General features: G+C 34.4%; 1 protein-coding gene and 1 long non-coding RNA gene across 7 annotated transcripts in view; both read left to right on the top strand.

Moving 5' to 3' along the window:
- LOC111049790 (LIM domain only protein 3-like) overlaps positions 1-22,216 on the top strand; it is a 312,916-nt gene extending 290,700 nt beyond the window's left edge. For both annotated transcript variants that reach the window (XM_039439328.1, XM_039439327.1), the window contains 4 exons: positions 15,175-15,434; positions 17,711-17,836; positions 20,040-20,162; positions 21,486-22,216. In XM_039439328.1, coding sequence (XP_039295262.1) covers positions 17,769-17,836; positions 20,040-20,162; positions 21,486-21,504 — 210 coding nt within the window. In that variant the 5' untranslated portion in view covers positions 15,175-15,434; positions 17,711-17,768 and the 3' untranslated portion in view covers positions 21,505-22,216. The remainder of the gene's footprint in view (positions 1-15,174; positions 15,435-17,710; positions 17,837-20,039; positions 20,163-21,485) is intronic.
- A 15,382-nt stretch (positions 22,217-37,598) lies between these two features.
- On the top strand, positions 37,599-71,573 carry LOC120353890. 5 transcript variants are annotated; one of them, XR_005572679.1, is made up of 5 exons: positions 37,599-37,653; positions 46,268-46,397; positions 65,684-65,775; positions 67,027-67,088; positions 71,069-71,573. It is a non-coding gene; the product is annotated as an uncharacterized LOC120353890 (long non-coding RNA). The 5 variants fall into 5 exon arrangements; XR_005572676.1 differs by lacking the exon at positions 37,599-37,653 and adding an exon at positions 37,728-37,802; XR_005572677.1 differs by lacking the exon at positions 37,599-37,653 and adding an exon at positions 38,580-38,738.
- The last annotated feature ends 516 nt before the right edge of the window (positions 71,574-72,089 follow it).

Below are 72,089 nucleotides of genomic sequence, written 5' to 3'. Positions count from 1 at the left end.
AACCACTTCTCTATCACTCTCTCTCTCTTTCAATTTACCCTAACTATCCTCACCTCATCTCAGCAAAGTTTCTCTCTTTATCTAGCCTCTATTACTTTGCTTCACTCCTGTTTGAATGCGCCGTTTTCAGTATAACGATGATCCACTAACACCCACAGACTTCCTTCTTCTCCTTCTCCTTCTCCCACGTTTCTTCTTCTTCTTCTTCTTCTTCTTCTTCTTCTTCTTCTTCGTCTTCTTCTTCCTCTTGCATCTTCTTCTTCTCTTCGCCTTGCCGTTGTTCGTTATCAACCCCCCTATTACAGGCACGGTGTGTTGTAGACGAGGTCCCAATTTGGAAGCATATAAATCTCTTTGTTTTACCTAATTGGACTGGTGACTCTCCTAATTGCTACAGCCCTCCTTCTTCTCCTCCTACTGCCCCTCCTCCTCCTCTTTCTCCTTATCCTCCTCCCTCTCCTCCACCTTCATTTCCTCCTCCTCCTCCTCTTTTTCTTTCTCCTCCCCCATCTACTTCTGCTCTTCCTCCTTACATCCATATCCCTTGGAAAACCAACAATCTGCTCCTTCAGAGCCTTCTTATAGCCGTCTTTCTCAACTTCTGTGTGGTTCCTTTTGCACTCCTAATAATTCTTACTTTCTCCCATCTTTATCATCTCCTCTTAATTTTATCTGCTACTAGCCGTCAGGCTCGCTTCGCACGCCTGCATTTTTATTTGAGCATGCTTCATACCATCAGAAAGTTAAAGTTCTGAGAAAACGCAGAAAAGCTTAGAACAACGTTGGAGAAACGCTGATTTTGGGCGTATCTTTGTCACCTCATCACAACATCGAGCTTAGACCCTAGCTAAACCTCTGTACCAAATTTGAACATTTTCTATTACTTGATGAAAGAACTGAGTAAACGCAAAAAACCGCTATAATTTTGGGCGTATCTTTGTCGTTATTTCAAATTCCTTCTAATACAACATTATCACACCCCAGCTGAGCTTCTGTAGTGAATTTAAACATTTTCTTTCCATTTGTTCTCGAGTAAGCTGAGAAAGCGCAAAAAAACGCTAATTTTGGGCGTATCTTTGACGTTATTGTGAATTCCTTCTAAAGGTGCGTACAGACTTTCGCTCTGCTCCGCAACCGAACGTCACTCCAGCAGAGCGATTGATGATCGACCGGCGAGCAACAATGGTTCGACCGGGGAACGCGAGAAGATCTAACATCTTCCGTAACGTTCATGATGGGTGCGTGAGCGGAGCGACTGTGGTCGATGGTGGTACGAGGGCGGTACGAGGGTGGTACGAGGGAGGAGCGTGCTCGGTGCGGGTTGGAAGCGCGAATATGTGTACGCAGCTTAACACAACATTATTACACCCTAGCTGGAGTTTCTGTACTAAATTTGAACATTTTCTGTTCATCTGTTCTCGATAAAGCTGAGAAAACGCTAAAAAACGTTGGAAAAACGAAGATTTTGGGCGTATCTTTGGAAATTTTTCTAAATCCGTTCGTTCTTAGTGCGCCTCTAAAGGGCCAACTGAACATACCTACCAAATTTGAACGTTTTTGGTCAGGTAGATTTTTAGTTCTGCGAGTGAGTGAGTCAGTCAGTGAGTGAGTGCCATTTCGCTTTTATATATAGATTACTCGTATTTTTCTTCTCTCCTTATCCTCATGCAATCACTTCCCACATCCTTCTATGACTGATTCTCATTTTCTCCTTTTTTTATTATCCGTTCATAATAAATTGTTAATGATTGTTCCCACTGCTTCACTTCTCCGTGAAGCATTAATTAATAGTGTTTCACATTGTCATATCTCCTTCCAAAATGAGAGACAGCTGTAAATAACAAATAGTGAGTAGGTTTTTGATTTTGTATTCAAATTTTTTTAAATAAGTGCAATATTTCTTAAGTTTTTAATTTATTGTGATACATTCTGTGATTCATTCAGAGTATAAAATCAACACTCAAAATTAAACATTTTAAATCATCATTCCTGGACCGAAAAATCAAGTGACGAAGCAGTGTGTGATTACATAACCTTATCTTTTGGACAACATTAACATTTTATCAAAATTTTTGGAGAGAAAAAGTACAGGCTCAGCCTAGGTTTTCCTCCAATGTCATAATTGTATTATGATTGTAGTATTTTATACAATAAATGGAATGAAATGAATGAATGAATATTATACTTATCTGCATCTCATTTTGTAAAATTATTCCTTTCTTTCAGTTTTTTTTCATAAATTTTACATTTGAATCTAATCTCTGCTTATTCTATACTCTATATTATCTTATAGCGTCTTAGTTTTTTTCCAGTCACATGAATTAGATAAATATGGATTAAAATATTTCAAGACTCAAGATAAAGACTTGATTTCTCAATACATAATGATATCAAAGACTATTTGATAAGAAAGACTCAAACACTCCATATATCCCGATTATACAATTTTCCTCTTCAACTATTTCCATTTGTCACTATTTCTCTACTTTATTTTTTTCGGAAAGCAATACTTTCCTTACATAAGGTAATAGGGCAAGGAAAATAAAATCAGACTATAGAATAAAATTATTCATCATAAATCAGCTGACAATTGATTACACAGATGTGTGAACTTTTTTTTTATTTTTACCTCTACTATCACGTATTAAATTATTTTACCATAATATTATGAATGAAGCTTTCTTTCCTTCTATCCTGATTTGTTTTTCCTCTCTCTAAATCATGTTTCTTACTCCTTCTCTCTACCATGTTCTCCTCACTCCTCATTCCTCTCACTCCTCCCTGAATTCTTTCCACTGCTTTGTAGTCATTCTCTCTCTGCTTCTTCTCACTACGTTCTCTCCTTCTTCTGTAGTTATCCTTCTTCCTCCTCCTCTCACTCCTATCTCCATCCTTCTCTCTCTTACTATGTAGTCATTGTGCAAGCATTATTCACAGCACTCGCCGATCTTGTTCCTTAATTAGTGCTACCTGCTCTCTGCCCTGCAGCCGGCAAACACGATCCGCCATTGTCGTGATCACCTGATTGCCACTATCATTTGCTTATCACTCCTGTAAGCCTCCTTCTTTTCAAGCAGAAGCTGCAGTTAATGTCGTACTACTTTAATTGCCACCGACATTAGGTGAACTGCGCTGAAATTCGTGTTTGATTTTGAAACTAGTGAGCTCACGATTATTTTGGTTGGGTTTCTCCTTCTTTTTCTCCTAATTCTACTCTCTTTCCTTCCTCTTCCCCACCTTCCTCTTCTTCTTCTTCTTTTTCTTCTTCTTCTTCTTCTTCTTCTCTTCTTCTTCTTCTTATTCTTCTCTTCTTCTTCTTCTTCTTCTTCTTCTTCCCCAACATTATCTATTCCTTTGAAATGCTTCCTCCTTATTTACCGTTTTTCCAATCGATGTTGATTTTCATTATTCCAGAAGTTATAATTAACGTCTGTTGTATATCCATACTTTTTCACTGTTAAAATTAAACTTGAATTCTAAAAAACACTTTTGAAGTGAGAATGCACTTACTTTTGTAGTGACGATCGTTTCGACCTGTTGTTGGTCATCATCAGACTGTGGGAATTTACTCAGATGACAAGGCTATGTGTGGTAAGGGATGAAGGTGGTGGAATAGGTTGCGGTGGGGGTTGGGTTGGTGGATATTTAGTGAGGCGGTTATTTTGAACTGTGGATTATTTTTTCAAAGAGTGTGTGGGAAGAGAAATTTATTTGATCATTTAGGAGAATGTTGGGAAACTGTTTTGTGTGGTTGTAAATTTCGTATTGTTCAAATACATTGAGTTTTCTGATTTTTTGTGAGATATGGAGGATTTCAAGATTGGTGGCGATGTCGGTGTATGTGTGGCCTGTTGATATAATATGGTCAGCAAAGTTTGAGTGGCTATGTGGTTTACTAATGACTCTGAAGTGCTCTTTGTATCTTGTCTGAAAGTCACATCCAGTCTGTCCGATATACAGTTTACTACAATCATTACATTTCAATTTGTAGATGCCTGGTTGTTCAAATCTCTGTTTGTTTGTTTGGTAATTTTGAAAATGTTTTCTCAGTGAATTTGTTGTTTTAAAGGCAATTCTGTATTTGAGTTTCTTAAAAGATGATGCTACTTTCTGTGATTTTTTGTTGTAGTATGTGAGTGTGATGAATTTTTGGTCATTTTCCATATTATACTTGGTTGATGATTTTGTTCTTATTTTGTGGAGTAGGTTGTCGACTAGAGTGGATTTGGCCCATTTTGTTGGGCAATGAGTTTGATCGTGTTGAGCTCTTGATTGTAATCGAATTGTGTCATGGGGATATTCAATAATCAACCTCCTATTCTACCAGAGAATTCTACTCCTGTTTATTTTTCTTCTTCTCCATCCCCCTCACCTCCATTCATTTATCTTTTCTAATACTTTATCAAGATATATTAAGAGATATTGATATAGTACCGGTAACTGTAGTTCATACCAAATAGTGATTGATTTATCTTGGGAACAGTCACTTTATAAAATTATTTTCAATAAATTTGAAACTCATCGCTCAAAGAATATGTATATTAATTACTGTATCCGGGGAAGGTCACATTTGAAATAAAAGCTATAGTATATTTCGCACCTAGAGCAGAAAATGAGATTTTTCCGGCTCGAAATCGGTTTTCAAGTCCGAGGCCGTAGGCCGAGGACTAGAAAAGATTGAGAGCTGGAAAAACATTTTTGCCTGTGGTGCGATCGATATTTTTCGCCACACTACAGGTATTGCTGACAAATTAAATGAAGGGTACAAAATAAAGAATACTTGTTATCGTACCTATCTCTTGATTTTAGTGGTAGAAGATTTGCAGTCAGGATTTCAGATTCTTTTAAAATTTCACTTGGAATATCACAGGCGTCATCATCTTCAAGCATTTTTGAAAATTCAGAATGCGCTAATCAACAATAAATAATTGAATAAAAATGGTTGCAAAGCAAATGCTGAATTAGTTTGATTCGAAACTCGAACTGAAATCATGGCGACTTTGATGAAGAAAGTGGACACTCGCCTGATCTAGCGGATGACTTATTAACTACGGACTTCCATGTTAGCGGCTAGAAAGAGTACGTTTTCCGGTCTAGGCCGGAAAGAAACCCTTTTCTGACGTCAGACGAGAGTCATCGTCTGCAAACAAGGTCTTTCAGATCTACGTAGGGACTGGAAAACAGCTGCTTTCTGTGCAGTGTGGCGAAAAAGTGTTTTCTGTATTTTTTTGAATCGGCCATAATGTGGAATTAATGCTCGTGTTTTTATTTGGTCAGCCATTTTCTTCATGCAATTGGGTCGGCCATTTTGTGAATTAGATTCTCATGCTCCTATTGGTCAACCATTTTCTCACCTTTTTATTTGTTACTTGGTAAATTCATCAACTAATAACTAACGGGTTAGATCTTATGTTGACAGGCTTCAAAATATTTTACTCACTTGACTCCATGGAATAATTTCAATTTGAGAATTTCAACAGAGATTTTGGAAAACTTCCGATAACTTACATGAAATGATCTTTTCTCGAATCTCTTTGTATTCCCTCACAATTTTTAACAACTTCCTGGCAATGGAGAAAGTATCCAAACTAGATACTAGTAATCATAATTGAAGGATTTCACTTAAATTGAATCTTAACTTGTAGTGTATACGATTCATTGACCCAATTATTGTAAAGATTGTTTATTTTATGACTAAAGCATACAAACAGCATCCTCACATTGTCTTAATCACATATAGCTTAGCCGCATCGATTCAATTATCTCATAGGAGACCACAGGTCTTATCAATAACTTCAGTTCACCCAACCCCCCCAACCAGACTAACCCCCAACCACCGTTGTCATTAAGTCTCAGCTTTATTACACACACAGCCAGCCAGCTATAGTCAAATCACTTCAAACTGGCAGCACTCCTCACATTATAACACCAATGCCTCCCATTCGAGAGATGCTGACAGTCGCTGTGTTGTTAGCTTAAGATGATTGGTACCGTCCACGCTTTAGCCAGTGCCGCATTCAAACTTTAATTGATCAGCTTTCTAATCAATACATTTACTCATTCTCCTCCTCCTCCTCCTCCTTCTTCTTCTTCTTCTTCTTCTTCTTCTTCTCCTTCTTCTTTCTGCTTCCTTTTCTTTCTCCCTCTTTCTCTTTCTCCTATCTTTCTTCTTCTTCTTTCTCCCTCCTTCCTTTCTCTTTCTTCTCAAACTCATTCTTTCTTGCAGTTAACATAATCATTCCATGATGTTTTTTTTAGCTTCCTCCTCATTTCATAAAAACTTTGCATCCTTCTCACTCCCTTACATTCGATCATTTCAGTTTCTCGCTCCACCATCTTATTTCTTTTTGTCATGATCCCCTTCATCGTTTCCTTTTTCAATTACTTCTCAGATTCCATCTCTCATATTTTTTCCAGTTAACGTAAGACAAATAACTCAATGACTTTAACGATGACAATACTGGATACATTAATCCTGATACATTTGATGAGAAGAATCATTCCTGATATATATTAAAACAACGTTAAGAGGTTCTATACTATAGTGAGGTCCATGTAATAGTGGCAGTGGAGAAAGATAGGAGAACAACGTTGCCGATCCTCTGTCTAGTCAATGCCTTCTATAGATACAGGTTTACAGCTTCACACACACTCTCTCTCTCTCTTTTTCTGTATCTCTCTTTCTCTTCTTCTTACTATTATCATCCTCTTCCTTTCCCGTCACTTTTTTTTTCCTTATTTGCCTCCTTTTTCACCTCAATCTTCTTCTTCTACCTCTCTTCACACAATCTTTTTTTCTATTTATTATTATTAAAAGAATATCCAAATTAAATGCTGTAATTCACCCCGAACACTTCTACTACTGCAAATTTTGACAACAGGGTGAACAGCTAGATGGAAATTCGATGAGCGCTGCTATTCAAAAATTACTTGTCAGCCCGGAATCGAACCCAGTACCTCCTAATTGCCGGTCAGGAATGCTTACCCTTACACCAAACTGACAATCTCTGGAAAGCAGTGCTCATTTTATACGAAGCCATAGTTATTTTTTCTTTCCCATTTCATTATTTCCAAGCCACATGAGGCGTTTATAGTCGGCAAAACAGGACAGTAAGCTTACCGATTGACTGATTTACTGGTTGTAGTATCGAGTAATGAGCTTCCAGTCTATCCAACTGGATAGCTTCCTGTCCTGCCGTGCAGACTGAAAAACCGCCTCGTGTGGCTTGACCCTTCAAGTGCGACTGACATACAGACACACTAAACATGATCAGTGAGCAAAGTATTACTTGATTTTTACGAAGCCGGCATTTTGTGACGTTTCTGTTATACTGTTAAGTGGTAGGAGACTGTTTAGCTGGGCCAATGGCAGGCGTTCATGCCCTTGACCAATAGCAGTACTCGGCTACTAGTATAAATTCTGCTGCTCTTGTATTTAGTTTTAGCATAGAGAAACAATAGCGTAAGTAGATATCCCATGGTATAGTGAATTTATGTCGCAACTTTTACTGTTACCTCAAGCCGATTACTGTCGATTATTGTCAATTTTGACTGTTTTGTTGGGGTGATAGTGTATGAACGGCACAATTTGATAGACTACCAACGTCACACAGCTTCATAGGAAAAAACTATGTGAACTATCGGCTTGGGATAACAGTAAAACTTGCGACATAAACGCCCTATACCATGGGATATCTATGCTATCGTTTCTCTATGGTTTTAGTTTATCAGAGATTGACAATGGTGTAACAACCGAAACCGGTATTTCTCTCAATAAAATCTGTGGCTTTTGACAATTTCTTAGACTTTTTGTTTAATATTACTTGATTCTTGCATATCATTGTGAGATCCACTTCTTTAAATTACACAATTACAGTTACCTTCAAAGTTTCATAAAACGTCTCTGATGGAAGATTTTTATGTATTTACTTGAAAATTTTATTCTAAAACAAAACTAAATCGTAAACATTTGATCAAAATAAATGTAAATTTGTACTTGTCACTCCCCAGTAAGAAACTTAAGTTTTTAATTTTCTATTCATCTCAGTAAGATAATACTCCTCCTATGTTGGACTGTTGTATAAATTAGAATTGGAACCGTTTTGGGCTTATAAGCCTGTGGTACTTTCCTTTAAGTTGTGTAATTTTGAATGATTGAATAAAATAAATGTTAATTGACAATTATTGAATTAATTATAATCGACGATTTGAATTTCTGGAAAAATGAATAGCCTCAACATACTTGGAAATCCAAATAATTGAACAATTATTCACAGATGCCTGTCTGACTTGAACTGGTGGCTTAGACTATTTAGCAACAAAAAACTTTATATATATAATATTATATATATATATATATATATATAATAATATCGAGTGACCTGGCTGGCTCAGGTCTGGTGTCAGAGTTTTCAGGTCACAACTGATCAATTTCAGGGCCTCTGCATGACCTAACGACTGCTTTTTAGGCAGTTGGACAAATAATTTCAGTGATAATAATGAATCACATTATATTTATTTATTTATTTATATTATATTTATTTATTTTTTATTTTAATAATATACTTCTATACCCAGCCAATAAATCAAAGCTGCGCTTTTGGTTCAAAACAAGAAACGTTCATATTCCATGTAGCCTATCCTAAAGACTACATTGCCCAAAAAAACTTCTCAATTCTATTTCAGCTCAGTGTTGAATTATAAACAAGTGGAACATTGATAAGTTGTATCATAAACATTGTAAGTTTGTACTAACAAGAACAAATTAATGACAGATTGTGTTGACTTGAGGCCAGAATAACACAGACATGATTAAAATGTAACATGCCATTCCGCCATCTTGTGTCCAAATTGCTCGTTATGCTGCCCCACCTTTAGACAACAGCAGGCAGAACAACAACTAATCAAAAACCTTTCTTTTAAATTTCATTCCTTCATCAAATTTTTGGTTCACATACTTCATCTCTCCATATCTTATTATATTGGATATTTCTTCAAATTCTCATCTACCTTCCAATTGATCATCTCTATCCTGTTCTCCTTTGACAAGAGTCCTCTAATCTCTCGGTTTCTCTCACTTTCGTCTGCCAATCTATTCATAATCCATAATATCCATCTTCCACTCTTCTCCATCTTTTGTGAATGTATTTTGTCTATTTACACTACAATACATTTGTTCCATTCAAAATCAAAATTTCAAGTCCAAGAAAGAATAAATTCTCACATTCCTCGTTATTTCTACTCAGTTTTCTTTCCTTATCACACATCACATCCTTATATCTAATCATCCTTTTCTGCCCTGAGAGGGACACCTCAAGGGGCTCCTCAAGGAGGCAGAGGAGAGGAAGCAGAAGAAAATGATTAAAGAGAATGAGAAAATAAATGATGGGGAAAAATAAAAAGAAGAAGAAGCGATAAGAAGAAGAAGAAGAAGAAGAAGAGAGGAGGTGAGTATTAGGAGGAGGAGGAGGAGGAGGAAGAAGGTGATGATGATGATGATGATGATGATGATGATGATGATGATGATGATGATGATGATGATGATGATGATGATGATGATGATGATGATGATGATGATGATGATGATGATGATGATGATGATGATGATGATGAAGAAGAACAAGGAGGAGAAAGAGGAGCATGAGGATTGATTGATTGATTGATTGAGTACTTTTTTATATGGATTACAATATATACTGGCTTATACACTTATATACAATAGCTTACAATACAGCAAAAATTATAGATGAATTTACATAATATAGACTAAGAAAATAATTATTGAACTGTATATGATATGAAAAAGCAGTTTGTAATATAATAACTATAGATAATAATCATATTGTTATGCATCTACATAAATTGGCGGAGCTTTGGACATATCAATGTCCATTCTTCGGAAAGAATATTAAAATATCCTCCCCACTAACTCTCTACCGAATTTATGGAGTGGGATGAGGAGGAGGAGGAGGAGGAAGAAGGTGATGATGATGATGATGATGATGATGATGATGATGATGATGATGATGAGATGATGATGATGATGATGATGGAGGAGAAGGAGAAGTAGAAGGAGGAGTGAGAGAAGGAGAAGAAGAAGAAGAAGAAGAAGAAGAAGAAGAAGAAGAAGAAGAAGAAGAAGAAGAAGAAGAAGAAGAAGAAGAAGGAGGAGAAGAAGAAGAAGAAGAAAAGGGGGAGGAAAAGAAGAAGAAGAAGAAGAAGAAGAAGAAGGAGGAGAAGGAAGAATTGGAGGAAGATGATGATGATGATGAAGAAGAAGGAGGAGAAGGAGGAGCAGGAGGAGGAATGGGAGAAGGAGGAGGAGGAGGAGGAGGAGGAGGAGAAGAAGGAGGAGTGAGAGAAGAAGAAGAAGAAGAAGAAGAAGAAGGAGTAGAATAAGGAGGGGTAGTTGTCGTCAGCGTATAAATCTCGTAGTGAGTGCCTAATTGGGTGCCTGCTGCCTGGCTGCCGCCTCACTATTCCTAATTGCTATCTTGTTAAAATTATTACACAACTGCTGCTACTGCTGCTGTGCCGCCATTGGCCAAATGCTATACTGTTGTTTCCACCCTGGGGTATAAGAGTGGAGTGTTCCTCACGAATAGCGGCGCATAGGAGGAGGATGGAAAAAGGGAATTAGGGAATGTTTGAAAAAGAGGTTGGAGAATGGCATGAGATAGGAAATGAAGGAAGTAGTGTGTGCAGTACCATAGAGTGAAGATACTGTTTAAATATTTGTCTCTGGAAGTACTTTTAGTAAGTAGCATTACAGAGAAAATATAGCATAAGTAGATATCCCATGGTACAGGGCGTTTCTGTCGCAACTTTTACTGTTATCTCAAGCTGATTGTCCACGTAGTTCTTTCCTGTGAAGCTTTATGAAGCTGCTAGTCTCTCATATTGTGCCGTTCATACACTCTTACCCGGTCAAAACAATAAAATTCTACAATAATCGACAGTAATCGGCTTGAGATAAAAGTGAAAGTTGCGACATAAACGCCCTATACCATGGGATATCTACTTATGCTATTGTTTCTCTATGGTAGCATTATAGAGAAAATATGGCATGAGAAGATATCCAATGGTATAGAGCGCGTTTTTGTCCTAAATTTCAATATTGTTAACTGAAGCCGATAGTCCTAGTTGTTCTTTTTAGTGAAGTTTTGTGACGCTGGTAGTCTCTTATACTGTGCCGTTCTTACACTCTCACCCGGCCAAAATGTTAATAATACACAGTAGCCTGACAGTAATCGGCAAGAGTAGACAAAAAACGGCTTGAGATTAGGATCATAAATTATGTACACCAGGGGTCTCCAACCTTTTTTATCCTAGGGCCACATTGTTAATTCTTGGGAGGCTTAGAGGGCCAATAACAAGAATGTACGTGGAATTTGACTTGTGGGGACACACACGACGGGAATTTGTGGGGTGTAAAATTATTATATTTCCATTTGAATAATATGAGGAGTTTTGAGTAGGTTTAATTTAAACACAGGAAGAAACAAACCAATTCATTTCATTCCAATGCAAAGTCCAATTTATTGAGTGTAGAAAGGTCATAAGAAAACTTGACAATGCATAAATTTAGCAAAATTATAATAATTTTTTAATAGTAATAAGACAACTTGACAATACACGAATTTACAGAAAGTTACCAAGCTAAAAGAGAATACTTATTTTTAGTGAGAAGTTTGCATTTCTTTTCCACTTAGAATGTCCGCCCATTTAGGATCAAACTTTGTGGTTCCGATCAATAAAATTGTTTGCAAATGTTCATCTGACAAGGTAGATCTGTATTTGGATTTAACAAACTCCATTTTTGAAAATGTCTGCTCACACTAGTAGGTAGATCCATAAAGAGAAAACATAGCTTGAACATGGTTTTTTCTGTTTTTAGAGTGTCTTTTACTGGGAGAGATATGTACAGACCGTGCAGACCATTTGCTAATATCTCGCAATGGTTGATCGCTGCTTGTTTACAGCTTATTTTACACTTATTAATAATTACACAATTTATTATGGAACGGTTCTACAATATTGACAATGATTCAGTCGGACTTATTAAGAAAAGGAGTGGCTAGTAAGAGAAAAGTACTGAACTCACAGTTGTTGTCAAAAATGTGTATAGATATATATTTTTAAATCTGCAGCAATAACTCTCGGCGGGCCGGACAAAATCTATCCGCGGGCCGTAGGTTGGAGAGCCCCTGATGTACACCATGCGATATCTTCTTAAGCTATTTCGTATCTATGACATAACTGAACAGAGCACAACATGAACAACGCAACACACCATTGTTCAAACAATGCAACCTCTATAAAAGGCGATTCCAAGGCAGAGAACCGGCAACTCTGTACTCAATCTTACTCCACTTCCATTATAACGTGGACCTCACTATAGTCATCAAGGATGAAGAGGTTGTAAGCTATCCCCTAAAGCAACATTAGTGATAGCTATAACTTTACTGTTTCCGTTAACTGCTTGTATGTGCTCTCTACATACTATACACTGACCTACATTGTTTTAATTTTGTATACGATACAAGAAGTAGAGATTTGGTCCAGGGTGACTGGAATAATCGGCAGATGGGATGCGAGAAATGGCTGAAGCTGTACAATAAAATTGCTTATATATAGTACTAGCCGTCAGGCTCGCTTCGCTCGCCACATCCGTCTAGTAAGGGGGCTCCGCCCCCTGGACCCCCGACTGGATCGTCCGAGAATGAGATCAGCAAGCTCGCTTCGCTCGCCTGCATTTTTCATTTGAGCATTTTTATCATATGTTAGGACGATCCAGTCGGGGGTCCAGACTAAACGTCTGGCTAAACGGATATGGCGAGCGAAGCGAGCCTGATGGCTAGTAATATAATATTCCCAGGAATAGCTATGATTAAAGTAGCAGTGTCCAATCAATTTTTCCGCGATAAATGCATTTCAATCTTCAACTTGGTGCCAACTTAATGCCATCAATCTTCAAAGTCAACTCAACTTAATGCCAACCTGACAAAATTATTAATTTAGTTACCAGTTAACAACTGTTTCGAAGAGGTACTCTCTCTAGATTAAAGTTCTATATTAACATATGGTATGGACATTTTTCAATTATAATTAAGAGAATAAGAAGAATATACATGCTAAAAGACGAACTTTAAACCCTTAAAAACCACCCTTAGAGTTAAAATATTGCCAAAAGATTTATTGTGCGCCTCTAAAGGGCCAACTGAACATACCTACCAAATTTTAACGTTTTTGGTCCGGTAGATTTTTAGTTCTGCGAGTGAGTGAGTGAGTCAGTCAGTCAGTGAGTGCAATTTCGCTTTTATATATATATATATATATATATAGATAGATACAAGAAGTATTGTGTACATCAGTTGGTTTTGTATGTTTTAGTGTGTAAGGGAGGGGGGGGCAAAGAGACACATTAATGATGAACAAAGTGAGCCCCAAGGGGGGGTGAGGCCCCAATTGATAGCGAGGTGGAGGAGGAGGAGGGCCCCAATTGATAGAAGAGGGGGAAAGGGACCTCTAATTTGTCGTGACCAACTTTGCAATTGTTATGTGTGAACGGAAGTGAATATTGGTGGGATAATTGTTACAGTGAGATTTACTTCAAACCTTCAGCATAAGCTGTAGATAACCTGAGCACTTCCCATTCATACAATGGTGACAGTTTTTAGTGAATCTGACCGTAGCTGAGCTCATTACTTGTGAGTTATGCCGCCTCATTAGGACGTGAACAGACACTTACACACGCGCAATTGCGCTCACGCCAATTGGTGAACATGTTTTGCTCAAATGAGGGGTGGGGGTAATGGTTTGACTGCAAATTGTGCAATTCGACTCTTAATGAACCTTCCTTCAGATTGTGACTATGTGTGGAAAGGATTGGTTCAAGTATTTGTTGGCACAAACTTAATTCTCACAAAAGGTGAGGTCATTTGAATAGAACTTGAAGTTTAGAACTATACCTATAGTGATCGAGGTCCACGTTCTAATGGCAGTGGAGAAAGATAGGAGAAAAACGTTGCCGATAATCTGTCTTGTCCATGCCTTCTATAGACGGTAGCTGATACAGGTTTATTAATGTAATATTAACGTTTTATTCTCGCTTAAAATAATCAATTATGTTTTATTAAGCAAGAAATTATATTTTTCAATAATTTCATAATGAATTTTCATAATTAAGATGAAATATTTTGCCAACTAATTATCAATTATACATTGATAAAAGACGATCTGGCAACAGAGCAAAGCGAGAAAGAGATAGCGACATCTGCTCTGTTGAATAATGGAAAAGGATGGCAATACCATTGCCAAATTCAAAAATTCAAATTCAAAATCATTTATTCTTCAAAAACAAATTTACAGTATAAAATACAACACTTTCACAAAACTTGTCTAACCTAACCCTTATATGACAATTTACAAGACACATTGAGAAGAAAAAATCCCTGCAAAGGTTTAACCTGAGCGCAGGAATGAGTTGCTATAAATAACATAATAACAATATCGAGGGAAACAGGATGTTGAAAAACTACTCTATAAAATGAAAGAAATTAATATTAAATATACAGACAGTTAAAGTTAATTGCAATAATTCGTGAAAATAGAAATGTACAAAATATAAATTACAAATATTGAACAGCAGCACAGCTCATGATTATAAAATGATGATAATCATAGCATATAATTTATGTAAACAGTATCCACTATGAAATTTATATACAATATAAAAAGAAATGGAAAATCACTAATCAAACACTGCCATTATAACATGCACCTCACTATAGATGGAAATTCGATGAGAGCTACAATCCAAAATTTATTTCCTAGCCTGGGAATCGAACCCGGTACCTCCTAATTGCCAGTCAGGTATGCTCACCCTTTCACCAAACTTGCTATCATATGTATTTGTATAAGTGTGAGATGATACGCGGCCTCAATATTAACCTGAAAGGCAAAGTTAGGGTGCAGCTGTAAGAGAAGTAACAAGAGTGGCCGTCAGGTGCGGTTTTCATGCTGCAGCCGCGTTTTCACAGTGTACAAGGTACATTTGTAGAGTAGCAAGACTTGCTGACATGTTCCTGTTTATTGTAACAGCAGTGAACACACTTTTACAATTTACAAGGTACGTTCAAAAAGTAATGTGATTTGTTGACATCTGTGTTGCAGCAGCAGTAGCGGACGAGCGGGTTGGCGTTGGCGTGGGGAGGGAGCGTGGTCAGCGGTGGTGTGGTGGGGGGAGTGGGCGGAGTGAAGGAGTGTGCTGGCTGCGGGAAGCGCATCACTGAGCGATTCCTGTTGAAAGCCCTGGAGCTGTACTGGCACGAGGACTGCCTCAAGTGTGGCTGTTGCGACTGTAGGCTGGGTGAGGTCGGCAGTACGCTCTACACCAAGGCCAACCTCATACTCTGCAAACGAGACTATTTAAGGTAAATTAACTGATTAAGTCCAGTCAGATGATCACCTCCTGAAGTGCTGTCTTTTACCAGCATGCACTTGACAAGACCTCTTTGTATTCAATGACAAAGCTGTTAGAACAGTGGATTTTCATTTTAATTTAGGGATTCAACTATCTATTATCTGACACGCACAAACGCACGAACTGATTTAAGCTTAACAATAAATTGAGGAGTATTAATAGAAACACTTGGAATTTCACTGAATGAAAATTTTGTCTTTCACTTATAGCTTGCACACAGGGACATTAGTAGTGGCTACTTGCTCCTATCCTATGGGAACATGGAATTGGAAATGTCCGAACCTTAAATGTCCATGGCATTTCAAATTCCGTGTTCCCTTGACAGCTAGTGTATGCTTAGTGGAAGTTAACTGCCCCTGTCCAGACTAATTTATAGGAATATTCTATTTGCCATCCTCAGTATCATAGTAAACGTTGAAAGTACCAAGATTTCATATTATTTTTCTAAAGCCTCAATAAATGGCTTTATAAATCAATGTTCATATACAGTTTTACAATAAAACAATTACATTGTCATCAGCCAAAATACAGTACAGTAAAGTACAGTTGTGTAGAATATATTGAGAACTTCATTTATTATTCATTAGAGTCCACACATCTCAGTGTTCCAATAATTTTCCGAAATGAAATATGTACTGTACTCTTCATCTGAATATTCAATAGATTTTAATAATTCTATTTTTTCAATTCTTTCTGATATGCTCATTGTCAAATTCAAAAGACATAACGCATTAAAAGTTCTTGACCTTCCTATTTATTTGCCGATACAATATTAAATTTGATGAAGTTTGAATTCTTACATCAAGAGCAGTAGAAAAGCTGCAGTAGCCTATATAATAGCAGAGATACTGTAGCCTACCAATACTGCTTATAAAAACTGAGTAACAGGAAATAAATCAATACACACTGAAAAAAGTATGGACAGGACTAAAATACTACTCTGTGCATATGAAATGAAGGTCCACATTGCCCTTTTGATAGTGAAAATTATTCATCCTTTCGAAAATTATTAATTCATCTACAGCTCAAGAAAGATGTTCACTTGAGAAGGAATAAGGAAGAAGGAAGGCTCAATATCTAGAGCCTAATCAGATTATTCTTCTGTAAATAGACATTTCAAGAAATTATTCTTTTTCATCAATGTTGAACTGAGTGAAGATTAATTTCTTAATTAATAAATTGACTATTAATATATTTTTAAAATGTATTAATTCTGGGCTACTTCCTTGTATATTATACTAGCCGTCAGGCTCGCTTCGCTCGCCTGCATGTAGACCTCAGCGGAACCTCTGTACCGAATTTGAACGTAGTATGTCAATTTGATCTCGAAAAACACTTGTTACTATATCGGTGTATCTTTGGCGAACAAAATTCCTCCACCTCAGCTAAACCTGTGTACTGATTTTTTTTTAAATATATTTCCATCAATTATTGAAAAAGGTGAGGAAACGCAGAAAATCTGAGAAAACGCTAATTTTGGCTAACTGGATAATTGGTATTTAGGAGGTCCTGGATAAATGCATTTCAATCTTCAACTTGGTGCCAACCTAACAAAGTCAACTCAACTTAATGCCAACCTGACAAAATTTTTAATTTAGTTACCAGAACAACTGTTTTGAAGAGGTACTCTCTCTAGATAGAATAAGAATATAATTCTATATTAACATATGGTATGGACGTTTCAATTATAATTTTAAGATATTGGAATAAGAAGAATATACATGCTAAAAGAACTTTAAACCCTTAAAAACCACCCTTAGAGTTAAAATATCGCCAAAAGATTTCTTAGTGCGCCTCTAAAGGGCCAACTGAACATACCTACCAAATTTGAACGTTTTTGGTCCAGTAGATTTTTAGTTCTGCGAGTGAGTGAGTCAGTGAGTGAGTGAGTGCCATTTCGCTTTTATATATATATATATATATTATATATATATATATATATATATATATATTATATATATATATATTATATATAGAATTATAGTACCCTTTGAATTAAGTAAAATAGGTAGCAGAATAAAAATACAAATTATAACTACAGTACTAGTTTCGGTGATCACACCATCGTAAGGTTATTTTAGACCTGGTTATTATTAATAACCATTCTGGATACGGATATATAACCATAATAATACTGGATATCAATAACCAGGCTACTTTATTAATTTCAAAGGTTACTATAATTCTATTTTTTATTATTAATAATTAATTTTAAAATGTTTTTAGGTTATTCGGCACGACAGGTTACTGTGCGGCGTGTAGCAAGGTGATACCCGCCTTCGAGATGGTGATGCGAGCCAAGAGCAACGTCTATCATCTCGAGTGCTTCGCCTGTCAACAGTGCAATCACAGGTTAGCCCACCATCACTATTACTGCACCTAATTGACGACAATTGATTAACCACCCATTCATATCAGTGATTGATGCCATCACAACTAATATCAATTGCATATCGCTAGAAGCATTCCATCACTTAGTTATGGATAGCAATGTGTTTGATATTAGCCCTAAAAATAATTGTTTTGCATATCCATACTTTTGAAACAACTAATGAAATGAAACTTGAATTTGAAACACTTGAGAAGTGAAAATGCACTTACTATAATGAGTAGTGACGATCGTTTCGTCATGGTGCATTTTCACTTTATAAGTGTTTTTAAAATTCAAGTTCTAGATTTATAAACTAAATATGTTTCTTCATGAATTCCTTTACAGCAACTTAGCATCCTAGCCACTATATCACAATAAATAATAATAATAATAATAATAATAATAATATAATAATAATAATAATAATAATAATAATAATAAAAATAATTAATAATATTTTTAATAATAATATTAATTAAATTAAAAATTATTAGTCACATCCCTAAATAATTTTGCATAACTGATAATCAGTTTATCTGAAATACCTATAGTGTATTCAGTTTCAAGTATCGCTTACATTTGAAAAATTCCAATAAATAACAGACTTTTAGTACCGTACCTAGTAATCTCATTAATTTTTATGTCAATTATTAGCATAAGTGATAAAGTTGATAAACTTATAAAGAATTTACAACCAACCATATGTTATTAGCATAATATTATTATTTAATAAGGTGAATTAATCTCTAAGAGAATTTGAATTTTTTAGGACAATTAATGAATAACTCAATTCAATTCCATTTTGATATGACACAATAAAAGCATTAACAAAGAAAATATCTCCACATAAATAATATAGAATTATCCCCACATAATATAGGAAATATCCCCACAGAAATCATAAAGGAAATAATATCCCCACATATAATATAGAATTTGGATCCGTGTGTCGAAAAGAGTTCTCATCATGATAAGTTTGAAAATTTAATAATTTTTGTTGAGAATAAAAAAAACAATTATTTGTGAATTTTGCGTAGGTAAAAAACTTGTACAACTGAACTTTAATAAATAGATAATTTTAAAAACTAGATAGCCTACATTATATAGTTATTATATGAACAGTAAATTTATAGTTACTTTATACAGTAACTTAATAGTTACTTATTCCAGTAAATGAAGCCTATATTGATTCAGTTCACATTGAGTTGTAATTGGTAATGACTACAGAGTTACTTAAATAAGTAACTGTTGTAATGGACTAATGAAATCTTGTAATCTGGATCCATTTGGATCAATTAGGCCTAATGTCTTACCGGTTCAATATCTTTTTGTATTCAGGGTTCTGCGATTATTCTATGAAAAAAGTGGAAATACGGGTACAGATAACTTAATTTATAATAGGTACTAGACGAGCAGTTTCAAACTTTCTCAGATCTCAAAAAGTTGGTACAATAATTTTCAAAAATTCTTTTAGTTATTTGGGTACACAAAGTTTTAATAGTTTGCCAATAGATATCAGGAAATGTAATAAAATAAAAATACATTTTTAAATAAAATTAAAGCATGGCCATGGGTCAAAACGGATGTTGATGTTCTAAGAATAAACCCGGTTTTTGTATTACTGTGTATTTGGAGTTGATTATGTTGATTAGAAATTCATGGATCCAGTTATTTTTCAGTTTGGGTATTGTTTTGTATGCTGCTTTGTTTTTTTGTTAATTGTATGTTTGTATATCGTTGTGCTGTATGGAGATCTACTCATGTATGTTGTCTTGTTATATTTGATTTTCTACTTGTTGCTGGTTATCTTGACTTATTAGGAATAGTATTTAAAGTTTACTGGATGCTACAGACGTTGTGCGCTGAAATTTCTATAAAGTGATGAACTGAGCTCCAAAAAAATTAACCCATACGTCTTAACAATTATTCAGTAATTACAATTGAATGCATTACTAATAACGACCACACAACTTGTCAAAGTGGAAACTTGAATTGAATGTCAAATGAAATTTATGATTGAAATAAAATTATTTATCAAATATTCCAAATTGAGATGTTCTATCTTCTAAAGTGTTCTATTAATCGGAGACTACTGCATCAAAAGCAACAGAAAAAGCAAACATCAAAATATTTTAAATAGGTTTTATTGACATTGTTAGTGAATTTTTCTGATTTATTTTGCAGGTTCTGCGTGGGAGATCGGTTCTACCTGTGCGACAACAAGATCCTGTGCGAGTATGACTACGAGGAGAGGCTGGTATTCGCCAACATGGCCTATAACCCCACCAGTCTCGCGCACATCAGAAGGCAAGTCTCTACCAAATTCCAAACTGCTAATCTATACAATAACAATTGAAACCTGAAGCACCCTTTTAAAATGTTGCTCTACACAACATGTGAATGTATGTAAATAATCATTATAGAAATAACTTGTACCCTTTTTGAACATTTTTCACATGAACACTACCTACTAGTTTCAGCACTCATGACATTTTCAAGACTTGAAATTGGAATTAGAGTCACGATTTGATCTTTAATAACATGGATAAATCAGATTTTTAAAAAATAACCAGCATTTTCCAAAAAAAATGTTTTTTGTTGTTTCCCAAAAGTTTCAAAAACTTTACTTGTGGGCTTTTTACAATCACCGATTCAAGTGTCCTCTTTCCAATAAATCTGAAACTAGGGATGTTTATGTGAAAAAGTTAAAAAAGGGAATCGTTATTTCTGTAATAATTGAACAATTTAAGTAGACCTATTAAAATACTTTATTAGTAAATGAATAGATTCATAAAAATTGTACCTACTACAGTAATTGAGATTAATATAGTGGGTGAAACAAAACTATTATTTTAAAATTGGGAATTGTGTTGGCTGAATCACCAATTTTGGCAATATTAATTATTCATTATTGTGTAAAAATTATTAATACTCGACAGTTATTATATTATTTTTTGTGCATTTATATTTTTTTATAAAGTACTTGGATTATTGCTAAAATAATCATCCGTAGATTATCATCCATCAACAGAATTATTTCATTTGTACTGCTGTTATTAGATTAAAAAATGTATTTCTTTTTTTTAGAACTTGTGACTGGAGCTCAAGGCTTCTTTTTCCAGTCACGCCAAAAACTATTATATTCTAATGATTATTTTTATTTGTAAAAATATTGCTTGCATTTGGCAATTAATTTATTATTCAATTCATTCAATTTTCAAGTCTGATATTATATAAGTATATTTCAAGTATATAGGTGACTATAGCACTACCTCCGTAAACAAATCCGTGGTGCATTTCAGCTGATCTAAATCAACTAGTGTTTTTATTGGTGTAGGAGCCCTACCTGTGCTGACGTCACACGAATGCACTAAGACTTTGTTTACGGAGGTAGTGACTGTAGTCACCTATAGTCACATAAGCTTGCATGATAAAGTTCCAATTTCAGTCAATCTGGCAATGCCGATATTCGATGTTTGATGGTCGGCTGGGAGCTCAAGTTTCAACTCAATCTATTTCAAAAATGCTTTAGCTATTTGTGATAAATTAACTAAGCCCTATCAACATTCATGCAGTTTACAATAATGAATTTTTAATCCAAATAATAGAATGAGTATTGTGTGGTTGCAGCCAGCAAGAGACAATCTAGGATGCGGCCTGGAGGCAGCCTGCCTCGACAGGGGGCGCCTCCAATCAGCAGCAGTGCTGCCAACCGCTGCCAACCACAGCCCAAAACCAGTGCTGCCAACCGCTGCAAACTGCAGCCCAAAACCAGTGCTGCCAATCGCTGCCAACCATGGTTCAAAACCAGTGCTGTCAACCGCTTCCAGAGACAGTTCAACAGCAGTGCAGCCAACCTTTGCCAGCCACAGTCCAACCGAAGACAGCGGTTCGAGCGGCTACGGTGGCAGCCCTGACTCGGAAACTGGCCAAGCAGCCCACCACTCCCCCCCTTGTCAGCGCGCTAGCTTCCTGACAGAAGGTGTGTGCACCCCGAACAAACCACCTCACTAGTCAGCCGTGTGTCGTCAGCACTCATCACTACTGAAGGTCACTTCAAGGTCACCAGTCATCATTGAAGGTCACATGTCACTAGAGATCTCAATTCATTTATTGGAAGTCAGTCACTACTGAAAGTCACTTCAAGGTCACCAACCATCATTGAAGGTCACTAGAGATCTTAATTCATTCATTGGAGGTCAGTCAATATACTCCGTACAAAATTACTTTTGACTTGGAGGAATATGCGGCACAGAGAAATGGAGGGAGATCAGCAATGAATTCAATGAAATGCTGGACCATTGTATGAGCTATACACTGGTCCAGCATTGTATTTCGTGCTTGCAGGACGGGCCAAAAAAGAAAGGATCGTGCCAGTGTGTGAGGAATGTCGTGCTAAGCACGTCCTGCATTGCACGGCACGATGGCAATCCGGAAAGGTTTGATTTCCGTCGCGCCAGGCCAAAAAATATCACTTTCACAACCGACTTCTAGCACGGCACGGAGCCAACTGAATTTGCAGTGTATGACGCTCATCATGTCATGCCAATTCAAAACATGGCAGGATGTGTAATGCACGAACAGTATATGGGCCGCTTATGAGCCGCTATAGACATGTGACTCATAAGTCAGCCGACAAAGGTATTAAATTAAAATTGCTAGCGTCAACTGACTTACGGGCCACTCTGTATTATGAAGACCATAATATTGGTTACAGAGGCCACTAAAGTCACTATATAAATCACCTGCCAAATGGCATATAGATTAATTTATGATTCATATCATCACAATAAATGAATTATTCATCTCTAGTGGTCGGCCCCAATGAATATTCTATTTAGTGATAAACAAGTGAGACCATTAAATGATGTAACTATTGAGGTCATCAGTGATTGATAATTGGTTATCGCAAATGCTTGTCAAGCTGTTACATTTCAAGGTGAGGCCCACCTCCATTACCACAAAATTGTATAAAGACTTGTTGCAATACAAAGGAATACAGCTCTCCAATATATTTATATTCGAATCAACTTTTTTAGGATATTACAAAACAAGAATAAGAGTTTATCCTTTTGTTCAAAATCAAATCAAATTTATTTCCATTCAAAATACATTTTACAAACATAAATATAAATTACAATTTTATGGAAAAATTAGCATCCGCTAAGAAAGAATCATATTGCAACTTGTCTAAACATTTTTTGCAATGGAAATGCGGCCTCTAGGTGTGTAACTAGGTGTGAGCAAAATAATTGTTATTGTGAGTTTGATATTTTTTCATAGTTTTGATGATGTGATAGAGTAAAATTGTCACTAGCACTCATTTATCAAGAAACTATATAGTTTTCGTTGTTACAGAGTTATACAACAGCATTTCATGAATGCTTGGTTTGGTGACTCAAAAGTTGAGTTTACTATAAAGCTAAAAAATATGCTTTACTTGTTTACTATATTTAGGAAGCTGTGTCTTTAAAACTCTACAATAACTCAATACTTTTTGTGTAATTGAGAATTTGATATTGTGGTAATTATTCATATTAAATGAAAAAGACTAAGAAATTGTCAAAAAACCACAGATTTATTGATACTTAGAAAAGTTATCAATAGCCTACCTATTTCCAAGTATCAATAAATCTGTAGTTTTTTGACAATTTCTTAGTCTTTTTCATTTAATAACTCAATACCAAAACGTATACTTTATTCACTTGATCAATCTAGCTACTTGGACAATCTATCGAATTGAAAATGATATTTCTATTAAAATTTAATAAATCTCAAGCCACATACTTGTAGACCGTTTATGAGTTATCAACTATATAGTAATTAACTAAAGCTATCAACATAATGATAATAGTTGATGAGTTAGTTTACACTATGAACAGAGATATTGTAAGATTTCTGCATATTGAGGTGAAATAAAAGCCATATTGCCAGTTATACATAATTTATTTGGGTCAAATAAATTATATGGAACTGACAATATCACTTTTATATTTCAACCCTTTCAGTATAACCCTTAAACCCTTAAACTCTTTAACCCTTCTATCATAATCCAGGACTGAAAGGGTGAACCTTAGTTGATGACTTATAAACTATATAAAGTTTGAGGCTTTAGCCTACTTGAAATATATTCAAGTTTAAGAGAATGATATCTTTAATTCCATAAATTATCTTCCTTGTTAAGTTGATAATATCAAACAACTATAGTCGTCGGATTAACCATTATTCTATAGATTTGTTATGGATTATTTGATAGAATGGGTATTATTTTTGAGCTAAAATGATAATGTTTGTTCACACCTAAATTGATATGGTACATTGTTGACTGAAACCTGTGAACTGATTAGTGAAGTGGAGTGTTAATTATAGAACGAATCATCTTTCAAGGACCAAAAAATGATAAAGCCTCTTGGCAAAAGTTCCTATTCGATTGTTCTCAAAAAAATATTGTATCAAAATCGATTGATTTAAATTTAATATTGTGAATCTCAAAAATGTTTAAAATAATTCAATTTTATCAAACTTTTGCTCCTGTCAACTCTCTTAAACTATAACTCACACTCGAATGAGTTGAGTTTAGATAGTGGGTATGGTTCCACAATCATGTTTGGCAAAGTGAAGTATAATGATTATAATAAAACACTAGAATATTGTCTAAAAATATAAAAAATTACAAACATTTTTCAACAACTATGGTGTCATCTACAGTGTGACACATAAAAAGATGCTCTTCAATGTTTAATTCCATTACGAACTGCTTGTTAAATAATCACTTTGAATAATTAATTACGGTACGACATAGCAGTCAGCTGTACTACCTGACTGCTATGTCGTAATTAATTATTCAAAGTGATTATGAAAAGATGGCCACACTTTAATAAATTTGTGATATTTTTAGACTATATATTCTAGTGTTTTATTAAGGACTAGCAGGTAACCCGTGCTCCGCAAGGGTCTAATTGAAAACTTGACGTAATGGAGTCTTGAAGAATTGAAAATAAGCCTATAATCATCCTCGGTGGATTAAGAGTCTGTATGCAAAATTTCAATTTGGTCAGTCTAGTAGTTCAGACAGTGTGTCATTCGTAAATTTCCTATCCCGTAAGTGTGTATAAGCCAGTTCTTTGCTTTATCAAAGTATAGATAAAAATCAGTAAAGACAATATAAAAACTTGTAGTAGATACCCTTTATTGAAAAAACCTTCAAAATAAAGTTTTCAATAAAGAGTACTACAAGTTTCTATGTTGTTTTTATTAATTTGAACAAAAGTAGCTCATATAAGTGAAGTCTTTTTATAAATATCAAATATCATGAAAACACAAATTAAACACACGCATCAAAAACACACATAATAAAAAGTGGTTGACAATTTCAAATTTGTGTTTTCATTATGGAAAAGTACCACAACACAACTGTAAATATTAAATATCAGTATATACCACCAAAATTTGAAGTATTTCAGTTAATTTCGTCTATAAATTGAATGAGATATAAGTACCTGATACAAGAAGGAACTATATATAGTGGTATTTTGACAAAATTTTAATCAAATAATATGAATACATTCATACAAGAAAAATAACAGCAGTTAGTGATTTTCTGAAAAAACTTCCAAGTAAGAACTAATAAATAATTTGATTATCAGTTGCTGTTAAAGGAATCCTATAAAAAGAAAATATTTTACATGACATAGTTGAAGATTATGCTTGGAAGAAAGATAGTGATAATATTATGCATTATACTGCATTCAAAATTCTCACTCAGCTGAGGAAAGTTTCTCATTTATTCTTGAAATAATGCCCAGAAATCAAAAAGATTATTGGAAGAGGAGCAACTCTGTTGATGATTATACTAAACTTTTCTTATGGATTTATTAAATTAGTACGGTAGTCTGTTAGAGGATTCAAAGTCAAGAATTCCAATCAGACGAGCACATCCAAATAAATACAGACATTCTTGAGAAGTGACAAGTTATTATTGACAACTGGAAATATATAGGCCTATTTCTATAACATATTGTTTTGAAGTACCCAACTGGACTTTCTTTATGATTTAGAACTTGAGTAGTCTATAAGGGGATTCAAATTCAAGAATTTCAATGAAAACATCTGAATAAAAGCAAACATTCTTGGGAAGTATCAAATTATTGACAACTCCTGACAATAGCCTGAATATTCCCTAAAATAAGTTAATAACAATTTTTTCGGCGATGTGATTTACTGAAATCTGGTGTGAGTCATCGAAAAAAAAATCCGAATTCAATGTATTGAATTTAAATACTAATTAAACCAACCAAATAAAATTTGAAATGAGCGGAAGTTTGATAAAATAGGTAGGTTTCAATCAACGAAATATGTTTATAAATCCTAGGTATAAGCCTTCATCTGTGAATATGAATATAGTTAGTTGTAGGTTTCATATTGGAATCAATTATCCAAAGCACTATTATAACTGAGCAACTGTTGAATTTTCTAAAAATCTTGTCTTAAGCTGATTATGTACATAAATAATTTAGATGATAAGGTAAAATATTTTCCTCTGTAATCGACGTTTAATTTATTGTTGGGAGAGAGTCTCTTTATATTAGTTTTCTCAAATACATCTTCGGCTTCAATGATAGGCATTAAGTTGTTGTTTTAAGCATATCGTTTTGAGGGCTCTATAATTTCGAAAATAGTTTGCTACTACCGTATTACACGTTATTGTATTTTTTATCAGTCATGAGTCTTGAAGATTTTGAGGTGTTAAATAAGTAAAAAATATGTAATAATAGGCCTACTGTATTCATTTTAATCTTGGGTATGATATATGACTCAAATTGTTAAATTTATGAATAATTTCTACTCTATGAGAAATATGGTCTCATATATCACGTTTTGTATGTACTGTTCATTCATAATACATATCATGCATTGATCCATCTAAGGCTCAACTCACACTTACGCGACTCAGGTCGAGAAGAGACTCGACTCTAGTCGAGAGCATGTGTTTCCAAATGGTGATACCATTTAAGCTGTCGATTAGACCTGTCGATTTTAATCTCCACGATTTGAAAAAACTCATGCTCTCGACTAGATTTGAGTCTCTTCTCGACCTGAGTCGCGTAAGTGTGAGTTGAGCCTTATAGTTATAGTGAGTATTAATATGAGATGGGATAATATAAGTCAAATAATACACTGCCAGTCGGTTCAATACGCTTTCAAATACAGAGTTTAAAAACAGTCAATATTCATACAGGATATGGGATATATGAGAAAAAGTAATATATTTATTTCAATTAATAGCATTATTATTGATTTTAAATTAGGAATATTTTCAGTAGACCATATTAGGCAATTCACAGATACACTTTTTTATAGTGCTACTGAAAGATTTCAAATACAGAGTTGGAAACAGTCAATATTTATACAGGATATGGGATATACGAGAAAAAGGAATAGATTTATTTCACTTAATAGCATTATTATTGATTTTAAATTAGGAATATTTTCAGTAGACCATATTAGGCAATTCACAGATACTCACTTTTTTATAGTGCTACTGAAAGATTTTTGAACTATGTGTAACCTTATCTAAATTTGGGAGAGGAATAGCACATGGTTACCTTATTTATTCTCTCCCTATCATTTTGATGATGTACTCATTGTATAAATCAATAAAGTATAAGTATTTCACTTGAAAATAGTTCTTGGAGAGTTGAAACTGGTTATGTTGTGATGGAATGAATGGGTACTTGAAATATTTTATTGTTTTTCAATGATTCACAAATTATTTGAATTCTAAATAAATAAATAAATCTTCATTCAATGAAAAGTACACTACAGAATAACAATAATTAAATATTTAATTCAACAAAAATGCGTAGTGTACAGTCAATGAATACAATAGTGTTTGCTAAAGAATGAACTTTGTCTGCAAACAGGAGCATATCTCATAATTGAAACTCTCTAGTAATGAGTACCGGTACCTAATAGATTATCACTAAATAAGTTTTTCAAAGTTTGAATAAACTTTAGAGTGATGTTTACCTATCAATTATCAAATTAATAATAATATCATTGAATATGAATACAACATTATCGATGGAAATCAACTTCAGACACACATAATAAAGCTAGCGTATGGCTCTATTCTTGTGTGTTTTTTTTTAATATGAAGCAGCTATGATAGTAATGATTATAAAATATTAATTATTCTATATTTGTGGGTGAGTCTTGAAACACTTAGGCTTGACTCACACTTACACGACTCAGGTCGAGAAGAGACTCGACTCTAGTCGAGAGCATGTGTTTTCAAATGGTGACAGTCGCGGAGACTAGAATCGACTGGTCTGAGTGTCACCATTTGATAACTGGAAAACACAAATGCCCTCGACTAGAGTCGAGTCTCTTCTCGACCTGAGTCGCGTACCGTACGTGTAAGTTGAGCCTTATAATAAGAACAGTGCCTAATTTTTAAGGTTCTTCACTTGAAACTATTTTAATACTATTCTGTATAACTATATTGTATCAGCAGTTACTCTCAGTATTTGTTCTTATTCATTTTTATAACAGATATCTCTCCCAATTGTTGAAAATATTTAGACATTTCTCCTGTACAAATTTTGTTATCAAGCATTTTATAATATGAGTGCAATAATATCTCACCAGGCAAGCCTTTCAAACTTCTTGTAAAATATTTTATAGAAATAATTTTCATGTTGATTATTACTCATTATTTTGCATCTATGGCAATCAACATATTAATCAACACAAAAATATTATCTCATTACTGCCTCTCTAAGTCATAACCTCTGTTATTCCTTCTTTAGGCAATAATGGGTTTCCATCTCAAAAAACAATCACATACCAGCAAAATTCTAATCAACAAACCCCACTAAAAATTCTACATACACTCCAGCATCCATTTCAAACGATAATCAATCATATCAAAATTTATAGAACAAACAAATTTAAAATTTAAAAAAAAAATCAATCACAAAAACTTATTTCAATTAATAATATAACAAAACGTTTTAAATTGAACCAATTATTTTTTAAATAATTTAAAATTTAAAGACTGTATAATAAGTATAAACATTTCAAGATTATAATACAAAGACGATCAAGATGAATACTGGGTAAATAAGTTCCCTAAAAAATACAAACAAGAGAAAAAGAAAACTGGGTAAATAAATTCCCTAAAACAATACACAAAATTGATACACTTCACATAAGTGATACATGATGAAAAATATATCACAAGCACACAATTCTTTACACTACAATGGATAGATTTTAGAAAAGTTAAGTTTTATCAACAATTAAAGATTAGGAAAATAAGCTACTATTTCAACTTCTAATATTATTTCAGAAAAATACAAATTAAAATGACTATGGACAAGATTGGTTGAGATATGCATCATAGAAGAAATTTACTGAACATTACACAAAGACAGGAAAGAATCGAAAATTGAAAAGATTAAGGGCCAAGAAAATAGGCTACAGGAAAGAAAAAAGACACAATTATGGACTCTTACCATACACTGTGTAGCGATTATGCTATTCTGAATCCGGCATAACACAGGATTCCTAATCATTGTGTGTTGGGAATACCCTTTCATCATGTGATTCATTGTCATCATCTTGTAAATAAGCAACTTGAAACAACCTTTGAATACTAATACATCAATGGAAACTTTGCGTTTTGTTTTCTTCAATAGCATGATTTTATTCATGGGTTCATTTGTTTCAACAAAGCCATTTTGCTTGACAAAGTTAGTCATGTTCACTTGAGAATGCATTGCATACACCCTTTCAAATCTCAGTTGAAAGTTGAACTCATCAACTTGACTCAAAGCAATATTCATTTTGTTTACATTGTTCCTAACCTCCACAGAAACCTGTCTCATGTAATCATTCACTTTGTTCATAGTTTTCCTAACCTTCAATGTAGCAATATTACTTTCATGATAGTTGACTTTCAGTGAAGACAACTCCCTACCTACTTTTTTTACTCAATTCTACTGTCTCACTATGGTTGACTTTTCAACAACAGTAACTAGCCTACATTTCAGAAACTTGAATGAGTTGATCCTGTATCTTAACACTACTATCATCCTGCTTCAATTTGTTTCATCTTCATCTTCATCTTTCAATGTTTCATGTGCACTTTTCAATAGAAGGTTATACTAACCTGCTCTAGTCTTATATTAGTACATTCTTGCTTCATATCATCAAACCTAGCATTAACTTAGCATTTTGCTCATCAAATCTAGCATTTTGTTCATCAAATCTAGCATTTTGCTCATCAAATCTAGCATTTTGCATCAAATCTAGCATTTTGTCATCAAATCTAGCATTAAACTTAGCATTTTGCTCATCAAATCTAGCATCTAGCTTATCAAACCTTTGTGTTAAGAATGCTATAAGATTCAGATCATTTTTAATGTTTGCCATTTTGTAATATGCACTGATTCATTAAAACTTGATCTCTCTTGAACCGACTTCCCACTCAGCAACAAACCATTCACAACCTATCAAGATATCTATCTACTAATAATTTCTATAACCAGGGATTTCATGGTGTACCATTTGGGACATATTTATTTTGTAATTCGGTCCCACCACAGGGGTAACATTTGCCGTGCTACCAATTTTTCCTTAAACGGTTGGAATAGCATTTAACACCTATCAACCTACGGATAGTTGTCGGCTCCAATTAAATAGATTCTTGATAAACTGTGAATGGATCTATTGCCTATGAATGAGAAATCTAGTTTTCAGAGCAAATTAACTTATAATCTTCAGATGAAATTACACAAATACAGAAAGAAACATATGTCTTAAGCCTAATTATTTCAGAGTTATTACGAACTAAAATACTTATCTAGTTTACAGTTGAAACACAGTGGCTATTGGCTTGACTATACAAACAGCTAAATCTGAACAAAACAGCACAAAAAATTTATATAAAACTCAATTTAAAACATTAATAAACGAAAATGATTTAGAGCAAAACTCCACGACAACACTTGTAGCCAGCCATTTTTCTAGAGAAGCTCCCGGAAAAGACATAAGTTGCAAGTCACGAAGCCAACGCCTCCAACATTACAGACACGTCACCACAAAATTATAACTTATAAGTTTCGAATTCACATTCTACATCTGTTCTCAATAAAACTTTATTTTAAAATGTTATTTTAAATTTTATACATATATTCTATTTAAATAAACGATTTATTTAGTAATTTGTTAACCCTGCCTCGGTGACACCATGGAACAATGCAACAAACATTTACGATAATAAATTCTCCGTCAAAAATTTGTCCGTCTATTGATAACTCTGACATTTACTATAAAGTTCCATAGATCTCGAATTGAAGATTCGATTCAAATGTGAGAAAAATGTAATATTACACCCTTTATTGATAAAACTTTAAATTAAGTTTTCAATAAAGGGTACTACAAGTTTTATTAATTTGAAGAGAAGTAGCCCAAATAGGTGAAGTCTTTTTATAAAATTAAATATCATGAAACACTAATTAAACACCCACACATAATAAAAAGGGTTGACAATTTCAAATTTGTGTTTTCATTATGGAAAAGTACCACAACACAACTGTAAATATTAAATATACCACCAAATACCGTAGGTATTGAAGTATTTCAGTTAATTTCGTTTATAAATTGGATGAGATATAAGTACCTAATACAAGAAGGAACTATACCGTATAGTGGTATTTTGACAAAATTTCATTCAATAAATATGAAAACATACATACAAGAAAAATAACAGCAGTTAGTGATTTTCTGAAAAAACTTCCAAGTAAGAACTAATAAATAATTTTATTATCAGTTGCTGTTAAAGGAATCCTATAAAAAGAAAATATTTTACATGACATAGTTGAAGATTATGCTTGGAAGAAAGATAGAGATAATATTATTCATTATACTGCATTCAAAATTCTCACTCAGCTGAGTAAAGTTTCTCATTTATTCTTGAAATAATGCCCAGAAATCAAAGAGATTATTGGAAGAGGAGGCAACTCTGTTGATGATTATACTAAACTTTTCTTATGGATTTATTAAATTAGTACGGTAGTCTGTTAGAGGATTCAAAGTCAAGAATTTCAATCAGACTAGCACATCCAAATAAATACAGACATTCTTGAGAAGTGACAAGTTATTGACAACTGAAAAAAATATATAGGCCTATTTCTATAACATATTGTTTTGAAGTAACTAGACTTCTTTATAATTTAGAAATTAAGTAGTCTATTAGGGGATTCAATGAAAACACAAAATAGAAGCAAAACATTCTTGGGAAGTATCAAATTATTGACAACTCCTGACAATAGCCTGAATATTTCCTAAAATAAATTAATAACAATTTTTTCGGCGATGTGTTTTGTGAAATCTGGTGTGAGTCATCGAAAAAAAACTCCGAATCAATGTATTGAATTTGAATATTAATTAAACCAACCAAATAAAATTTGAAATGAGCGGAAGTTTGATAAAATAGGTAGGTTTCAATCAACGAAATATGTTTATAAATCCTAGGTATAATTCCTACTCTATGAGAAATTTGGTTTCATATAACGTTTTGTATGTTCTATTCATTCATAATACATATCATGCATTGATCCATCTAAAGCTGCCTACACATATACGCTCTTCCAACCCGTACCGAGCACGCTCCTCCCTCGTACCGCCCTCGTACCGCCCTCGTTCCTCCATCGAACTACAGTCGCGCCGCCCACGCCACCCATCATGAACGTTTCGGAAGATGTTAGATCTTCTCGCGTTCCCCGGTCGAACCATTGTTGCTCCCCGGTCGATCATCAATCGCTCTGCTGGAGTGACGTTCGGTTGCGGATACAGTGACTTGATAGAGACTGTCATCTAGAGACTTTATCTAGTCACTGTAGTTGCGGAGCAGAGCGAAAGTCTGTACGCACCTTAAGGTACAACTCACACTTACGCGACTCAGGTCGAGAAGAGACTCGACTCTAGTCGAGAGCAGGTGTTTCCAAATGGTGATACTCAGATCAGTCGATTCTAGTCTCCGCGACTGTCACCATTTGAAAACACATGCTCTCGACTAGAGTCGAGTCTCTTCTCGACCTGAGTCGCGTAAGTGTGAGTTGAGCCTTATAGTTATAGTGAGTACTGATTTGACATGGGATAATATAAGTCAAATAATACACTGCCAGTAGGTTCAATACGCTTTCAAATACAGAGTTTAAAAACAGTCAATATTCATACAGGATATGGGACCTATATGAGAAAAAGGAATAGATTTATTTCACTTAATAGCATTATTTGATTTTAAATGAGGAATATTTTCAGTAGACCGCCATTTTCTAGCTCATATATATTTTTAGACAGAACTTTGAACTTCAACTTTCCTCAGTAAGAACATAACCTATTTTTTCGGACATTTTATTATTTATCAAAATTGGGAACAGAATAGGTTTGGGCTTTGCCTGTTGTTCTATCCCGATCATATTCATATGATTTGTAATTATATCAACAAATAAGTAAGTAAGTAAATAAGTAAATATTAGGCGATTCACAAATACTCACTTTTCTTTTTATAGGTAGTGCTACTGAAAGATTTTCGGACTAAGTGTAACCTTATCTAAATTTGGGAGAGGAATAGCACATGATTACCTTATTTATTCTCTCCCTATCATTTTGATGATGTACTCATTGTATGAATCAATAAAGTATAAGTATTTCACTTGAAAATAGTTCTTGGAGAGTTGAAACTGGTTATGTTGTGATGGAATGAATGGGTACTTGAAATATTTTATTGTTTTTCAATGATTCACAAATTATTTGAATTCTAAATAAATAAATAAATCTTCATCCAATGAAAGTACACTACAGAATAACAATAATTAAATATTTAATTCAACAAAAATTCGTAGTGTACAGTCAATGAATACAATAGTGTTTGCTAAAGAATGAACTTTGTCTGCAAACAGGAGCATATCTCATAATTGAAACTCTCTAGTAATGAGTACCGGTACCTAATAGATTATCACTAAATAAGTTTTTCAAAGTTTGAATAAACTTTAGAGTGATGTTTACCTATCAATTATCAAATTAATAATAATATCATTGAACATGAATAACATTATCCATGGAAATCAACTTCAGACACACATAAAAGTTAGCGTATGGCTCTATTCTTGTGTTTTTTTTTAATATGAAGCAGCTATGATAGTAATGATTATAAAATATTAATTATTCTATATTTGTGGGTGAGTCTTGAAACACTTAGGCTTGACTCACACTTACACGACTCAGGTCGAGAAGAGACTCGACTCTAGTCGAGAGCATGTGTTTTCAAATGGTGACAGTCGCGGAGACTAGAATCGACTGGTCTGAGTGTCACCATTTGATAACTGGAAAACACAAATGCCCTCGACTAGAGTCGAGTCTCTTCTCGACCTGAGTCGCGTAAGTGTGAGTTGAGCCTTATAATAAGAACAGTGCATGATATTTAAGGATCTCCACTTGAAACTATTTTAATACTATTCTGTATAACTATATTGTATCAGCAGTTACTCTCAGTATTTGTTCTTATTCATTTTTATAACAGATATCTCTCCCAATTGTTGAAAATATTTAGACATTTCTCCTGTACAAATTTTGTTATCAAGCATTTTATAATATGAGTGCAATAATATCTCACCAGGCAAGCCTTTCAAACTTCTTGTAAAATATTTTATAGAAATAATTTTCATGTTGATTATTACTCATTATTCAAACATACTGTGTAAATACAACTATAAGCTTAGGATAGAATGTAAGTACAATATGTATATAGTTGACATTTTGTTATATTGTTCATCAAGTTATTATTGTTTAAAGGGAAAGTGACAAAATTCGTGAATTATTAAATGATTGGAGTATTTATAGAGTATTAAATCTCTCATATCAAAACTCCGCCATGACTCCTTGAGTATCATATGTAAGAAATTCATTCAATGTTCAATCAAAAAGCCCTTTTTGCGCTGCAGTTGAATGTTTGTAAAGTTGTGCATTACTATTATGAAATACCATAGTAGGTACCAATTTTTGGGTGATGGATTCTGTGAACTCTGGTGTGAGATATCAAAAAAAAACTCTGAATTCAATGGATTGAATTTGAACAATCATGAATGACGTCACTTCCCTCATTAAAGCTCTGTCTAATGATTGAGTTATTATTTAAATTATACAGTACAAACGATAGACTACAATGCATTACATGCATTACATGCATTGATTTATGATTTTCTTAGGAGAAGTTTATCGATTGCAAAATTCCCAGTTTATTATGCTAAAAGTAAGTATTTTACATTTTCTGTACTGGCATATTACATAATATGTTGTGTCCTGTGTGAAAAAGGAATTCTTTCTTTGGGTTATAAAGTTCACAATTTATAACTACAATAGTGATGCTTAGGTATCAATTTTATTTTCAAGTTGAATATTCTGCAAATAAATAAACTCTCTGCAAATGTAGGTACTTCTGGTTCTCTCCAGATGATTCAACATCAATTATTATGAAATACAAATTAATTTATCATGTTTTATATATTTTTTCAATTAAGATTGATCTAATTCAATATGAAATCCAGTTGTACCAGTACAAAATGACTCTTTTAGAAACTGTTTCCATTTCATGAAGAGAACTGATTTCCTTATTTATTGTGTTGAATAAAAAATTATTTAGCTTGTAATCCTAGTCTCCGACAATGCCAAAAATGAGAGAAATTCATTAGTTTGTTTTAGCATGTAGGAAAGTATTGTAGTCATTTCTATAAGACAAAGAAAATAAAAAAATGTTGGAAACCATATGAAAATGTATACGAATAAATTCTTTATTGAAATAGAAATACTAGTATTGAATTACCAATCTCAAATTAGTTATTTTCAGAAATTTATGCATTTACTAGAATTATTCCTCATCTGAGAACTTTGACGTTTTACAGTAGGCCTATTAATTTACTGAATGAATAGAATATTTCATCATGGAAACTAATTGTAAAAACTGAAAATCGCAATAATAGTTTATAATTATATGCTTTATGATAAATTATTTTATTAAATTCCTGAAAAATATTAAATTCTCTGTATAGAGCAAAACAGAAAGCTCTATCCGATTCAAATTCGCACTGCTGCCAAATCGTGTTCAGGCTATGAAAAAATTAGCCTAATTCAATGAAGTACGAGAATAATTCATCTCAACTATGTTATGTAAATTCAACATTAGGCCTAAATCATAAGGGAATAGAATTTCCTTAAAAATATATCATATTTTTTCAAGAATACTAATATACTATAGTAAGTTCCTCGTTATAATGACAGTATTTGATTGACACATTGGTGTTGCTATCCTTGTCTATAATACGACAAAACATAGATCTATCCTTTTCTAGCTCCGGGACGTTTTCAGATCATTTCTTTTACAATATAGAAACATTATTGATCAATCAAATAGCTTATCTCAATTTTTAAATCATTGAAAAATATATTTTATTGACAAATGAAAATATAATTGATTATTATTAACGAGAATAAACAGTTATCATAACATCAGATATACCGGTATGAGGTATCTTTTATAGAAGGTAATGGCAAGGCGGAGAATTGGCAACACTGTTGTCCTAACTTTATCACTGACATAACGTATAGTGAGGTCCAAGTTATAATGACAGTATTTGATCAACTTTGGTTTTGCTATCCTTGTCTATCATTCGACAAAGCCGGTGGTACTATCCTTTTCTAGGTTCACAACAATGCCAAGTATGTTTTTGACAGTGTAGAAATATAATTAAATTATGCAGAGAATCGGCATCGCTATTTTTCTATCTTTATTCACTGTCATTATAACGTGGACCTCACTATAGACCTCAACATGGCTCCGTGAGTTCATAAACCTTCAGAGACATGCACTGACGCTCGATCATCAAGACGTCGAATTGTTTGATACAGTTCTATTGCGAGTAGGCAAGATACGGTGAGAAGAGAGCTCAGTGCATGAGAGATTTCCATGCATTCTAAAAACTGTCATTCAAATATCAAATTCCAATCATTTGAAGCTAATTGTTTTCTCTAGTCTATTCTAAAATAGAATTGAAACTAATAATATCCTCAATTATGAGTTTTTTTTAATCACTTGATGTCGATATCACATGATCAGCTGATTTTTATTGAACACTGGCAAAAGGCCTTTTGAAGTGCAGTGGCAGTGGCAAAGTCAGTCCGTCCGTTCCGTTGTCTGTTCTGTTTTGTGGACTTTGGTGTTGTCTAAATTTTAATTTATTTTTGGTTTAGATTTCAGTCGTTTATGAGCAGTTATTTTGTTTTAAAACAATTGCAATATGTTTCTAGTAATATTGCATACGTAATACATTGTGTGAAAGTTTCTAATTATCTTCAATAATTCTTCAAAAATCTGCTTTGTATATGGCTCTGTTTGGGTAAGTACGGTGCTTGAATTTGTTCAATTTAATTATGTTTTATAATACTGTATTTAATTTATAGAATCATCCACTACTTAACAATTGTGCTATGAAATTCATCAAGAGTTTAGATTATTTTGTAATTTCTCTTTGTTGGCTTATAAAAGAAATAGCCTATTGAATCGTTGCTGAATCTCCAATCTATCTAAACGTTTTTATTGACAAAATTGTTTATTCTATAGTCAAATATAGTTTCAGTAGCCAACATTTGTTAATTTACAGGTTGAGTATAAATGGTTACTCCAGCACTAATATTTCGTCAATGTCGCTAAAGACTTGGGAGCAGAATGTAACATGTAAGTTTTTATTGACAAAATTGTTTATTCTATAGTCAAATATAGTTTCAGTAGCCAAAATTTGTTAATTTACAGGTTGAGTATAAATGGTTACTCCAGCACTAATATTTCGTCAATGTCGCTAAAGACTTGGGAGCAGAATGTAACATGTAAGTACAGTTACTCATTCCTTTAATTAATTAGTAAATTACTAAGCAAAAAACCCACGGGGCATTTATAGCCGACCACTTGAATTTTTTCAGCTAAATTACCAAGATTATAAAAGCCTGATTTTACTTGTCATCATATTCCATCTTTATTTCGTTGATACTTGTTTCAATATTAATCTGGTAACTTGAAATTAATCATTTTTTTCCTAATTATCTATCACAAATATTATTAAGTTGTTTTTCATGACATGATTTTAATATTATAATTTTTTGCCTGTCATGGCAGCCGTTGGGGTGTATTATTTTATTCATAAATTAGTTCTAAACTTATTTCAAATTTATTCTATAGCCCCTTGTCTAATGATATCTAATATTATTATTCTCATACAAAATCAGTACCGAAACCCACAATTTAAATTTAATGTATTCAAAAATGTAAGCCAATATATTTCAGGAGTTTTATTTTCATTTTTGGCCATATTGAAATTTTTAAATTTGTTGCTGTATGACATTATCGTATCCTTTGTCCGGGGACCGATCAACTCTGCTCGGGAGAAACGAGGCCTGTGATAGGTTGATCTCTTGTCCATTTTGAGTTGAGCGTTCTGGTTGGTTGTTAGTTGTGTGTCAAGCTCTGTGATTGGTCGATGCCAAATTCACCCTGCAGATGGCGCGTCTTGCACGGCTACTTGTTCAGTCTAGTGCACTGGGGAGTGCGCAGTTCATTCAGACGTCATGGTTGCTTTCACTTCGTGTCCCATTAATTTCATCGATTACTAGTGTAAAATCTCGGATAATTATAATATCTGTGCGTATTATAAAGCCCTTTCAATGAATTTATGAATGGTGTGGATGATTTTCCAGCTACGCGACTTATTTGTGTAGAAATTTCAAGTGAAAGGTGTGTGTGTGATGGAAGTCCCGTTTTCAAAGAAGGTAGGTCATTGAATTTCACTATTCATACACATCCCACCCATACATTCGATCCTATTAACTAAGATTGTACTTAATTATTACAGATTTTAGTTTTTTTTTTCATTTCGCTCACATTTCATAATTTATTTATAATAAGATTTCGCAACGGTTGTGCTATTTCAGAATCTTTTGAGTTGAAGAGAGAAAGGCGTATTGTCTTAGTGATTTGCAAGTCATCTCTGAATGTATTTATTTATTCTTTTTTTACATTGAAGCACAGATAAAAAAATCAATTCAATAATTATTAAAAATGTAATTTTTGCTTCAACGTTTCTATAATATAATTATATTATAATGGTACAGTATATTGATTTATGAGTTAGCTGCAAATCACTAAACAATTCTGGACAAATCTCTAAATCTGAAATCGCATTTCTCATTGCATAATTCCTAGTTCTAGTTTTAATTTCCCCTTTGTCTCAGAGAATGAAAAAGTTCTACTTTGTGCCTTTGTTCAGGAGAGCGATTCAAGGTACTCTTGAGAATTGAGCTCTGTGATTGGTTGTTAGTTTGTGTCGAGCTCTGTGATTGGTTTATGCCAAACTTTCAATATAGATGGCGTGCGTTCACGTTCACCTGTTCACGTTCATTCTAGTCAGTGCAGTTCAGAGACATCATGGTTGCTTTCACTTCGCGTCGCATTAATTTCATTGATTACTAGCGTTAAATCTCAGTTCATTGTCGTGTTTGTGCACAATATTAAAGTTCTCTAATGTGCTTATTAATAGTGTAATTGATTTACCGGCCGCTTGATTTATTTGTGTCGAAATTTTGGAGTGAAAGTTAGCAAGTTATGAAGTCCCATTTTCTAAACAGGTATACCATTTATTCTAATCACACATTTCACTCATAGCCTACATTTATTTACTCTTATGATTGTATTGTGATAGTATGACAATAAATAAATATCACTGTTTTTGATTTTCGTAGTACGGGTACTGCACTGTCCAAAATATTGATAATTATAATAGGTCAATGCCCATATATTTTGCAAGGTTATAACTATTTGTACTTTGCAGTCTCGATAAGGATTGTCATTATCTTGAAAATGAATTTAAAAACACTAGAATTCGTCCACATAATATTTACTGAGTTTTATAAAATCCGTACCGTGTAGAAAAATCGATATTCACCCGATTTATCGAAAGGCTCAAAGTCGATATATATTGCAAGCAAAATATCGACTATCGATATTTGGTTGTCATTCCTACGGAAATCGAATTGGCATTTGATGATTTTTTGAACGATGAGAAAAAAATAAGATCTTGTCTTTGTTAGTCGGCTCTTCAGTCAATCTATTTTCGTGTTTTAATATTATAATTTCTATAGTTATGCTGCTGTTTAGTAATTGTAGTTCTCTTGTTAATATTAACTCAAAAATAATTTTATGTTTCTTTGTGTTTTAAATACTATAAATTGAGGTTATTGCGGAATTTTTCTTGCCAGGAATCTAGAAGGTAGGCTCTGGCTATTTAATTTTCATTTTCGTATGTAGTTAATGTTCACTTTACAAAATTGTTTTTTAAATTGAATGATGAATAAGTTGTCGATGGCTGATTATCTTCCATTCAGGAATTTATTCATGAAACAAGTTACGGTAAAAGGTCAATGATGTAGTGTCTAGCCCCAGAATCAACAGGTTTGATTTTGATATCAACAGGTTGATCTAAGTTACTTGTTAGGTAATTAAAGTTTTGATCCAAATAGCCTAATTGGGGACCTTTTGAAATTGATTGTACATAAATATTTTATAAAAAAAACTGAGGTACCTAACCTAGGCTAGCTGAGTTGTTTTGGTTCATCTAACCTATAAAATTGATTTCAATTTCTGTGTTGATACTTGATAGTTGGAATTTGGTTATCTCATAGAACGTTGAAGTTGACATAATTTTTCCACTTATTGTTTTTCACAGTTGACGGTTTACTGCATTTATACCCTACTAATATGTTTAAGAGTTTAGGATAAAATTACTTTCACGGATCTGTTCGAATAATTTTATTTTATTGATTGATTTTCCTCTAATTTATTCAAAGTAGCTATGTTCATTCCATGTTACCACAGTCAACTTGAAAGTTTCCCTTGAAGTTAGATATTCTCATTTTTCTCTAGATTGCTGTCCAATTAGGCTATGTCTTAATAATGTTTTAACATTAGTGGGTTAATCTATTTCATACAAATTCTTCCAATAATACTTATTTTTTGAATTTGTATTAACAGTTTTTTTAGTCCATGTTCAAGTTGGGCTAAATAGTCGTCGTCTACGAGCAAACTCTGTTTCTCATTTATTATTGGAGATATCGACTCAATTTTTTTCAATGAAATATGCCAAAAAACGCTGGGAAGTCCAATTTTAATTTCGAAATATACACTTCAATATGATAGTTTGCAAACAGCTAAGTGCAGTCTGTAGTCGACTGCTGTATCAAAGTTATTGTTGAAGATTTCGACTACCGTAGTTTTTTTTTTTCAATGAAAGAGAAAGAAAAATTAATGTTTGCTAGCCTTCATTTTTTCAAATTTATAAAAATCTGGAACGTTTGATTGATGATAAGTTTAAAGATATTTCTGAAGAAATGCATGCTCCAGAAAATTTAAATGCAATTCAAAGAACCTACCGGTATAACATGACTATCCAAGGCAAATAGACATCTAGTAAGGCTGGCCACAAACGGTAAAACATGCATAATGCACAGTCGATATAACATTGTTGTGTCATCACAGCGAAAGGCTTTGAGCAAAATTCTTTGAGGTTAGGTTTTTGTACCTCTGATTTCTTGTTGTTTATGTTTTCTTCGCTGCTCCATTTGAGGTTGAATTTATTTTATCATTATAATTTCTTATTCTCCAGTGAGTTATTTCATTCATTCATTCATTTATTGTATAAAATACTATAATCATAATACAATAATTATGACATTGGAGGAAAACTAGGCTGAGCCTGTACTATTTCTCTCCAAAAATTTTGATAAAATGTTAATGTTGTCCAAAAGATAAGGTTATGATTGTGATCACACACTGCTTCGTTACTTGATTTTCGGTCCAGGAATGATGATTTAAAATTTTGAAGGTAGATTTATAATCCAAATGAATCACAGAATATATCACAAATATATATATATATATATATATATATATATATATATATATATTATATATATATATATATATATTATATATATATATATATATATATATATATATATATATTTATTGTTATTGGTTGTTTATCTTAGGGTGTGTACCGATTTACGCGCCGCGAACATGAGCAATTCACTTTTAATCAGCTGATGCCAAGCTTTTTATATCTGTATCTTACCGTTTCTGTAAAAATACAGATATAATCAACTGATTAAAAGTGAATTGCTCATGTTCGCGGCGCGTATATCTGTACGCACCTTTAGAAGCCTCTCGCTGATGACAAAACTTGCATGATGAACATTTGTGTATGTGTGCGCGTATTATAGACATGCATCTCATTCAATGGCCGCAGATAATAATTGTAATTTATTTAATTGAGCAACTCTTACATCTATATATTACTAGCCGTCAGGCTCGCTTCGCTCGCCATGTCCGTCTAGCCAGGGGGCTCCGCCCCCTGGACCCCCGACTGGATCGTCCAAGAATGAGATCAGCAGGCTCGCTTCGCTCGCCTGCATTTTTCATTTCAGCATTTTTTTCATATGTTAGGACGATCCAGTCGGGGGTCCAGACTAAACGGTTATGGTGAGCGAAGCTAGCCTGGCGGCTAGTAATATAATATTCCCAGGAATAGCTCTGATTGAAGTAGCAGTGCCCAATCAATTTTTCCGCGATAAATGCATTTCAATCTTCAACTTGGTGACAACCTAACAAAGTCAACTCAACTCAATGCCAACCTGACAAAATTATTAATTTCGTTACCAGTTAACAACTGTTTCGAAGAGGTACTCTCTCTAGATTATAGTTCTATATTAACATATGGTATGGACATTTTTCAATTATAATAAAGAGAATAAGAAGAATATACATGCTAAAAGACGAACTTTAAACTCTTAAAAACCACCCTTAGAGTTAAAATATTGCCAAAAGATTTCTTAGTGCGCCTCTAAAGGGCCAACTGAACATACCTACCAAATTTGAACGTTTTTGGTCCGGTAGATTTTTAGTTCTGCGAGTGAGTGAGTGAGTCAGTCAGTCAGTGCCATTTCGCTTTTATATTCTATATATTATATATTATATATTATAAAATAAAACAGGAGACACAAGACATAAATATATTGAAAACACTTGAAAACTTACATTATAAACGTTATAAACATTTACACATGAAAATGTAATATATTCTGCCTTTGAATAATACAACAGTTAAATACAATCATCGTTTAAGAATTATACTAACAGCAATTCTTCATAGACGCCGCCAGTTTACATTCATTCTATATATACATCTTATAATATATAGAAAACACTTTGTAGTTTGTAATATGAATTGAAACAGGAGACACAAGACATAAATAGATTGAAAACACTTAAAAACTTACATTATAAACGGAAATTTTCGAGAACTGAGTCCTCTTAGTGGTACCACTCTCTGCTCGGTTGAGAAAGGGGACTCCCGAAAATTTCCGTTTATAATGTAAGTTTTTAAGTGTTTTCAATCTATTTATGTCTTGTGTCTCCTGTTTCAATTCATATTACAAACTACAAAGTGTTTTCTATATATTATAAGATGTATATATAGAATGAATGTAAACTGGCGGCGTCTATGAAGAATTGCTGTTAGTATAATTCTTAAACGATGATTGTATTTAACTGTTGTATTATTCAAAGGCAGAATATATTACATTTTCATTTAAGTTTTACCGTTAGTGGCCACCCTAATGATGTATCTTTCATTGTTTAGGGATTAGACCAAGACGTATATTATATCAAGCTCATACTTGATACTTGATACTTAAGTATCATACTTGATACTTACTAGTATCAAGTATCATACTTGATACTTACTAGTATCAAGTATCATACTTGATACTTGATACTTGATTCATTGACACTTCCAATGAATCGTTTCCGATTTCATTGGAAACGCGTTCGCGTAGTGGTCTTCATTCTGTAGAAATTCCTCTACAGAGTAGAATGGTCTGGTTATCAGGTAGCTCTTTAAGGTTTTTTTTTTTAATTTATCCTGTCTCTCTATGTGTCTTATGATGGTAGCTGGAACCTGAGACAAATATAATCTCTTAAATATCTTTATGCTGGATATCTTATATTGATTATTTTCATGTTTAAAAATTCAGCCCGATTCCTGGCTGAGGTTGATGTCACTAAATGGATCATTCTTGTCTGTCGGGTGTTATATTGATGAATCTCATCATCTCTATAGTGAGGTCCACGTTATAATGGCAGTGGAGAAAGATAGGAGAACAACGTTGCCGATCCTCTGTCTTGTCAATGATTTCTATAGATGGTAGCTGATAAAGGTTTATTGTGTAAATATCGGGGCACCGAGCTTCGCTCGTTATTTTTATTTATTGACTAGCCGTCAGGCTCGCTTCGCTCGCCATATCCGTCTAGCCAGTGGGCTCCGCCCCCTGGACCCCCGGCTGGATCGTCCAAGAATGAGATCAGCAGGCTCGCTTCGCTCGCCTGCATTTTTCATTTGGGCATTTTTATCATATGTTAGGACAATCCAGTCGGGGGTCCAGACTAAACGGCTGGCTAAACGGATATGGCAAGCGAAGCGAGCCTGACTGCTAGTAATATAATATTCCCAGGATTGGAGTAGCAGTGCCCAATCAATTTCTCCGCGATAAATGCATTTAAATCTTCAACTTGGTGCCAACCTAACAAAGTCAACTCAACTTGATGCCAACTTGACAAAATTATTAATTTAGTTGCCAGTTAACAACTGTTTCGAAGAGGTACTCTATCTAGATTATAGTTCTATAGTAACATATGATATGGAAATTTCAATTATAATTAAGAGATTGGGAGAAGAAGAATATACATTCTAAAAGACGAACTTTAAACCCTTAAAAACAACCCTTAGAGTTAAAATATTGCCAAAAGATTTCTTAGTGCGCCTCTGAAGGGCCAACTGAACATACCTACCAAATTTTGAATGTTTTTGGTCCGGTAGATTTTCAGTTATGCGAGTGAGTGAGTGAGTGAGTCAGTCAGTCAGTCAGTCAGTCAGTCAGTGAGTGCCATTTCGCTTTTATATATATAGATAAACAGAACACAATTCTCTAAAATGATCGTGTTTATATTTCACAGCTGGCTATACGTCATCTTATGAATTTCGGGGATGCGATATTTCGATTTTTCACATACTCACGTTTTTACTATCCACAGCTGTTTCAGTCAAGGATGAATAATTATTATCCTTTTAATGTCGTTCAGCGAGTTTTCCCAAGGATGAGACCTAGAGCAATCGAATCTTTATAATCATAAATAATAATAATTATAATCTTTATAATCATAAACCTACTACTTGTAAGTTCCAAACTTCGTGAAAATCTTTAGAGCCGTTTTCGAGATCCGTTAAACATAAATAACTAGATATAAAAATAACCATATATATAAAATAATACAGAAATTGCTCGCTTATTATAATAGGATATTAACTGTTCATTCTCGTTTAAAATAATGGGTGGTGGGTGGAGAGTCAATAGATTGTAAATTTAGTTTTGTTGAAAGAGTTCTTTGTTGATTAAAACATTTTTTTCTTGTTCCGTTTTGTTAAATATTGGTACAAATGTTTATAATAATATTCATAACAAATAGTGTAAAAGTATAACACAATTGATTCAGTTTATTCTAGTTTTGTTGGAGGATTTTTCAGTTTATTTTGTTGTAGTTAGTTTTTTTTTTGTTTAGTTGAATGATATTCCGGTTTGTTTGAATGTGTTCTGGTTTATTGTACTGTAGTCCAAGATAAAATTATTATGTTAAGCGACTCATCCCTCAGCACAAGCATTATGCTTAAAGAGGGATGAACCATTAATATTTCTTCAATTGCACTTACCTTTCATTGTTATTATCATTCATTATTATATCCTATTTTATTTTATTTTTTTAATATTGTATTATTTTATTTATTTTATCTACACATAGGGTTCTGTTTATTTATTATTTTATTATTGAATGTTTAATGATTGTGAAATGCGTTTGTGTTCTTGAATGTGATTGTAATGTAATTTATTTATTTTTATTGGTTGAATAAAGTATTTATTATTATTATTTAGACAAATTGAAATCTACCCAATCTGAGATCCTCACCCTCTCGTGGTCGACGACGGCATTTACGCACAAACGAAAACACAGCTTTAGAATTAATTTTTACGGTGGTTCAAGTCCGTCAATATCATTATAGAGTCAATTAATATTATTACTAGGCTCACTTGATAGTTTTCATTCTCAAAGTTTTTGATCTTCTGATAACAATAGGTGTAGAATATTTTTGCTAATTTTCAAAAATGTAAAAGCCTTTCATTTTTATTTTCTTTAGGAGTGAACCAGATTGCTGGAAGTGGAGACACATGACTACATTTCTCAGAGCAATGCATCGATGCTGATAAGAGATTGCCATCCTGATTGACTTGAGTCATAAACCAGAGCCTTGCGGATCTTGACAGCTGGTGAGTGTTGTAACATACCTTTCTTTATTGATACTTTATTCTGTTATGTTGAGTTTCAGATATTTATTTTATTATTTTATCCCTCTTGCATTGTTTGAGTGTGTAGCCTCACAGCTTATCACCAAATTGGATCACAGATGATGCGCTTGTGCTCGTATATTGTTGAACAAGATGTGGAGCAAAGTGATGTTGGTAAAACCTTTCTAAAAACCAGATAGTCTCGGTAGTCTCGGTTTATGCGATATTATCGACCCTAAATAGTCATCATATTGCTTGAAAGTGTAGCGACAACCGAAACTAGTATCTCATTGTTTAGATGGCTCTGTCAGCTCTTGATGATAGTCAAAGGTGCGTACAGATTTACGCGCCGCGAACACGAGCAATTCATTTTTAATTAGCTGATGCCAAGCTTTTTATGTCTATCTTACAGTTTCTGTAAAAATTCAGATAATCAGCTGATGAAAAGTGAAATTCGTCTGTTCGCGGCGCTTAAATCTGTACGCACCTTTAGAAGTTAGGCCTGTATTATATATGGACTGAATGAACGCTCCCGAATTTCTGTGGCGCTTTTTTGTTCATTCTACATTCGGTTCGACATAAATCTCATGGCCTCATGTGACAGACTATGCGAGTTTTATTTCGCTGGTATAGTCTGCCCCTAGAGAGGCAGTGCGTTCTGTAACAGGCGAAAAATTGCGGCTGACATTCGATCCGTACATATGGGGCCTGATTTTTTTTAATTATGTTTTTGCAATGATTACAATAATTGCAAAACCAATTATTATTTAGCACAAATGCTCTACAGTGTCGAGTGGCGCATATTGCTGCTAGGCGAATGCTTTCTCTATTATTATTGTTGTGTGGCAGAGAGGACCTGGAGTCCTAACTCCGCCCTTATAAAGGAAAATAATCAATCAATCAATTATTACCCTCTTGTATAGACTGTACATCTATCTATATGCTAGTCACAAGTTTCAGTTCACCTTGCAAATGGTATAATCATTTATTGCTACTGGCAATATTCTAATTTGATTGAAGGCAGTCTCCTCCCTAGGGCCTAGGCTAACCTGTTGGTTGCCACATATTTTCTTTCATTTTATCATAGTCATAAATATATTGTTCATGTTTAGGCCCAATTTTTTATGTAATCGGCACCGTTGACCAAACATATCTTGTTTCCTAACGATTCGATTATTATTTTAATATTGTTTCTCATTTTTATTGGCTCCATATCATATCAAAATTCAGTCTTGAAAAATTTCAAAAAAGAAATCAAAGTGTTTTAGAATTTTTAATTTGTGATACTTTGTCCCCATTCCTCTCTGTTCTTTCATGTAGAATTAGTTACTCTGGCCTGGTTGCACAACAGCCGGTCAAATTTTAACCGTGATTAATTTCACGAGAACCAATCAGAGAAGCCGTCAAAAACACATTCTCTCAAAGCCGTCAAAAGCCAATCAGAGAATGTGTTTTTGACGGCTTCTCTGATTGGTTCTCGTTGAATTAATCACGGTTAAGATTTAACCGGCTGTTGTGCAACCGGCACTTTGAGTCAGAAACTGAGCTGATATTTCATTTATTACATAGCCTCTTGCAGTAATAAATTATTAGTGAATTGACGCTCTCATTCCTCTCATGCTGATAATCTAGAATAATGTTCAATGTCTGTTTGTGTCTATTATTGTAGTGCACTATAATGTTCTACTTCCAAATAAGTTGAATTAATTGACTTGACATACATCTGTCTTGCCTGAAAATACTTGAAATTGACACAACCATTACATTCACACACTAACTTGGATTTGATAATCAAAGGTTAGATTCAACAGTTGTGTTGTGACTTTCTACATAGCAGGTCTGTAGTTTTGTATTTCAATTTTTTCTTCATAAGTTTCTCTCTATAAATTGAATGCAATACGTTGCATTAATCTGATTGTTGAGATGGTATTCTAGGATTTGAATTTGTGAGATTCTGTTGAACTTTGTAACGTTCAATTTCCAATACGCTGTGTGCCGGCTCTGTAGCTTTGATTAACAAAACTGTGTTGAAGAGTAATGCATGTGTTCAAAACTGTGTCAAGTGAAAAAATTCAAGTGAAGCGGAGACATTTAGATGCATTTATTATTATCAACACTCAGCTACCTTCTCCGCTGCCCTCTACTTTCGCCGCTCTAATATGTCTTGAACATGAGCGACAGCTCATAAGCGCGACCATGGAGCCAGACGCTCCCCCAATAAGAATAATAACTCCAGAATACCTTAGTATACTAGAAACGACACTTCCTCTTCATTTATATGTTTGTGTTCACTGTAATTATTCATATACAAGCGCTTTGTACTGTCGTTGGACCACATTTAGCACCCTCAATAACAGTTATGTTGTGCTCTTAGTCCCGTATTATAGTTCGAAATCTTGCTAATAAATTAAAAGAACCCTTCACAAGAAGTAGAGTGGCCTCCTTACATGCTTTTGCTAAGGGACCACGACTTTTCAATAAACTGCAATCAGATATATCAGATGCACCCAGTTACAATTTGTTTAAGAATAGACTTAATCGCTTCTATGAAGAAAAACGTTTAATAGAGGTGTAATATTATTTACATTTTTTTGCTGTCTTCATTCAAATGTAATTTATTGTTAAAGATTCATAATCCCATCTTGTGAAAAGCACACTGATTATTGTATAAAATTTACTTTATTGTTTGATACCTCGAAATTGTTATCGTATTATAATTAAGTTGACTCAACTAGAGAGCGAGACATCCCTCAACACAGGTTTAGCCTAAAGAGGGATGCACTGTGGTTTTTTCTGTTACATGCTTAATATTATTATCTATGTTCAATTATTATGCTTAAGGTATGTATTTGTATTACCAAATTGTAATGTTCAACCATTATGTTTAATGTATGTATTTGTATTACCAATTATTGTAAAAATGCAGTGAAATAAACGAATTATTATTATTATATTATTATAGCTAGGCCACACTCTTGTCGAGTCACTCGCCAAATGTCGAGACACACTGCAATGTGACCAAAAGACAAGATGAGTGGTAGGGGGCCACTCGCTTTCGCTTGTCAAGTCTTCTCCACAAACATCCGAGCCAAGGCAGGCCGAGGTGAGTGAAGGCGAGCGCTGCTATAGTGGCCATCCAGACTCTTGCGTTCGTCTCCACTCGGCAAGAGTGTGGCGCCGGCATAAGAGAGCGGTTGCATAGTAGCCAACCACTTCGCGCTCGTCGTTGTCATTTGTATGCAATCGGCAAAAGTGTGGCGCCGGCATAAGAGCTGTGATAAGCGGTACTAACTGCGATAACTTCGGCCCTATCGTTGGAGGGCCACTAGACTACATTACTACCCGTTCAAAAACATGGAACATTTTTGAAAATGTATCTTTCCATAAGCAACAGATACTCTTTTGTATCTTCTCAGAAGCAACGTGTTGCATCCAAAAAGATACACAAGGAGCTTTATGGAGCTACGTCCTTTCAACACAACACAGCCTATCAGCTGACATTCGTTCAACATGCTCTTTCCATTGTTGGTGATATATTGCAACTCTCTCATTCATGAAGAATCTCTGTAGGAAGGTTCCTCCATCTAGGGTCTCTGAAGCCTGATGTTTTTGAAAAACCGTGAATATCACCCCGTGAACCATACCTTGCCTAAATGCTGTTTCAAAGTCATGGAGTCGAAGCTAAGGGATGCGTACTATAATATAAATAATTCAACTAGAAAAAAGTTTGAGCTTCTCGCTCGCCTTCTGATTCATGTCAATCGAAGAGCGACTCGGCGAGAGTGTAGTGGAGGCATTAGAAGTGTCTATGCTTCAGTTTAGGTTCTGTTCAGTATTTTAATGTACTCGACTTTTGTTTCTATTTAAGTGTAATTCATCTTACATGCATGTGCACTTGAGGTGGAAGGTTGGCCACTTGTTGCCCTACCCCAAATAATTTGCATTTAATTTGGTATCTAAAGGGATGTCCACACATAATTCGGTCAAGCCTAACCTCGAACAGTGCAGCGAACCGCGTACATCGCGCCGTCCAGGTTCCAGCGAACATTAGCATATGTTTCATAGTGTTGAAAATCAGCTGTTAATCGTGCCGTTCTCCGAACCGTTCGCCACTCTTTTTAAGCCGGCTCCAGACATGCGTCATTCGGCGAACACCGAGCATACTCGCCGAATCACGAGTAGTGTGGATGGATGTTTGTCTATTCGGCAAGCAGCAAACATTTGTGCTCGTTGTTTCCCGTTCAGTGTCGGTCTTTTGCACACATCAAAGTAGACGAATATTCGGCAAAACGCGAACTTTTCCTCATCCACAAGCCGGCTCCAGACATGCGGCATTCGACGAACACCGAGCATACTCGCCGAATCACGAGTAGTGTGGATGGATGTTTGTCTATTCGGCAAGCAGCGAACATTTGTGCTCGTTGTTTCCCGGTCAGTGTCGGTCTTTTGCACCCTCAATAACAGTTATGTTGTGCTCTTAGTCCCGTATTATAGTTCGAAATCTTGCTAATAAATTAAAAGAACCCTTCACAAGAAGTAGAGTGGCCTCCTTACATGCTTTTGCTAAGGGACCACGACTTTTCAATAAACTGCAATCAGATATATCAGATGCACCCAGTTACAATTTGTTTAAGAATAGACTTAATCGCTTCTATGAAGAAAAACGTTTAATAGAGGTGTAATATTATTTACATTTTTTTGCTGTCTTCATTCAAATGTAATTTATTGTTAAAGATTCATAATCCCATCTTGTGAAAAGCACACTGATTATTGTATAAAATTTACTTTATTGTTTGATACCTCAAAATTGTTATTGTATTATAATTAAGTTGACTCAACTAGAGAGCGAGACATCCCTCAACACAGGTTTAGCCTAAGGAGGGATGCACTGTGGTTTTTTCTGTTACATGCTTAATATTATTATCTATGTTCAATTATTATGCTTAAGGTATGTATTTGTATTACCAATTGTAATGTTCAACCATTATGTTTAATGTATGTATTTGTATTACCAATTATTGTAAAAATGCAGTGAAATAAACGAATTATTATTATAGCTAGGCCACACTCTTGTCGAGTCACTCGCCAAATGTCGAGACACACTGCAATGTGACCAAAAGACAAGATGAGTGGTAGGGGGCCACTCGCTTTCGCTTGTCAAGTCTTCTCCACAAACATCCGAGCCAAGGCAGGCCGAGGTGAGTGAAGTCGAGCGCTGCTATAGTGGCCATCCAGACTCTTGCGCTCGTCTTCACTCGGCAAGAGTGTGGCGCCGGCATAAGAGAGCGGTAGCATAGTAGCCAACCACTTCGCGCTCGTCGTTGTCATTTGTATGCAATCGGCAAAAGTGTGGCGCCGGCATAAGAGCTGTGATAAGCGGTACTAACTGCGATAACTTCGGCCCTATCGTTGGAGGGCCACTAGACTACATTACTACCCGTTCAAAAACATGGAACATTTTTGAAAATGTATCTTTCCATAAGCAACAGATACTCTTTTGTATCTTCTCAGAAGCAACGTGTTGCATCCAAAAAGATACACAAGGAGCTTTATGGTGCTACGTCCTTTCAACACAACACAGCCTATCAGCTGACATTCGTTCAACATGCTCTTTCCATTGTTGGTGATACGTTGCAACTCTCTCATTCATGAAGAATCTCTGTAGGAAGGTTCCTCCATCTAGGGTCTCTGAAGCCTGATGTTTTTGAAAAACCGTGAATATCACCCCGTGAACCATACCTTGCCTAAATGCTGTTTCAAAGTCACGGAGTGAAGCTACGGGACGCGTACTGTAATATAAATAATTCAACTAGAAAAAAGTTTGAGCTTCTCGCTCGCCTTCTGATTCATGTCAATCGAAGAGCGACTCGGCGAGAGTGTAGTGGAGGCATTAGAAGTGTCTATGCTTCAGTTTAGGTTCTGTTCAGTATTTTAATGTACTCGACTTTTGTTTCTATTTAAGTGTAATTCATCTTACACGCATGTGCACTTGAGGTGGAAGATTGGCCACTTGTTGCCCTACCCCAAATAATTTGCATTTAATTTGGTATCTAAAGGGATGTCCACACATAATTCGGTCAAGCCTAACCTCGAACAGTGCAGCGAACCGCGTACATCGCGCCGTCCAGGTTCCAGCGAACATTAGCATATGTTTCATAATGTTGAAAATCAGCTGTTAATCGTGCCGTTCTCCGAACCGTTCGCCACTCTTTTTAAGCCGGCTCCAGACATGCGTCATTCGGCGAACACCGAGCATACTCGCCGAATCACGAGTAGTGTGGATGGATGTTTGTCTATTCGGCAAGCAGCGAACATTTGTGCTCGTTGTTTCCCGTTCAGTGTCGGTCTTTTGCACACATCAAAGTAGACGAATATTCGGCAAAACGCGAACTTTTCCTCATCCACAAGCCGGCTCCAGACATGCGGCATTCGACGAACACCGAGCATACTCGCCGAATCACGAGTAGTGTGGATGGATGTTTGTCTATTCAGCAAGCAGCGAGAATTCGTGCTCGTTGTTTCAGCCGACTCCAGACATGCGGCATTCGGCGAACACCGAGCATACTCGCCGAATCACGAGTAGTGTGGATAGATGTTTGTCTATTCGGAAAGCAGCGAACATTTGTGCTCGTTGTTTCAGCCGGCTCCAGACATGCATCATTCGGCAAACACCGAGCAGCGACTCGCCGAATCACGAGTAGTGTGGATAGATGTTTGTCTATTCGGAAAGCAGCGAATGTTATGTTAAATTTGTCTTAATGTATGCGTTCAAGAATAAAATGAACTTAAATATTCCAGCACAACAAGAACATAGGACTAGAAGCGGACATTTTCTGCATCCCAATTTAGAGAGAAATTCGCGAGCTGTTTGCGACAGAAATGTCTCTTATGTAATTAATATGCTTCTGCGGAATGCTCCCCCCCACATAAGTCATCCAGGTCCTTGTACTGTAATAAAATACAAGAAAGTGCTACATGAATGGTTGGCATCTTTGAATGACTATCAGTGTGGTAGATTGATCAAATCAATGTATGTGTAACACCTTGGAATTTATTCACTCATGTGTGTGCGTAGTGTGTGTGTGTGTGTGTGCGTGTGTGTTTCCCTTCCCGTGCGAGTGTTGATAGTTGAGCTTGAATATTAAAATTAAATAAGTATTTTTATCTTTTATTTGAATAGTTTTGATATTGTATTGTGCAATACTATTAAATATTGGTAGCTATCTATAATAGTAATATTACTTCTCTGTATCATAGATAAGTTATCTGTGTAAATTAAATTTCAATACACATATTCGAACTCTTACTCACCAACAGACCGACAGGTCCATGTGAGTACAGTTTCAATTATTTTGTGAAATAGTTTAAACATAGATATAATTTTCTTTAAATTAGTACATTTACTTATGTTTTATAAGTCTTTTTTTTGTGAAACAATAAATCAATTCAATTCAATTCAATTCGTATTTAATTTGGTATCTAAAGGGATGTCCACACATAATTGGGTCAAGCCTAACCTCGAACAGTGCAGCGAACCGCGTACATCGCGCCGTCCAGGTTCCAGCGAACATTAGCATATGTTTCATAATGTTGAAAATCAGCTGTTAATCGTGCCGTTCTCCGAACCGTTCGCCACTCTTTTTAAGCCGGCTCCAGACATGCGTCATTCGGCGAACACCGAGCATACTCGCCGAATCACGAGTAGTGTGGATGGATGTTTGTCTATTCGGCAAGCAGCAAACATTTGTGCTCGTTGTTTCCCGTTCAGTGTCGGTCTTTTGCACACATCAAAGTAGACGAATGTTTGGTAAAAGGCGAACATTCCCTCATCCACACATTCCGCTTGGTGTTTGTATCATTTTGCTATTTGTTTTTGGATTTGGATCTACATTGAGGTTAAGTTAATTTGTAGATAAGATTTTTATTTTATTACAGTTTGTATATGGTCGTTAAGTTATTAATATCAATCTCACTTTTAATATTAGCCTATAAAGAAGCTCATTTAATAAATTCAAATCTTGATGAAAAGTAGATAAGAACCAGTCCCACCCAGGTTATTGAATTATAATCTAAATTTTTTTAATGTTTTTAAAATGTTTACAAATATTTATTTTCAATCAATTAAAGTTGGAATTCTAGGGCTTTTCAAGTCCTGTACAGGGTTAGGGTTAGTTTGGTTTTTCTATAAAAGCAGGATAAGCAAGAGCATCATTAACATCGACATCCATGTTGACCGTTGGTTGACCTTCAGTTGACGAGTATTTCTATTACCAAAATGAACAAGTGTGTCATTCGGCAAGCACCGAATGTTCGGCGAACTATTCATAGTCTTGCTATTTGCCGATTAATGAGCAGACATCTAGACACATGCGTGGTTTGCCGAGCACTTGCTCGTTTTGGGAATAGCAAATATTCTTCAACTGAATGTCATCTACCGTCAACATGGATGTCGATGTTGATGATGCTCTTCTTGCTTATCCTGTTTTCAACCTAGCGCCGCAGTGCAGGATGGTTTCTTACAGCTTGGCGTTGTTGTCATTCGAGATGGGTGTCTGGCTTGGAAGTGTTTCGGCCGCATTGCAGGATGACTGTTAACGGTTGCCAGAAGATCAACAGCTGGATTTTTTTTCGTTATTTTTCGTGATAGAGAAATTCTGATTGCAGATTCGTTCTCAGCGACCCCAAGTTTAGCCTAAAGGCTCAGAATGTCAACAATGTTTTTAAATAATTAAAAATCATCATGAAAAGTCATTAATATGATAGTACACCACGTTTCTGGTAACTTTTTACTGGTGACTGGAGTTATTATTGACACACAAAAATCAAAATAATCGTGAGAAAGAAAACTGCTGATGAACGCGAATAAGACCGCCACTCCATTGTTCTATTGTCTCGGCTGCTTGGCTGAGCCTGGCTGGAGGGATCAAATAACCGACTGGATTGATCTTTCGTCTGTCCGCTAGGCGGAACTACGCCGACCATTGCTGGGTGGAAGATGTTACTGCGGCCGCTCGCATTCCCACCAACGCTGCTATTATTTGCTGTCTCAGCGCCTAGTCCGAGTCAGACAAGCATCCAGCCTGCACTGCGGAGCTAGGTTGATAGATAAACCAAACTAACCATATCGCCTACCCCGATCAATAACCGTATATGACATGAAAAGCACTAGAATTTCAACTTCAATTGACAAAAAATAAATATTTGTAGAAATTTTAAAAACATTTAAAGAATTCAGTAACGTGAACGGGACTGGTTATTATCTAGTTTTCATCAAGATTTGAATTTATTAAATGAGCTTCTTCATAATATTAAAAGAGATTGATATTAATAACTTAACGATCATATACAGACTGTTATAAAATAAAAATCTTATCTACAAAAATTAACTTAACCTCAATGTAGATCCAAATCCCAAAACAAAATGATACAAGCAACAAGCCGAATGTGTGGATAAGGGAAAGTTCGCCTTTTGCCGAATATTCGTCCACTTTGATGTGTGCAAAAGACTGATACTGAGCGGGAACAACTATAGTTGACCAAGCGAAAATGGGTCTCTCAAGGCCACTGCAATGTTGCCACTGGTGGCCACCCCTCACTCGACCAGTCTATATACATTGACTATATTTCTACACCCCGAACATCGCTCTTTCCTTCTCATACCATCCAAGTTACCAAGTGGCAACAGTGTTGGTAGAGACGGGTGGTGGTGCCAAGAGCAAGCTTTGACCTTGAGGGACCCATTTTCGTTTGGCCAACTATAGCACGAATGTTCGCTGCTTGCCGAATAAGCAAACATCCATCCACACTACTCGTGATTCGGCGAGTCGCTGCTCGGTGTTTGCCGAATGACGCATGTCTGGAGCCGTTCGCCGTACCGCTCGCCGAACGCTGAACTTCAACCCAATCAGAGCCTCCATTTACAACTCGCCGTGCCGTTCGCTGTCCAATTTTGGCTATCCATCACAAGTGAAAAACATGCGAACATGAATACAGAAGTAAAGGCTTATTTTATTAAATTCATGTTTTAAACAATTAATTGTCATAAATAATTTAATTCAAACTTATGAAAAATAATGAATGGATAAATTATATTAGTAAAATATTGTTGACCAAGAACTCAGTACCATGAACATTCGTCCAATTCAATTATTATCATTTACTAATAATCAATTTTCAGATCTAGGTAGCAGTGCATGGATTCAATCTAAGTTCGAAGCTCTAGTTTAGATTTGTCAATTCTAAAAAAGTAAATAATATAATAATATGTTTTAGTACGTTTTGGCTAGAAAAGTGATCGAAAGTATTAGGAGTGATAAATAGCTGTGGGTGAGTGATTATTTAGAAACCGGCCTGCAGTGACAGTTCATTTTGAGGTTAAAGACTGGGAAGTGAGTACAAAACTGAAATCTATTTTCGTAAGTAACTTCATAATTCTCATTAAAGTTGAATATTAAACAAAGAAAAACAATGAACTGTTCAGTTTGCGATAAAGATCTACCGGATGATAATGATTTTATTACCTGCAGCAGGTGTCAGTCTGGTTTACATTATAACTGTTCGGGTGTGTCAAAAAGTACGTGGAAGGCAAAAGGAGTGCAGAAAAAAAATGAATGGGAATGTCCTAAATGTAGATCCAGGAGTAGATTGAATAGCTTTGAAGAAGACTCTACAGACCCTGCTTTCATCGCAATGAAAAGTATGATGGAAAAATTGTTTGCCAAACAGGATAAAATAATCACTGAAAAGATGGATGAAATGAAGGATATGATTGCGAATATCGATCTTAAGGTAGGAGAAATGAGGAAGGATATGGAAATTATTCAAGGAGAATCGGCAAAGTTAAGAAAAGAGTTGGATGATTTAAGAACAACAGTGGAATGTGAAAAGCAATATGCAAGATCCAGGAATATAATTCTTACAGGTATACCTTTCGAAAAAGAGGAAGATCTAGCTCAGAATGTGTTAACTTTGCTGGGAAAAATGGAAATCGAAATAGGATTAAAAGATATCTCAACTCACCGACTGCCATCGAAAAATAAACTTCATAGTCCTGCAATTCTGCAATTGAACTCTAGAGCGGTTAGGGATAAAATAATTAAAGCAGCAAGAAAAAAGAAACCAGATACTGGATTAATAAATCCACATCGTCCAAAAAGAGCGATATACTTCAACGATCATCTAACTCCGTATTTTAATTCGCTGATGATGAAAGTGAAAGAGTTAAATAAGGTGAAAAATTATAAGTTTGTGTGGATGAACGGTGATAGAATAATGGTCAAAAAAGATGAGTTATCTAAGGCTATTCGAATTATCAAGTTGGACGATCTGGATAAAATGAATTGACTTAATCGATCCATGGCCAATTAAGTTTATCAAGAAATCATTCACATTTTTTTCATTAAAGCAATATTCTATTAAATCTGCTAATCACTTACACAATAAGAACTTAAAACAATATAGGATAATTGTCACATAGTTTTTTTTTTCCTACTTTGTACTAATTTTTAACTGAATCTGTATATATAATAATTTTTATGCATCAATTGGATAATGAGGATTTGAATTTATACGATGATACATTATGTTTTCAAAGTTTGAATGAGACTAGGGGTTTTTTGAAAAAGCAGATTGTGTCCGGTAATGAAATAAGATTTCTATGCACTAATATAAGATCTTTGAGAAAACATTGGGATAATTTAAGGATAGAATTGGATAATGTAATTAATGAAGTAGACTTTATTGTATTAACGGAAATTAATTTAAGAAATGAAGAAACAAATTTATACGGGATTCCGGGATTTGGAAATAAATTAAATGTAGATCAGATGGAAGGGGAGGGGGAGGATTGGCAATTTTTTATAGAGATGGTTGGAGTGTCGATGAGATTGTAATAGAGTTTAAATCCGCTGAAATGATGTGTCTAAGAGTTAATAATAATGGGAAACAGATGATATTAGCAGCATTCTACAGGCCTCCCAATCAAAATGTCAATTTGTTTAATGAAGAGCTAGAGTATTTTTTATCCTTGGAAAGGATTAAAAATGAAAATAATATTGTTATGATGGGAGATATTAATATTTGTTATATGTCATACATGTATGGATCAGATAATTATTTAAGTGTATTGTATTCAAATGGTTTGTATAACAGTATTCAGAAACCAACTAGAGAGGAATTGTATGATAATGTATTAGTGTCTAAATGTCTAGACCATATCAATGTTAAATTGCATGATGATTTCTCATTTTCATCTTTTGTTGTTGAAAATAAAATTGCTGATCACTATTGGACAGGTTTGAAAATTGTTATGAAAAATAATTCGTATGTTCATATGGAGAATATTGATGATTGTAAAAGTATAATTTTGAATAGTCGAGTTAATTATTTCATTCAAAATGAAAATTGGTGGCCTATATTGGATATCACAGACCCATCTGAGATCTACAATGAGATATTGAATAAATTTACAAGTATATATGATAAAAGTACAATAAAAGTTAAATTCAATAGACGTAAGACAGAAAATCCCTGGTTCAATGATAGTATTAGGAATTTAATAGATAGGAAAGAGTATATTTGGAATAGGTTGAAAAAAGATAAATACAACTTGGAATTAAGAGATCAATTTAAGAAGATTCGAAATGAGGTACATTCAAGATTCGTAATGAGAAAAGATTGTATTATCATAGGATATTTTCTGATAATTTGAATGACAGCAAGAAAACTTGGGAGACAATCAATCAGTTTATAAATAAGAAAAGTAAACCTACTATTTTAGATTCAATTAAGAGTAGTTTCCAGATTAATGATGAGCATCAAATGTCTAATCTACTAGAAGGGTTCAATTTTTGTTTCAAAGAAAGTGTTGAAAAAATAAATCATGAGATGAATGGAGAGCCATTTGACTTGGCGGCACAATTTGAGGAAGGCAATTATACTATTGGCAATAAAATGAGCATGAATCTGAGAAAAATTAATCAAGAATTATTAATCAAAGCAGTAAATAAGCTTAATTACAAATCTTCTGCAGGCCCTGATAAAATTAGACCGCAGGATATAAAGTCCAACTTATATTATTTGAAATTGATTTTGATGCATTTAATTAAGCGAATTGTTGATACTGGGAATATACCACCTTTATTGAAAGTAACTTACCTTAGACCTATTTTTAAAAAGGGTTCTCGAAAAAATTTAGAAAGCTATAGGCCAGTAGGCTCAGTATCTGTTATAATGAAAATTTTAGAGCACTACTTATGTATGCAGTTGCAACAATACTTAGACAAACATAATATTTTGAATAATTCACAATACGGATTTGTTAATAAGAAATCTACTATTGACTTATTAGAAAAAATGACAAATGACATCAATGGTGCACTGAATGATAATAAGTTTGTAATAGCGGTGGCAACAGATTTGAGTAAGGCATTCGACTTGGTGAATTATAAGATCATGCTATCCAAACTAAAATTGATAGGCATTAGTGGAAAATTTCTTAGGATATTTGAGGACTATTTTAGGGATAGGAGATTGCACGTCATTATAGGTACATCAATTAGTAGTGGTTATAATCAGACATGCGGATTAATTCAGGGTAGTTTCCAGATTAATGATGAGCATCAAATGTCTAATCTACTAGAAGGGTTCAATTTTTGTTTCAAAGAAAGTGTTGAAAAAATAAATCATGAGATGAATGGAGAGCCATTTGACTTGGCGGCACAATTTGAGGAAGGCAATTATACTATTGGCAATAAAATGAGCATGAATCTGAGAAAAATTAATCAAGAATTATTAATCAAAGCAGTAAATAAGCTTAATTACAAATCTTCTGCAGGCCCTGATAAAATTAGACCGCAGGATATAAAGTCCAACTTATATTATTTGAAATTGATTTTGATGCATTTAATTAAGCGAATTGTTGATACTGGGAATATACCACCTTTATTGAAAGTAACTTACCTTAGACCTATTTTTAAAAAGGGTTCTCGAAAAAATTTAGAAAGCTATAGGCCAGTAGGCTCAGTATCTGTTATAATGAAAATTTTAGAGCACTACTTATGTATGCAGTTGCAACAATACTTAGACAAACATAATATTTTGAATAATTCACAATACGGATTTGTTAATAAGAAATCTACTATTGACTTATTAGAAAAAATGACAAATGACATCAATGGTGCACTGAATGATAATAAGTTTGTAATAGCGGTGGCAACAGATTTGAGTAAGGCATTCGACTTGGTGAATTATAAGATCATGCTATCCAAACTAAAATTGATAGGCATTAGTGGAAAATTTCTTAGGATATTTGAGGACTATTTTAGGGATAGGAGATTGCACGTCATTATAGGTACATCAATTAGTAGTGGTTATAATCAGACATGCGGATTAATTCAGGGTAGTATAATCTCGCCGACACTCTTCAATATTTATGTCAACGATTTGGCTAGTCTAGCATTCAAGGGTAGTATACTACAATATGCAGATGATAATTTACTCTATGTCATGGATAGTGATTTACAAATGGGCTTGAGAAACATGCAGCAGGATCTGAATATGGTAGTGAAATATTTTTACAATAATTCTATCAAGATGAATGCTCAGAAAACTCAAATGATTATATTTAAGAACCATAGAATAACTGTAAATGCTTTTAACTTGTTCAACGTGGTATGTCATAAAACAGAATGCTTAAGAGAGAATAGAGTAGTATGCAACTGTCAACGCCTTCCAGTTAATGATAGTATTAAACATCTGGGTATAAACTTTGATTTACATATGAGATTCAAAACCCATATTGATATAATGACAAGAATAATGAAGGTGGCGCTTTACAAGTGTTCTAGAATTAGTCATTACTTTCCAGTGAATACCAAAAGAATTATATACTTCTCAATGATACAGAGTATTATTAATTATGGAATAACAGTGTACTCCCTAGCCCCTCAATACGTAAAATTGCCATTGGAGAGGACTATGAGAAGAATTGTTCAAACGTTGTTTAATGGAATTGAAAGAAATCTGCTGGGAATTTTATCATTTGATTTATTAGCCAAGTACCATGACTTGTCAAGGAACTATTTTAAAGAGGAATATAGAGTATTAAATGAAATTGTTTATGGGCTGCGACAAAGAAATTACAGAACGCAGAGATATAATAATGTTTATGGGAAAAACTTACCTAATAATAGAATACCCGATTTATTGAACTCTCTCCCCATAGAATTAAGAAATTTGGAAAGGAAAGGTGAAGCTAAAAGGAAATTAAAGGCATATTTTATGAGAATTAATAACGAATAGGAAAAATAGCTAGCATAACTTTAGATTATTCTGATTGAAATTATTAAATGACTTACCCGTTGTAAATGTTAATGAGGTTAGAATACTTGATTCAATGTTATAATAAGTTGGCTATGGTTCAAAACGCATTTAAAGCTAGAAGTTTACTTCCAGATTATTATAAATAATTTTCATGCTACCAATTATATGAATAACTTCCATATTATTTATAAACACTGAATTGAGCCTGGTATAAGTAGATTTGTTTGTTAGATAATAAAGTCATATTCAACAAGATTAAATGGAAACACATAAAAATACGATGTATAATTTGAGCAATTAAGGGTTCAAAATTGAAAATAGTAGAAAAAGAAAAGTTTTTTGTTGAGTTTATTTCTTGTAATGTTTATACTCTGATGAAAGAAAGGTTATAATAATTATTATTATTATGAAAAAGATCAAAATGAGTTTTAGCAAGAGTAACTAGATAAATCTTGGTTGTAACCTGTGTGTATTAATTTGTGGCTGAGACGATGAAAATCAAGTTGGCAGCAAATGCCTTCTGTATGGATATCTGTGATCAGAATACTGTGACAAAGTGGGATGCTAAAAAAGTGTACCGACAATCTGTACTGAACTGTTTTCGAACTTCTTTTGTTGACTTTGTGTTCATTGGAAATGTCAAATTGTTTTAAAATAATTATTGTCTGTAAATTTTCTAACTGTATACCTCTCAAATAGCTAAATAGCTAGAGAGGTAATTATATATGTACTTGGTGAAATGTAATATTGTGAAAATTGAAATAAATAAATTGAAATTCATCAACCAATCAAAATTGACTGGAATATATTCGGTGAATTCCTATGCAATTTCCTACTCTTATTTATTTTAATGAGTTGTACAGTATAATTTGAACTCACAGAGAAGTTACATCATTGAAAAATGAAACATTTAACTTCATATCTTGGTTTATCGAAATGATCCTGATCAAAACCGAATAAGCGAGGTGAATAATAATAATTTCTAGTGTTCAATTAAACTTCACTCTAATATACTTGTCACCAGATATTTATAATCAATCTTAAGCTTCGTTTACACCAAAGTTAATAACAAAATGTTAATATTTTAATTCTTATACATTCTATTAGATTGAACATATCTTATCATACACATGATGAACGTGTTTGTCAACTTCCGTTCAATATAATAGAATCTATAGGGATTAAGTTACTAACATTGGTGTAAACCCAGCTTTAGACTGTTCGATTTAAATTCTTTATTTGGTTTTAATTGATTTACAGGTTCAGTACCTATCGATTCAAAATAGATGATAAATTGATCCAAAAAAATTATGATGAGAGAATGCAAATTAAATAATATCCTAATCATGCTTTAAAAAAGTCATTCATTGAAACATTTGTCTTGAAATGCTGTTCTGCTCAACATTCACTCACTAAACTTCTGATTTGAATTAGAAATTACTAAAATAAAAATTTACAAAACGGGCGCTTCATTATTGAAGCTATCATTCAACAAAGTGGATAGCACTATCTCTTTCTCGCTTTGCTCTTTTGCCAGATCGTCTTTTAACAATGTAGAATTATTGAGTAATTAACAAAATATTACATCTTAATTATGAAAATTCATTATGAAATTATTGAAAAATATAATTTCTTGCTTGATAAAATAAAATAATAATTCTAAAAAAAAATTATTTTATTTAAATAATATATTATTATTATTATTATTATTATTTTTATTCTATTTAAATTATTTTATTTAATTCTAAATAAAATAATAATTCTTGCTTGATAAAATATAATAATACCGTTAATATTACATCAATAAACCTGTATCAGCTACCGTCTATATATAGAAAGCATTGGCAAGACAGAGGGTCGGCAACCTTTTTCTCCTATCTTTCTCTACTGCCATTATAACGTGGACATCACTATTTTTATACATTATTTATAACCATTTTATTGTCTCTTTTCTGTTTAGGGCCATTAGTAATATAAATAAAAATACAAATCTCAGTACCCTTTTTTGAATTATTTCATCACAACAGAAACATGTTGTGATATTTATTTACATATGTTGCATATGTTATATTTTTTCTATGCTATTGCATAATTTTACTCACTTATTTTTATAACTAGCTGACATGGTTGCCAGGCTGGCTAGGGTAACCACATAGTGAGGAGGTAGAGGAAGAGAGTTAGGTGGAGATAGAGGTACACGAATAAATTTTGTGTTGTAGAGGGACCTCAATGTAGCACGAATACATTTTGTATTGTAGAGGTCGAGTTAGATGCATCTACCTCATCTATATTTTATCTACCTCATATTTATATAATGCATATGCATTTATAGGCCAAGGTTGATTTATAATTTTACACTTAGGGGCCGGTTTCCTAGCTCGGGATTTAGGTAAGTTCTAGACTTTAAACAGCTGGAATCAGGAAATTGACTTTCCGAAACGGGGCGTAGTCGCATTAATAGTAACAGCAAAATAAATCTTTATTTTCTCATTTCTCTATAATTGGAAACGTTTTTCCGTGACGAAATGAAACATTCCTAAATAATTCAAAATAGCTGAAACTTTACACTATTTCCTCTTTATTTTATTTTGTGTTCAATTTTCTAGTTTTTCGAAATTTAATTCAAACGTGACTATGACAATGATTGCGACTAGCCCATGTGACATGGATGATGTCATCTACATGACAATGATTGCACCGTTTTGGAAAACCAATTTTCAGCTGTTAAAAGTCTAGGACTTAGCTAAATCCCGAGCTAGGAAACCGGCCCTAAGTGTAAAATTATAAATCAACCTTGGCCTATAAATGCATATGCATTATATAAATATGAGGTAGATTAAATATAGATGAGGTAGATGCATCTAACTCGACCTCTACAACACAAAATGTATTCGTGTTACATTGAGGTACCTCTATCTCCACCTTACTCTCTACCTCTATCTCTACATCTACCTCCTCACTATGTGGTTACCCTAACCAATAGACTCAAGTAAGTTCTGGAGCTACTGACAAGCCTCATCTACCTCCTTAGTGCTTTTATCTTGCTCATAGGAATAGCAGCAATAGTACACATCAGTCTCACCAGATTTCTGATCTATGAAATCGCAGTCTTTTTCGATGAAAAGATCATTGCAACTGTTCGCGGATAATACTTGAAGTATTGAGTAACTATACCTACAGCATCCTTGGTAAATAAAGAATCTATATGCAACATTTCAAGTTAGGCTAGGCGCACACCAGCTAGTCAAGACAAGACATGATTAGACAAGTTTAGTCACAATACTTCACATTGTTGCTTATAGTCATTGCAATTAGACACGTCTTCATAAGCAACTATGTGAAGTATTGTGACTGAACGTGTCTTGTCTTGTCTTGACTAACCGGTGTGTGCCCAGTCTTAGGGTAGGCACACACCAGTTAGTCAAGACAAGACTAGTCACGATTAGTCACTATACTTCACATAGTTGCTTATGAAGCAACTCACACTGATTAGTCATTGCAATTAGACATGTCTTTATAAGCAACTATGTGAAGTATTGTGACTGAACGTGACTAGTCTTGTCTTGACTAACCAGTGTACGCCCAGCTTTAATCAGCTGAATAGTTTAGACGTGATGATGTGTCATTCGTGAATTTCTCATCCCGTTTATGTATAAGCCAGCTCTTTCCTTTATTATATTATAGGTTAGCAGCAAAACAAATCTGATTCAAATCGATTCAATAAATAGCCTTTCACTACTCTTGATATTTAATTATTATTTTATCGGATTTTCGTTAAATAATAATTTTATATTAATTAGCATTTGAATAAATGCATTCTCTATTTAATTCCATCTGCAACTCTTGATATTTGTGTTCAAGTTCATACTGCTCATACATTGCCAGTTCAATTTCAAATGTGATGATGGAGTACCATAAATTTTAATGGCTTTTATTATTTGCTTCAGATTGGTGGAGGTGGATTCATGGATTCTGATGTGAGCTGGGCGGGCGGGCATCCGCATGTCATGTCCCGAAGACGTCAAGTAGGACTTGACAGGTCAGTCTTTCAACATTCCTCTCTATTCTCATCTTGAAATTGTATCCAGTTCTATTGAGTTTCGAAATTTTTCTGGAGCTCAGGTCTCCCAGCTTATTACCATATTAGACATCCTTATTACCATGTTCCCCCTCGCCGACTGCGCACTCTGGGCAAGAAATTGATAAATTTTGTTGCTTCACATATTTCACTCACATGCTCCGTCCTGGTCATTGCTTCCACATTTGCATAGATCAGCAGCCATGATCCGACTGACTCTGCAATTCTGGCGATTTTATCCTCGTGGATTAACTAGATTGAATATAGGTCCGCCGGTATTTGAAGTTGCTCTACAACTTATTTTGTAGAAAATTATTTTTGAACATTTTGTTGCCAATTTTTGTGTAAAATAGCATACGATTTGAAATCGAGAAGTTGTCAGTTGTAATTGGGAAATGATTTTAAAAAACCAGTGCTTCCAGTACTTATATTTTTCATAACACTACTCATAAAAAAAATTTGATAATATATTTAATATCCCAATAAAACGTTTAGTTTAAAAAATAAGAATTTTCAAGCCCCAAAATCCATTGAAGAATTGCCGAATTGCTTGATCAAGAGATTCAATTGATTGATGATATAGTTCAATATTGCGCCTTGAACATAGAGAATTTGATCTTCATCAAGTGCGATATTTCACAAAATGTTTGGAGACAAAAGTCGTGTTGTCAACACCATTACACACGACAATAATCATTGCCATATAAATGATATTTATTAATCATTCGTAAACAGTACAGAGGAAATAAATAATTTCACAATTGAAAATATTAATTTTCCCCCAAGCAAAGCCTATGGTAGTAATATTGGAATACTGTGTACGTAGTACAGTATTCTTTCCTGCTCAAATCAAACCTGTACTGTAGGCTACAGAAGAGCCACGACATGTCAATTGGAAAATTTTCTCATTTTCAATTGATATCTTCTCATTTACATTTGACGATTTCTCAAATACAGTTCACTATTCTCAATTACATGTGATGACTTCCCAAATACAATTAACTATTCTCATCTACATCTGACATTCTCTCAATTACAAGTGACTATTCTCAAATACAATAATTGATACTTTCTCAAATTAACTTGATACTTTCTCAAATAAAATTGGAAAGGGTGTAGATTGTTTATTCTATCGTTTCAGTAAAATACTGTAGTAAATACATTTCATTGGAGATAGTTTGATGTTTTAAATTCAGTATTTTTGTTTTTCAGCTGGTGATGGAGATGAATTTCAAGGTGATAAGAGTGGACAGCATAGGCAGAGTTTTGGACAGGTTAGTGTTGTAATTTTTCATCTATTTCATTATTTTTCTATTCAAGTTCTGTACCATTATGTTTTGGTGTATTTATGAATCGCACTTGAAGTTTACTGCATTCGCAATTAAGTAAGACATGTTTAATACAAATAATTGAATTTCGGAGCAATTTGCAAATATATTTTTCTATTTTATCTTGGACAAATAACTTAATCCTCTCAGACGAGAGGCTCTAGGAATGACGATAATAAATAACCTCTTAAGGTAGACGCACACAGATCGTCATCGGACGGACGGCACGCCTTCGGACGGATCGGATAATTAGATTTGATGCATTGTTTTCAATTGGAGTGCGCATACCTATCCGCATCGTATAGGTATGCGCACTCCAATTAAAAACAATGCATCAAATCTAATCGTCTGATCCGTCCGATGCATGCCGTCCGTCCGATGACGATCAGTGTGCGCCTACCTTTATTCAGCATGTACCAAATAACTGTCTCTTTCAATTGTCAATTGAAATAACAAGTTTCATCATTGACTCAGAAGTTGTCTCTGCTTATAAAATACTCATTGAATTATTTATTTATATTGTGTTTTATATTATACTAGCAGGCAACCCGTGCTCCGCAAAGATCTAATAAAAAACTGAAAACTTGATCTACTGAAATTTTGAAGAATCTAAAATAGGCCTATAACCATCCTCTGTAAATAAAGAATCTATATGCAAAATTTGAAGTTAATCAGCTGAATAGTTTAGACGTGATGATGCGTCATTCATGTATTTCCTATCCCGTACGTGTATAAGCCAATTCTTTCCATTATTATATTATAGATGTATTGCATTATTAATTTATATGGTATAGAAGCTGGTAGACTGTAACCCACTTGCAGTTTGCTGGTTTATTAACATAATATCAACAATTATTTTTATTCATATTGCAGACGTTTATTGAAGGATTTCATGTAAATTTTTGTATTGTTTATTGTTTATCTTACCACGATTTTAGACTTGAGATATTTTCAATCATTTACTACTGATTCCAAATAGAGAATTGTACAGTTAATAATCGACGCCATTGGCCTGGTTGCACAAAAGTTACCTGTTGGAATTTCAATCATTATTAAATAATATCACCAGAACCAATAGGAGATGCCTTCTTTAGAAAAATCCTCCGATTGATTTTTGTGGCATTTAATCATGATTAAATTGTAACAGGCTTTTGTGCAACCGGACCTTTAAGTACTTTAGTGAGGTCCATGTTATAATGGCAGTGGAGAAAGATAGGAAAACAGCATTGCCGATTTTCACTACCTTCTCTAGAGGATAGCTGATACCGGTATATCTGATGTAATATTGACTGTTTATTCTTGTTTAAAATAATCAATGTAATATTGACTGATTATTCTTGTTTAAAATGATCAATTATATTTTAAAACAGATTTTTCAATGATATATGAGAATAAATATTCATAATTCAGATTGAATATTCTTTCAACTAATTATATTCCCATATTGTTAAAAATGAACTGGCAATGTTTAGGAGCTTGACAAGAATAGTGTTATCTGCTTTGTCGAATGATAGACAAGGATAGCAACACCAATGTTGATTGAATACTGCGATTATAACGTGGACCTCACTATACATCAGACAGCAGCATTTTGGTTTCACACTATAGTACGTGCAACCCTTAGTTTGCAGCGCGGGCCTTTATGGCCAATATAACGATAGGAGCACACTGTTGCCGTTTTTATGCTGATTCTATAAAAAAGGCTCTCGATCTTTTTTTCTTGCATAATCAGCTCGCAGTCTCTCAGAATTATCTGAAATTTGGCAGCACTGTACTCCATAAGGCTAGGGCCACACGAGCGCACATAGTGCGTCCGTTGCAACTTACGTTTTGCGGCCGTTGCCAATGGACCGTCATTTTTATTATTAATTTGACATTACAACCCAGCGCGGTCACAGCCTCCCTCAATTTCCGCCTTCAGCATCTCTGTCCACCGCTGCACTTTTCCATCTTCGCACCCCAATCACTGCTGCATCCTTATCCACTACGTCTATCCATCTTGTTCTGGGTCGCCCTTTCCTTCGCCGGCCATATATTTTCCCTTCCATTGCCATCTTTGGGGGGTAGGCATCGTCAGCTCGTACCAGGTGTCCTGCCCACCTCAGCCTGCGAACTCGTCATTATGCCTCCTACGCCGACTCCTGCTTCCTGTATGCCTCCAAACACTCTTCTCAGGATCTTTCTTTCAAAGACGCCCAGCATTCTTTCATCCGCCACCGTAGTTGCCCATGTTTCACTACCATACAGTAAGACAGGCATGATGATTGTTCTGTATAGCAGCAGCTTGGTCTTTCTACTGAGAGTACATTATTTCATCAGAGTGATAGCGCGTAATAGCATCTATTGGCTAGCATAACCCTTCGCCTTACTTCTTTACTTGAATCGTTTCTGGAGTTTATAGAAGATCCCAGGTATACAAACTCTTCTACGATTTCGAAGTTTTTTCCCCTGGATCTCTATGCTTTGGCCATTCTCTCGTGGCTAGGGCCACACGAGCGCACATAGTGCGTCCGTTGCAACTTACGTTTTGCGGCCGACGCCAATGACACCACACGAGCATTGAGTGTGGTGCATCAACGTCAGTTGGCTTTACGCAATTGAACCAGACGAAGCAATAACTTTTGCATGTTTCGACGTGCGTTGTAGCATTTCTGCGCAGTTCAAAAATCACCGTCCGTTACGACTTCCGTTACTTGGTACGCACGTACCTCGTGTGTTGTCACCAATTCACTTCTATGTATTTCTACAACGGACGTCAAAAAATGAGTTGCAACGGACGCACTTTGTGCGCTCGTGTGGCCCTAGCCTTAGAGCAATGGTGCAATCTAAGGTTTGCACAGACTATAGTTTATTTATGGCAATATTTTTATTATTTACTAGCAGGTAACTCGTGCTCCGCATGATTCCAATTAAAAACTTGACTTACTGAGATCTTGAAGAATTTTAAATAGACCTATAACCATTCTCGATAAATTAAGAATCTATATGCGAAATTTCAAGTTAATCAGTTGAGTAGTTCAGACGTGATGATTCGCCATTCGTCAATTTCCTATCCCGTACATAAGTCAATACTTTCCTCTATTCTAATGATCTTATTATCATTTATTTTTACTGCCTATCTTTAGGGGTATTCACAATGTTGGAGTTAGCTGGCTAAGTCGAGCTATTCGCTAACTCCAGCTATTTGCTAAGTCTGTGTTAACTCAATGCTATAGTGGTACGTTAGAAAAAATTAACAGACGAGATAGCAGATAGCGCAGGTTTGAGTCCACTAACTCTAGCAATCTCTGTTAAAACGGCAGTCATATGTTTATAATCTTACTTTTGAGTTAAACAAATTAACCGCTTGGATCGCTACTCTAACTGCAGTTAGCTAATATTATCCGATGGTTTTAGATGGGGCGTTTACAATCCAGAGCAAAGACCGACCTTAAAGATGCATAGACTCACATGCAGCGCCAGTGTCGTACTTGGAATTGAAATCCGCCATTGAGGGGGCAACCCATAAGATTATTACATACCAATGCCACCAATGCCTTTGTGATCTATAGTATTACAAATATGTATATATAATATCTCGTGCTAAAATACCCCAATGGCGGCCTTCAATTTCAAGTAAGATCTATCATTGGGAAGGCATAGGCATTGTTGGTCTATATCTCTTTAAGGTCTTTGATCCAGAGTTATCAAATAGCACTTTAGCTGGCTAAAACAACATTGTGAATACCCACCCCTATTATTTCTATACTATTGGCAGTTGTATATGGTTCCAAATAGTGACAAACGCTCTGGATTCCCTTGGAAGGGTGACCGTTTGTGAAGAGATATCAGTTGTTGTATGCTCCCTATAAATAGCCATTGAAATGTACTGTGAATAAATTTATTGTAAATCCCATAATAATGATGCATTGTTTGTTGTTTTGCAGTGGACAAAACGGACTTCGCAGCCACAGAACAACATGAGTCACTTCTCTTCTGCTACAACGTCATCTTCTTCTGCTGCTACTGTTACTACTGCTTCTACTGCTGCTACTACTGTTGCTGCTGCTTCTTTGCTGAGAAATCAACACTTTTGGACCTCTGTAGCTGATTGCTGATCATTGCAGTAATAAGGTGTTACATCTGTGAGTTCACTTAGATTATGATGATTATCTTTTTCTTCTCCTTTTTCTTTTTCTTCTTCTTCTTCTTCTTCTACTACTACTTCTTCTCCTTACTAACAAATTTATTATCTTGTATTGATATAGGGTGATTGTTTATTGCATTGTTATTGCCAATATTAGTTACATTTAGTAGACTATAATAATATGAAATCTTTTATATGACATTCAACGATTTGGAGGATTCAGGGCAAGAATTTTTTTCTCTTATTCATGAAATGGAGGTGCAATATTCAAGCATAGAAATCTAGTAATAGAAAAAAGACGGTGGAGTTATGCAGAGCTTGAGGTACGTTTAGACGTGTATACAATAATGTAGATTAATTTGTATGAGATTCAAGGGTGATTATACAAAGATTGGAATCGAATATATTGCAGCTCATAGAAAATGATTGAATAAGGAGATTGATCATACTTGTGATTTTGACAAGTATCTCATGCAAATGTATTTTATATTTGTATACAAGTCTTGACGTACCTTGAAATGTATAATTGGAGAAGTGGAGCTGTGCATGTATACTAAGGTAGGTGATCACCTCATCGTGGAACACATGCCCATTGTGCAGATCTCCGAATCACCGCCACCTGTCTATTTATTTATTATTCATTTACTATATTACAACGGAACAGTTTACAACGATTGGACCAGAGATCTATAGACAATGGACAAAGTTCTATGCAGAAGAATATATAGGTAGTTGAAGCCTTTACACGAATGTACAAATTTACAAAATGATTTTAGTGAGGTCCTCGTTATAATGGCTTGATTAATTGGTGTTGCTATACT

The sequence above is a fragment of the Nilaparvata lugens genome, chromosome 12 (assembly GCF_014356525.2).
Source record: "Nilaparvata lugens isolate BPH chromosome 12, ASM1435652v1, whole genome shotgun sequence".
NCBI classification, from domain to species: domain Eukaryota; kingdom Metazoa; phylum Arthropoda; class Insecta; order Hemiptera; family Delphacidae; genus Nilaparvata; species Nilaparvata lugens.
This window is presented reverse-complemented; position numbering and strand designations above follow the sequence as displayed.